Source organism: Lissotriton helveticus, chromosome 2_1 (genome assembly GCF_964261635.1).
Source record: "Lissotriton helveticus chromosome 2_1, aLisHel1.1, whole genome shotgun sequence".
NCBI classification, from domain to species: Eukaryota; Metazoa; Chordata; class Amphibia; order Caudata; family Salamandridae; genus Lissotriton; species Lissotriton helveticus.
In genome coordinates, this window is record NC_136059.1 from 1,236,507,013 (window position 1) to 1,236,579,101 (window position 72,089).

General features: G+C 43.8%; 1 long non-coding RNA gene across 1 annotated transcript; it reads left to right on the top strand.

The window, feature by feature from the left end:
- The first annotated feature begins 11,237 nt into the window (after nucleotides 1-11,237).
- On the top strand, nucleotides 11,238-54,095 carry LOC144819701 (uncharacterized). Its single transcript, XR_013607518.1, has 4 exons — nucleotides 11,238-11,298; nucleotides 14,261-14,299; nucleotides 47,500-47,712; nucleotides 53,826-54,095. It is a non-coding gene; the product is annotated as an uncharacterized LOC144819701 (long non-coding RNA).
- Nucleotides 54,096-72,089: the final 17,994 nt, after the last annotated feature.

Here is a 72,089-nt window from a genome sequence, read left to right on the forward strand (position 1 = left end):
ACTACACACTAATGGACTTGTGGTGAAAGATATGCATATTATGTAGTAGAGTAATACTCTAAACCTGAACTTGTGATCAAAAATGCCAAAAAGAATTTAAAAAGTGTTGTTTTTTTAAAAACTAAGGTATTCTGTAAAACGAACCTATATTTAACATGACCTGCATTTAACAGACCTCCCATTATTCCCCAGTTAATATTTATTTTGGTATCCGCCATCGCCCTCCAAGTAGAAACTAAAAATACCCATTCAAGTCTCACTCTTCTTACTGGCTTTAAACTTGAGGTCAGCTTAAGTGCATGGATTGAGGCTGAGAGTGAGGAGGCCGCCATTTTAAGTTTCAGTGGTGATGGTGATTTGTGGGTATCCTGTCTCATGCTAACCATAGTTGGTGAAGAACAGTCCAGTGACTCACACACAAGTGTTACAACTCACAGGGACAGCCTGATCCATGTAATCCTGCTAAGCTCCCCAACACCTTTAAATGTCAGAAACTTCCAGACAGACACACCGGTGCAAACTGAGAGAATCCTTCACTGCTCACAGTAGAACGGTAAGACAAGGTCCTTTCCACTTATCTACAGTGGCATTGATTTATTTTTATTTTTATATAGAGTACTAATGGAAACGGCTTTTCTAGCAATAGTATCCATGTCTGACACTTACGGTACTCATCAGAAATAGAATTGTGCATTTGTGCTAAAATGGTGGGGACCGTTTATTCGTAACTAAATGGTACTCTTTTTATTGACCACAGAGAGGCAGCCATGCCCGGATTTGAACCTGGTTTCTTCACTGGGGGTTTAGCACAATGAACTAACTTACTAGAGCAGTACAAATATTGAACTACAAAAGCATGTCCTGATGGTAGTCTGTGATTATTGTTTGTGTTCCGAGTGCTCCAGTGTGTTTTTTGTCCGTATGCATTAAAAATGTTGTCAGGCCACAAAGGAGCTACCTGTTTGGGACCTCTGTTGTCATTCCGGGAATGAAGCAAAGATAAGTATGCCAAGGATGACATACTGCTCTGTGATACCGAAGGACGTGACAGTACCTTTTTTCTTATTTCCTTAATTATTTAGCACCATAAATTGGAAGGGTGTATTTCTGATATGTCTTTTTTCCCCTGTAATATGGCATTAAAAGTACACTTGGTGTTGGCAATCAAGGGGCATATTATCAAGGGGGTTTATCTCCGCTTTTTTGGCTTTAACCGCATGCGTGCGGGCGGAATTCCGCTCGCACGCTGAGAATTTGTAAAGCGCATGTTACATGACGAGCTGGGCTCGTCATGAGCGTGCGAGGAGGCTACCTCATGACGAGCCCAGCTCGTCATGAGCGTGGAAGGGGTTAAAAGCCAAGAAAGCGGAGATAAAATGATCTCCCTATTACCTAGCTGTCGCTAACACCAGTTAGCGACAGCTAGTAGGAGATAGCGACCATCTTGGGCCCCACTTTGCATGTCAGAGATATTTATCACTAATGACATGCAAAGTGGGCGTGCCAAGATGTTAGCGACTGGAAACAGTCGCTAACATCGCTATCTCCTATTACCAACTTTTGGAGATATTCGCGCTAAGCGCGAATATCTCCAAAAGCTAACACCTGCCCTGAGCAGTTCTTAGCCATGTTAACCAATGGGAGGTGGATAACATGGCTAAGAGCATTAGCTCGGTGATGCCTGAATATCGCTGACTTTTCAGCGATATTCATGCATTGCGGCCGATTTTTATCGCCTTTGTGATAAACCTTGGTAATACCAAGGTTTATCTGTGATAAAAATCGCCGCAGGTCGGCGATACATTTTTGTCTCTAACCAAGCAATAGCGATAATTATCGCTATTGTCTTGTAATATGCCCCCAAGTTTTTATTCGATTTTGCCTTAGTGTGTGAATGAAGGATAACTGATTTAAGAATGTTTTGCTGTATTAAAATCATCAGTACAATCGGCCATATCTCAGTTGCCAAGCTGTGGTATTAATTGAGGGTTGGGGTCGCAGTACAAGCAAGGATGCATTCCACACTTAGCAAACTAAGGACATGAATCGTATTATTGCAACTATCATTGAGGACACTTTCCGTCAATAAAGTAGATAATATGGGCCTCATTTATGAGGTTTTGCCATAGGGAAGTGAGTCAGGCCTTCCTGCTGCGCTTCCCTACGGCAAAAGAAAAGGGCAGGAAAGAACCGTATCTATAAGATACGGCGCATCCCTGTCCTTTTCCCCTGCGCCGGCGCACAATGGATTGCCTGCGCCAACGCAGGCACCTTTGTACCATGATGCAAGGGTGCCTGCGTTGCGGGGATGATTATTTTTGTACAGGAAGGGAAATCTTTCTGTACAAAAATAATCACAACAGGCTTTTCCTCTTTCTATGTGTGCAAAAACAAGGCGAAATAAAGGGCCTAATTTATGAGGTTTTGCCGTAGGGAAGCGCAGCAGGCCTACGTGCTGCGCTTCTCTACTGCAAAAGAAAAGGGCAGGAATGTGCCGTATCTATAAGATGCAGCTCATTCCTGTCCTACGGCGCATTCCTGTCCTTTAGGGCTGCCTGCGTTGCTGGGATGATTATTTTTGTACAGAAGGGGAAACCTTTCTGTACAAAAATATTTACAAGAGGCTTTTCCTCTTTCTATGTGTGCTGCAGAATGCAGCACACATAGAAAAAGGAAAAAAGAAGGAGAAATAAAGACATTCCTCCGAGTTGCGCCGCTCTTACGGCTCCCCTGGGGAGGCGTAAGCTTTTGGTACTGCCTCAGATTTACGATTTTTCGTAAATCTGGGAAAGTGTCAAAAGGCCATGGATGTTGCTGGGAACGCCCCCAGCAACACCCATTGCACGCCCCTTTAACGCAGAACACTGCGTTAAAGGGACTGATAATTATCAGGCAGCATTAAGCCCAAAAAAGTGGCTTAGTGCTGCCTGATAAATATCAAGCAAGCTCCTGCGCCAGGGAGCGTCACAAAAAGTGACGTTCCGATGGCGCAAGGGACTCATAAATGAGGCCCTATGAGTCCTATTCACAAAGGCGTTGGGATCACTTAAGCAGTAGACATGCAGTACTCTTTAACATACTCTTAAGTGCCTTTGTGAAATAGGAACATTTGGTGAATATTTATATACAATAATTGGAATGAAAAATGTCTGTCATCTTTGCACTTTTGCTAACAAGGGGGTTGGATATTTCGACTGATACACAAAGGCACGTAAAATTATGTAAATGAGTATACACCTGCAGTCCCTACTCATAAATGCTCCTGAGAATCAGCTACATTATTTGATTACGGAATTGTAACCAGATATATGGGGCGATAAACTCTACCAAATGAACTGGACTCCCTATATTACTATTTATTTCCTATTTATTTGTAAACATGTGCTTTTACTCACTGAGGCACCCTTTCTCGGACGTAATTTCTAATTTAAAGTCCCTATCCAGCGGTCACCTGTCTATTTCTGTATTTTCAGTCTGTCTGTCGAGCTATCTGTCCAGCACACAGTATTTGTTTACGGGATTTATCTAATTGGTGCAATAATATAAATACACGTAATTATGTGAGTAAACAGTTGCAGAACACGGACAGTACAACTACATGAATGTGTTAGAAACCCACAAACATCTGGTTAGTGTTAGTCCTATTCAAACCTTCCACCATGCTTCTATGGGGTTTGTTTCGTAAAATATGGATTGAACACTTTGTGGGTGCTAATTCACACTGACGCTTCCCACAGATTGTAACACAGAACAAAAACAAATGATCATTGCCCAGTTTTGTTTTTTCATGCAGATGTAGGCACGTCATCATATAAACTTCCACAATAGGAACAATTAGGGTTGGGTTAACAACTTAGTACAGCTCAAGCAGGTTTGTGCAATTTCAGTGCATCTTCAAAACAGCTGAAGATTTTGATTCGCATTGCAAAATGTTTGTGGTGTGAACTGTATGTTCCACGGGATTTAAATACGATTTGCGGCCATTTAAGAAGCTGACTCATGGACCTATATTTCAGGTGAAATGAAGGTGACCTTGATTTGCCAGTGTGATAATGTTTGCCCGTAGACAGGGCTGGGGCTGGTCTTGGAATCTGTTTTGCATGGACTATAAATAAAACCTCTGGAGTCTGACTGCTGTACTGTTGCCCCGAAAAGCTGACAAGAAGCATATTGTATTATTCAGTACTTGTGAAGTTAGGACCTGTGCACTCTCAAGGAATGTTGGCCTTAGCCATCGCTCTGAGGTGTTGTGGTTGGCAGTGCTTCAGGGGAGCGATGGAGGGAGAGGTGTGGCACAGTGGCCAGAGCGGCTCACTCCGGAGAGCGGGGCTTGCTGTTCTATCCCGGCGACAGCGCAGCTCAGCATCATGTGACTCTGGGCAATAGCGCGCTTATTCTCGCTGATTGCCCCCCAGCGCCTGGATACACTTTGGGGTGATACGTTTGCGCTTTACAGAACGTGGGATTACATTACATCTAGTGTGGTGGAGGCCCATGAAGGGACTGATACAGCACTAGGTGGACCAGATTCGATATGAATCAACTGGTCCCTCTATATGGTTTTTATGTCACTACGCTGAGGACCAATAAATAAACTTAACACAACATCTGAGCTTCTAAATCCACAGACTGCTCCATAGACCAGTTAGATACGCAATGTAATGGGCCACATCATCGACACCACTGTATAGCCTTTACATTGACATTCCCATTCACCGTAGCCCTAAATCTGACACTGACCTTTTGACTCACCTTCATCATATCCCTCTGCAGCACCCTCAGGGGTGTAGCTTCCATTGGTGCATCAGGTGCAGCAGCACTGGGACCCAGTGCCCAAGGGGCCCACTGAACCCTGATTATTGCTATTTATCATTTAAACAGCATCCAAGGGCCCCGGTTCTTCCCTTGCACTGGGGCCTGTAACATGCTGGTTAAGCTACTGAGCGCCCTATGCCTAAATCTCAACAAAAACCTATGCCTAACACTATATACCCTAAGCCTAACTGAAATGTAATTCCAAGCATAACGCTAAGCCTTATCCTGTCTAAAACTAATTCTATACATGATTATAAACGTTATACCGTAACCATACCTTAAATCTAAATCAAACCATAAACCTAACCCAAAACCTTGCTTTAGCTATATCCGTAAGGCTAACCTCACCAGACAATATGCACTAGTCCTAACTCTAAGCCTAACTTCAAAACTAAGGCTAAGTCTACCCTTTGACCAAACCCAACCCTTCCCCTTAGCATAAACCTAGCACTTGCCCATAACCTTGTTACTACCCATACCTTTATAAAGAGCTTATTTGATATAGTAGAAATCCAAGTCATGTTTGTCTCAGCTGTGGCATGCATCGGTGTAGTGCCTTCGAGGAAATTGCACGTTGGAGTGGATTCTCACTGGTGGAAGTGCATATTTGTGAACCCTCTGAATGACTCTGCATGCTGGCAAACTGATGAGCTGGTATTAGGAGATATCTAAACTCCCTCCCAAAAGTCCAGGAAGCCTCCTTGTTCCCTCTCAAACCAGTTCTGTCAGGAAGAGGAGGGCATAAGATGCAGATCCCCTCATGGGTGGGCAGAATTCTCTGTCCCTGAGCAGCTTGTATCCGAAAGGTTTACGCATATGTGTGCATATATGAATGCTGATCGTGGGGGGTTGTCATCTGACTCAACCTGGCACTTGCCCGAAGGTAGCACAACGGCAGATGAGACCCTGTCTGTATTGTTTTAGTTTCATTGGGGACTGAAAGGAACTGCAGCGTTACTTTTTGGAATTAATGGGTAGTGTGTAACTTTTTTTTATTCTATGTTTCCCACAGGAAAAAACTGCTCCTTGGTTTATTGGGTTCCATTGATCCTGTGGATAATTCTAAACTATGTAGAATGACGCATAGTGGGATTAGCAGACAGTGGGTAATGTGACACATGGCACTCCCAGATGTCTGCCTGGAAACCTGTGCAAGTTCAACATTTCCAGGCATGCTTCTGGGAATGTTTGTGAATTGAAAAAAATGGAAAAGTATGTTTGCGCAAAGATGTAAATCTGTGCCTGTACTTGTATCTTTTTTGAAGATCTTATTTTTATATTGAATGTTTTTGTATGCCCACCTCAGTGTTGAATCAGGAATCTTTAGGCAGAGTCCAACAGCTTTCTTTAAATGTAGTTGGCTTGATGAATCAACTGTAAAACAAATTGTTAAAGGCAATGGGTCTTTGATTTAAAGTGTGAACATCCTGACAAAGCCCGCTCCCCTAATGTATTGATTTCTCACTTTGTCACTGGATTGAAGCTAGCCTGGCTGGTGAGGGGTGTTACAACGAAACCGGTTCCAGGATGCTTGTTTTTGGTCGGGTGAAGACCTGGCTTGGTAGTTTGGGCTGGACTGTTCCCATGAGGCACAGGGTCAGACTGATTTGCATATGGCCATGTCTGAACTGGGGTGGCAGAGTGAGCTAAAGAACGGTGATGGATTTAACCCAGATCTGTGATCTTCTCCGTCCATCATCTCCTTGTGTTTGTTTGGCCAATGTTAGCTGCCTACTAGTTGAATACTGTAGTTTGGGCCTGGAGGCACCCCAATTACGGCTTAGGGCATCCCTGATAAATTAACTAGCCAAGGTTTAGAGGGCTAGATGCCCCATGTGATACATCTTTGGGATAGCTGATTTGCAGCCTGGTTATTTTGTGAGTCCCTTTCAGGAGAGGGTTCGATTGTTAATCCCACAAAAATGTTGATACAGTTGTAACTGTGTGCACAATATTTTTTAGGAATTAAAAACGGATTTCATTTAAAAATAAAAGCTCTGGCTGAAGATTGTTTTTTTTGTTTTGAAGTTTCTAGTCCAGTGCACCTTCCTAAGTCAGCTTTGGACTGGTCTGACTAACTATCGTGAGAGTGAAATAGTAAAGGGCGTAGGGAAAATCTAGGCCTGTTCCGCCACTGCACATTCCCCAACCCTCCACAAGCTTCTTTGGATTACCCCCAAAGGATAATCTTCAAGTGGCTCAGCACTGCCCATACACCATACTGCACCAAGGGCCTAGAATACTTACTGAAACTACAAGCCTTCACACCTGCTGAAACTTTCACTGGACAACAGAACTAACACTGCGCCATTCAGCAAAACAAAGATTTGAAATGAAAATGCTGAACATTTGTTGATTTTCATCATGGGACAATCAACCTTCTGAACTCAGGCATCAGCAAAACCACTTCAAATTCAGAAAGGAGCTGAATACCACCCTTTACCACCGAAACGTCTCATGGCTGCACTCTAGGCCTGCCTGGAGCTTCGATCTGGGAAACATCCTTTACAACACAACTTTTACAACGCACTACCATTACGACGCAACTTTTACAACGCAAGTCTTTACAACGAATTGCGCTGGAGGGCGCTCTAGGATAGGGAATAATTTAATTACTATCCAACACCTTCCCTACTATCCATGGGGACTGGAGTTGGAATAGTAAATTAAACTATTCACTATAACGACTTGCGTTGTAAAACCTGCGTCGTAATGGTATGCGTGGTAAAAGCATGCGTTGTAACGTCATACATCCCTTCGATCTATGCCCTCGGTCTCTCTTGCTCAGTCTGGTCCCCTCTCTGCTCCATCTTGGCATTCGGGCCCCTCCTTCGATTGTAAAAACGTTTCTCCTTCTTTTATCTCTTTCTGGCTCTAGAATGTTCCGGTTAAAATGCAAATCACCCAACCCCACTTGCATCACTGACTTTATTTAGCTGTGGTTCCGTATGCTCCCCCTTCCTCTCCTTTTCCTCTTGAGTCCCCCCCGCCCACACACACATTTCATGTACAGTACTTTGAAGCAACTCTGAGGCGTATAGGCTGTGTAAATCACCTTTAAATAAATAGCCTGCGGATTGATGGTCTGTGATTCAGAGGTCTCTGGATGCAAATCCCAAAACCCTCCATTGGTACCGTTGGGGCCCAGTACTATCTAAATGTGGTCTGATGTCCCTTCGTACAGTTCTCCAGGGCAACTATGTACCACAGTGTGCACACAGCCCGAATTCCTTCAAGCACATTTTATTTATTTATTTATTTATTTAATTTGTATAGCGCGTTATAACCACCGGGGTCTCTAAGCGCTGTTTGTCCAGAATTACGTAGTGGGGGTTCGGCCTTTACTTGATATTACCACAGCGCCTACAGGCTACACCATGCTTGCCTAAACAGAGTGGTTTTTAATTTTTTCCTGAAGGATAACAGGTTACATTCCTTCCTTAGTTCTGGGGCCAATTTATTCCATAGTGCAGGAAGCGTGTTGGAGAAAGCGCGTCCTCCCACCGTGGCCAGTTTGAAACGGGATTGGGACAAGAGAGTCGCATCCGACGAACGCAAAGTCCTGCTCGGTGTATAAGGAGACATGCGAGATTTCAGGTATCTCGGTGCATTGCCATACAACACCTTGTGTACGATGCACAAACCTTTAAAAACAACCCTCTGCCGAATCGGGAGCCAATGTAGCTCCTGCATCAGTGGGGAAGAGTGGGCAGTTCTAGGTTTTTTATAGATCAGCCGGGCTGCATCATTCATAACCCCCTGTAACATATCCAACAGCCGTTGAGGTAGGCCAATATACAGGGAGTTACCGTAGTCTAGCCTAGCCAGAATTGTGGCTGAGACCACGTGTCTCATGGTGGAAAAAGAGAGTAAAGGAGAGATCTTTCTCAATTGTCGCAGCAGGCCTATACAAGTGCCCACTACCGTGGTGACTTGTTTCTTCATGGAGAGTTTATCGTCCACGTATAGACCCAGGCTTTTTACTGCAGACGCCGGCTCCGGCGACGCACCCAGCTCCACAGGCCAAAATCTCTCACTCCAAGGGTTGCCCGTGATGGAGATAGGCAGCACTTCCGTCTTGTCCGGGTTAATTTTTAAAGAATTCTCGGACATCCAGTTAGTGGTGGCTTTAAGTATATCCTGCAACCTGGTGGACGCTCCCGGACCATCATCCAGCCGGATGATTATCTGGGTGTCATCAGCGTAGTTGTACACTAAGCAGTCCATCCTGTTCAGGAGTGCAATTAAAGGCTGCAAATATACATTAAAGAGTAGGGGTGACAGGGCAGATCCCTGTGGAACCCCACAAGTAATAGGGGAGGAAGTGGAAAGCAGATCCCCCAACTGTACTCTCTGTGTCCTGCCCTGCAGGAATGATGTGAGCCATGCATGCGCTGTACCCCTGATACCAAAGGATCTCAGCCGCGACAGTAGTTGTTCATGACACACGGTATCAAATGCCGCGGAGAGATCCAATAGTACCAGGGCGCTTGGTGTTTTTATATCGGCGCGACTCCTCAGTTCATCCAGAATAGAGAGCATAACTAGTTCCGTGCTATGATTAGCACGGAACCCTGCCTGATTGGGCTCCAGCAGGTTATTGCTCTCCAGAGCACATGGAGAGAACATGGAGAGCACATCTGTTTTTTCATTCATTTGCAACGCTGCCCATGTCTTAGTTAACCACTTTGCATCTTATCTGAGCTCTTACAGCACCGTGTCTGAAGTTCTGCATTCAGACCTGTGCATAATTGGGTCATAACTGTGCATACGTGGGTCACAGTAGCCCAGTGTGATGGAAAACGCAAGACAGGAGGTTGAAGAAGGGTAAAATCATGATTTACAAGTGGCCAAAAAATTTTCTTAACATTTCGGAAGATAATGGATGTTGATACCTTAATACTGGTGAGGTGGGACAGAAAGGAAGACACTATGCAGACAATGTACGCAGCATCTCCTCACTCGGCCTTGGTCTGCAATTGTGCACACTGGTTAATTTGCCTTTTTGCTACACAATGTTTTCAACCTTCTCCTCCTCCGCTCCATTTTCCTGGCAGAACACACTTGTTCCAATAAAGTAGCTCATCCGGCTCCCTAATCATACCCTCCTTCATATCTATACCATGACATGCATACAGCAGTAGTGGCTGCTAATGGGCAGTAGTGGTGAGGCGAGGAGGAAGGTGGGGTTTAAAAGAAGAAAAGGGGAAAAGAAAAGAAAAATCACTTACCTTCCTGGCAGCCGCCTTTCCTCCGTCCTCGTCCTTTTCGGTCCACGAAACAGGAAGCACCCAGGCTCTGGACTCCCCTGACCAATCACAACGCTGCCGTACATCAGCCTTGTGATTGGTCTGAGCGCTGTGGTTTGGCACTCAGAGAGGGACTGGGAGGCTAAGCATGTTCTGCACCGGGCTGTACAACACAGCTTGGGGGGAGAACATGACAAGTGCGCATTACAGTTTTGCCGGCATGAGACGGCCGGCCAGCCAAACCCTCTTCCGCGCTTAGGAGAGAGCCACCACTCCTCCCCCTGCTCTGCGTAAAGCACCCGCCCGCACCTTTACATAGCCAATAACGAAAAATAAAATGATAATAACGTAATTTTATTTTTCTTGTGGGACAACACTCGTCTGTCTTCGCCTAGGAGCCTCCACTGATTCCACACTGATGCAGTCTCTATGAGCAGTTATTTAATGGAGGCCATGAGCTTAATTGCATATATTGGTCGGTCGGTGTGAAATTCCAGCTATTTCGAGTTCTAGGTCATAAATACTATGTGGAGTGAAATATGTTTTAAGATATCAGAAGCACCCGAATATGCTAATTCAATTTGAGACTGCATGTTAGCCCTACCAATATATTTATTTCGGTGGTTTTGTTAGTGGCCATATGTGTGACATCATGGCCACATCAGATCGCTAGGTGGTGGGTGACGACAGAACTTCAGAATGCACCCTCGGTTGCCATGGTTGCATCAGGGCCGGCTCTAGGCTCACGGAGGCCCTGAGCAGGGAGTATAGGTAGGGGGCCCGAGGCCGCCAAATCCCTGCCAGGGGCCGCCACGCAAATATGTATCTAAGGATATATATTGGCGTGGCGGCCCCTGGGGTTTGGCGGCCCTGTGCAGGTGCACAGCTTGCACATGCCTTAGGCCGGCCCTGGTTGCATCCTGGGAGGTGTTGTCTGGTTCTGATGTTGTTCCCCGGACATTGTGCAGGTCAGTTTTGATGTTCAGCGTGTGGGATGAAGCCAACTCTCCCGGCTGGGAGACTTGCCAGATATGCTAGGGAGTACCTCTATACATGTATGGTTATATACATCTATGTTAACAACTCATAATGGACTAACAGTCTACATTATAATATAGATGAAATATGTAAAGGTTTCTACCTTTGATATGTTTTTTTTCATTTTTAGATCCAGCTCACCATGAAGAAAATATTCATCCTTGCATGCGTTTTGGCTATAGCTTTATGTGCTGTGGTAAGTTACATGTATCCATAATGCAGGTTGTGTGAATCTCACCTGCCACTACATTTACAACTGACTGTACCTTTGTAACTTGGGTCCTGTTTATTTAATGTGACTTAGAATGTAAGCATGAAGAAGCCAGATGTACCTGTATATTTTACATACAGTCCAAGATATTTATAGAAAACCACACAAGGATATTGTGACTTATAAACGCATATACAGCACACAAAATTCTAAGGGCCTAATTACAAGTTTGGCGGCCATAGGATTGCCAAACCTGCGGTGGCATGGCGGCTACCACTGCACCATCGTTCTGACCGGCACATTACAACTTCAGCGGTGGACCACAATGGACAGCCACGAACGCTGTATATCTGCAATCCCTTGGCGGTGGTGCAGGGGTCTGGGGGAGCAATATGCTAGCGGGTAATCCCGCCATGAAAAGTGTGGCAGTCAGGAAAGTAAGGGGGACCTACAGGGTCCCATGGTGCTCCTATAAATGGGGATATATTCAGGGGGGAACATGGCGTGCCCACCTGTGTGCATGTACCACAGTTCCTGCACAGCATGGACTGCAATGCCTATGTCGTTCAGGAACTTGCTTTAACACTCCCTCGGCCCTGCAGTTCAAAGACTCACTTAGGAGGCTTAGAGCTGCACTGCCGCGGAACCGTCAAAGCACTGCCCACCAGACCACGAGATGTCTCATATTTTGGCAGGCGGGTGGCGGTCGACTTTGGCGGTGTGGGAGCGGGTCACTGGCATGACGGCTCTCTCCCACACCGCCAAAGGCATAATGAGGCCATAAACTTCACAAATTAAAATGTTTGCGAAACATTATACATACAAAGTTAGTAACATCTACTTATAGTGAAAGTAAGCACCACTTTGTGAAGGAAGCCCAGAAGAAAAACAGTAAAATAGTTTTAATTTGATTATGTAGGTCTTCAAAAGCCATTGTACTAGACTCCTTGGGGCCTAAAACTGACCTCTACCAATCTACTATCAGTTTGTCCTTACAGTTTCAAATGATTTACTGGAAGAAACTGTTGGAGAAGTGTGGCTCAATGGTTAGAGCGGCAGACCCTGATGCAGAGGTCTATCCCAGGACCAGGGTTCAATTCCCTGCCTCGGTGGGTCTTGGGCTCAAAATTCCACGGACCTGATAATTCACGCCTCGGTGCCTATTCCAATCATGTAGTCCCACTCTGCAACTCTGGGCAATAGCTTGCTTAATCTCCACAACGCTAAGGATGCCTGGCCTCCACCTTGGTGGTGCCCAGGAGTGGACACCTCACAGGGAAAGCCAGGATGGGTTCCACAGCGGTATTCGTACAAGCGCCTTGAGACCCTTGCGGGTGAGTAGTGCGCTATACAAGAATCAATTTTACATTTACAAGAACGTCTACGTTCAAGGCCTGGCGCTCAGGAACTACTTACTTATCAAAGAGAACTTTCTATAATTCAGGAAAACTGCAAAGAGACATTTTTGCTGCTCAGTTTAAGGCCTTTCATTTCTGAGCGAGACATCTTGCTTTCCGCTAAGCATCCCAACCATTTTCACATATCCATGTCCAATCGGTCAGGTAGCCAAGACCAAGTTAGCTCCAACTGGTTTATTCTAAGGATTTTCCCTCAGGACTACTTCTTCAAGAGCACATTACATCAGGTGTCCACCTCAACGAAGGATATGTGTTTATATTGCTTGTATCTTCCTAACCTTAGCTCCTGACACTTTGAGGCAGTATTTATGAGGTACATGCTTTACAAAACCAACAAATAAAGAAACCCTCCTGTTGTAACATACTTTTCATGGCCTGACTAAAAGGTAAGCCTGGTAATGGGCGGCTGTTATATAAAATCTTTGTTTCCAGGGTCATATTTTAGAAATAAAATGCAAGTCCTGTTTTGGGCAACAGTTAAATACACTCAGTGGCAAAGGCCATTAACCTATTGTGAATAGTAATAAATTAGGAGATGAAGTGTAGATGTACCCATGGCCACAGAGATATCATGGGTAAATTGAGCCCACGGGCATTATTGATGTAGAGGAGGAGGTGACCCATATGACTATTGCACAAACGGGTGGCATGACTGTGACATTTTTTTTTCTTTTTTCCTGGTGTAGGGCAGCATCAGCAGGGGTGGGGGGAAGGGAGTTAGTGTTTATTAGGGGACATGACAGGAGCTCGACTGGGGCTACTGTGCTTGAATTTCAGTCGGACAGCTGCTGATTGGGGAGTACAGGGTGTGGCAGCGGATGCGGGAACGGTTGTATTTTGTTGTACTGGTCGGCTATCAGCTGTCACCTGTGGAATGTACTGTAGATTATTTTGTGTCCAAATATGTCCCATTATGTGGGTTGGTTGTGTTTTAAAACAATAAAAAGATTTAAAAAAAAAAAATAAATCGGTAAATTGAGCCCACTGTGATAAATCCAAATAGTTCCACACAGAGATTCGACAGTACGTTCAATGCAATAATTGATATTGAGATTTGCAGTTCGTATATCATTACACTGAAGAAAAATATGTTGGTTGGGCTTGGAGATTTGCGATAAACTAGAGTTGTCCTGAGACTTCTCAGACATAAAAGCATTATCTGCTCTTTAGCGCGTAGCAAAAAGTCTCAATCCAACATTTATTACACACATATGTCAGACTAGATCCTTAAAACATTATAATGCCATGTGGTCCATGAAACTGCTCAACCCCAAAAATAAACTCTCTACAGTGGCCAATGTGGCAATGAAGCAAGGACCTCATTTAGGGGCAGCACAGAGTAGCAGTCTCTACCCTTTGCTTGCCCTTTGGTGCCCGTGGCTCTGTTGTTGCTGCCCCTGGTTTCAGGGATCATGAATGAAGAGGCAAGAAGAGATCGTAAAAGCATTAACCAAAGTAGACTTATTGTTATACAAATATTCTACAAATTAACACATTTTCTGTTTTATATGTTTTCTATTTTTCTTTAGACTGAGGAGAAGCATGAACGCCGCAAAAGGGCTTTAGACGTAAGTTCCTCATTTTTTGTTTGTTGTCTCCACTGCTGTAAACACAAGTGGATGTGCGTGGCTTGACATGGGCACCTAGCATGCCCATTACACTCAGCACCAGGAAATGAGGGGCATTAAGGCGAATTTATGAAAATCATCAGACGGGCCTAGTCGAAGATCTTGCATTGTCTACCACTGCACGTTGAATTATTATGACCTATTCTCTTCCTCTTCTGTGTATTACCAAAGCTTGCTTATCCCTGCCACAAATGCAGTACCTGTTTTGTATATCTGAATGAAACTTGCCCTGCCCCCCCCTTATATACTTGCTTTGTGTATGGGCAAACATTACACTGGTGATGGAGAATTTATCACCAGTCTGGGTGTGAAGTAATGCTGTAGCCTGCACTACTTGTGTTCTATGTGAGAGAAGCTACCGCTGCTGACTACTCTCTAAAATTTCTGTGTGAGGGTAACTGGTAATGCTGTCTGCATTGTATTCCTCTCAATAGTACTACCCATCCTATGCCTGCTTAGATGGTCTTCACTTGTCTTCTACTACCGTAGTAGCTTTGTTAAAAGCTCTCCTCCCCAAGTGCTAGACCAGGAGGCACCCTGAAGACACTTGTTAGAAATGGGATTCCTTATTGGCTGAGATATGCACCCAGGCCAGGCAGGAACCACCAGTCAAGTCAAGGGAGGCTAAGTACACACAAAAAGACAGTCAGGCTCATCTAAAGAGGCAATGCGTAAAGTATTTGTGCAACACACACGCACAGTGCCACAAAGAATATACCACAAATGACTCCACACAGATTTACAAAATTAGGTTATTTTATTATAAACATAACGACCAAAATGACAAAGATCCAATGTATAGAAGTTGAGATATGAATATTTAATAAAGATAAACTATAACTCATGCTCAGGTCCTTCAACTATGAGTATAGCCCTCAACAGTGGCCTATAAGGCTATAACAGACTATGGGGCATATTATTAAGACAGGCGATTAAATTATCGCCGCTTTAGCGGCATAAAACGGCCGCTAAAACGGCGATAATGGGCTTGATAATATGCTGTATGGTATTCCAATTGAAACTCAGGTTAGATGTCTTTCTCATCTAACATGGGCTTCAATTGGAATTCCATAGAGCATATTATCAAGCCCATTTTCGCAGTTTTAGTGGCAGTTTTCTGCCGCTAAAGCGGTGATAATTTTATCACCTGTCTTGATAATATGCCCCTATATTTTTTTAAGCTGGCGCTAATGAAATCACAATGAAGAAAACGTTTCAAGAACACATTGAAAGCTACCAGCTTTTGGAAAGTATTTAATCAGGATTCTGCGCAAAAATTCGTCCCAGACACCACAATGTCTAATATTAAATAATTACTCAACGACAACTAAACAGGAGGGCATCATTTATCTTGATTCTCCCTGAATGGTGAACTTTTTTTCGGGTCCTAGAGCATGAACAATTACTATCTAGATCACGACAGACAAGAGGTATGAAAAGAATATCCACTAAAGATTAAATTATACATTTTCTTTCATACAGAAGCCAAATACTGCAAATTGGGAACTATTGAGCGGAATGAGTTGATAAATATTTTAGTGCTCTTCTTGAATATGGTGATACCTTGGGCCTCATTACGAGTGCCCTGGAAAATAGGCCGGTAAATCATCCCCCTACTAGCTACTGATAACAGGGTTACCAGCCACTCTTGAGGGCCCCCATAAAAATTATTTTCCCAATAGTTCCTCATCCCCCCCTGTATTTTCTCTCAGAGATTTGAAACACTTAGAGCAGGTGAAAGTTGTAAGAGATAAATAATGGGCCAGCAGTAAATCTGCAGATATTGAAATTCTGATGCACTTTCATTCAGATTTAAAGAGCCACTCAGTATGAATGCGGGAGCTCTTAATTGATTGATATTTTACTAAAGCTTTTAACATGAATATAATGTTGAGACTCATTGATTAATAGGAAAAACAGTTGATGAGAGCAATGACTTGGCATACTTTCAAATTAAATATTTCATATTAATGACTGAGAACTGTGTACACCATCAAAGGTTGTAAACTAAACTGTATTTCCAGAAAGAAACTCAGACCAATTTTAACCAATCCAATGGACAGTTTCTTGATACACTAAATAAAGCACTAGTGGTAATGGGGTAGCCCTGTTCCTTCAGCACCTGGGCATTAATAAGTAATCTACAGTGGATGCTGTCGGATCAAACAATTGCTTCGTATGTGATGCCGGAATACAGTTTTATAACAGTCAATCATTATTCCGTATTGATAGTTAAACAGTTCTACAAAAAACCCCAAGAAACATACATAATGGTACTCAAACAATGTAAACCATCACTTTTTGTTTTTTATATATGAACAAGGTTCCGACATAAATGGCTGTCATATGTACAGTTATATCCACAAAAGTGAAAAAGGTGACATATGTGAATACAGTGAGACAAAGGGACACAGTGGTGATATCAGTGTAGAGTAGAGAAGTCCTTTTACACATATATATACAAAAATAATGGTCTATCCTTTAGTAGGTATATATGTCCTCCATAGTGAACCTGATGATAGTTATTTCAGTCATGGGTTAAGGGGACTGAAAGACATGGCCTAAAGACAAGTCGACGTTTCGACCCAGGGTTGTGCGCCAATCAAAAGGCGTCACGGCGGGTCTTCATCAGGACTGACAAAGTGGAAGGTATGGACTTCCAAGAGAATACCTGGAAGTGGTCCTAATTATTGGGAACTGAGGAATCAGTATGGGTGTGGTAGAGGTCCTCGATTGTAGGTAAAGCCTCCACAAAGGGTAGCATTCTGGAACAGCAACTAATTCCAATTGGTGGCTCAGAAACTGATTAGGCTGAGTCTTCTGGGTGACACACTGTATTAATTGGCATGTGTGGTGCTTCATTTACTAGAAGCAGGGTTAAGATATTTCTTTGTGGCGCATTACTGACTTAATCAATGGACGCTGTTCTCATCAAGCTTGGTTTCTTTCAAAACGGGTGGCTTTCGGCATTTGGTTACACAATCATCTAGTAAATCTGCTCTTCATCTACAGATTGTGGGGTTTATTTAGAGTATGGTATTTGCAGGACATCTGACAAAATAACATCAACATGTGTATCCACTATATGGAGGGCAATCAGAGAAATCTTGAATTTTCAAAGTAAAACCTTCGCTCAGATCTTCTAAAAGCTTAAAGGTACATGTGATAGGCATGTATTTCTGTAGATTTTAGAAATAAATAGCCTATAAAATAATATTCTTCACGGATCACATATTTTTTATTTTAATTTGTTTTCTTTAATTTCATGCTGTACATTTTTCCTGGCCAGCACATAATGCCCCAGCTTTCCTGCAGTAATGTACAATAACTGACCTGCTATGGGGCTAGTAATGTGTCCAAAGTAATTGGATAACTCAGTCTGAGCCATTTTGACAGCTCCAGTAACCCTGTGGTAACAAAATCAAATGGGCATAAGTAAAATCTTGAACAATCCTATTCATCCCCATCCCTAACTTGCTAACAGCAGCTTGGAAGAACATATGCTGAAATCGTCTTTACAAGCTGATATCTTAATTTAATGCTCATGTGTTGGTTGTGAGAAAAAACATTGCCCAGATTCTAAACATTGGGCATTATTATGATGGCGGTCAGATCATTAAACAAAATGACTAGCAGTCGGCGGTTCCACCCAACATATTACTATGCGACCACCCATGAAGGCGGTCGTAAAAATATCCTTTTCAATTGTGGTTTGAGCTGCAGCCGGAAAAAGGGCCGCAGCACAAGACACAATAGAAAAACGCATGTTTGCAAACATCCATGCACTGTGTGCCTGGAACCATGTGGTGCCTGGCACACTGTGCATGGGTGTTTGGGGGGAACCACATGTGCTCCCCTTCCCCCATAGCGGAGGCCCACAGGGGACGGGGAAACTGTTGGGGCTCCCAAATACCCTTTTCTGGCTGCCTATTCATGGCAGTGGGACTGCCATCAACAGGCAGTCGGAAAGGGATATCCTAATCCCTACGATAGTGCCTGCGCAGGCATCGCCCCATTCTAGAGATTAGGATTCCAACCGCCGTCCAGACGGGCTCCTTGAGCCTGTTGGAGGCAGCAGTCTTTCCCCCCGCCGAAATCGCTCTGGCTGCCAGAATCGTAATCATGCAGTCGGACCGATGGCATGGATTGGGAGAGGAGTTGACCTAACGGCTAGGGTGGTCGACCTCGAATCTGGGGAACCGGGTTCGAGTCTCAGCAATGATGCTGAACATCCTGTGATTCTGGGCAAATCACCTATTCTTCCCCTGCCGAACAAAAATGAATGCCCTCATGTAACGCAACTGGTGCTATGTAAAGCGCCCTGATACCCGATACATTCGGGTCAAGTTGGTGCTATATAAAACTCCATTTAAAAAAAAAATTTATGTAGGTGGGACCGCCATTGACGGCCTGTCAATGGCGGTCCCACTGACAACGTAATGAGGGCCTAAGTGCACGTTGCCACTGATATGCAATCTGGAGGGTAATACATAAACGTCAATAAGGAATAGTCAGGGTGGCTGGGTCTACACCTAGCTTACCATCTGGTACCTCTGACACTGGTCTTTCTTCTCCTGGTTTCAAGATTCTTGAAGACAGTGTAGCTGGAGGAGTATTGTTTATTGCTGTATTTTATACCTTGTGTGCTTCCTTTAACCATCAGCCTAAAAGGAGGAACTTGAAGGGCTAATAGCTAGACAATGGATCGTCCCTGTAAATTGTTCTCATGGGATCAAAGTATCTTTGTGAAGTCTGTACCGCCACTCCTGGTATTTTTTTTTTTTTTCTATTTTGAGTTTTATATAGCGCGAACTAGACCCGAACCGAATCAGGTATCAGAGCGCTTTACATAGCACCAGTTACGTCACATGAGGACACACTTTCATTTTAGGCACGGGGAGATTAAGTGATTTGCCCAGAATCACAGGAGGTTTATGGCGTCGTTACCGAGACTCGAACCCAGATCCCCAGGTCCGAGGTCGAGCGCCTTAGCCGTTAGGCCAACCCCTCTCCCATTTTTTGCTCCACAACATATATAGCATCAACATGAGAGAATGCTAGCAGATCCAACTAAGGTTCATCAAAATAGGACTCATGAGCGAGTTCATCTATTTCATTTGTCTGCAGACACCACATTTAAGCTGCATTGGAAATCCACCCATAGTGGATGCCAAGGGATGGGTCATGATGGACTCTGCTGAGCCGAGAGCCTGTTTTTGTTCATGCGGTGCTGAAGGTCAATTCTTTTAACCCAATTGTTCTCCGAGGTGAAGCTTGATTTTTAAGCAACGCAGCTGGGAGACAGGAAGCAAGGTTTGCCTCCTCCCGCTTCTAAACTGTGGTTTCTAAAGTAATGCACTACTAAGAAAAAAATCGGGTTAAAATAACTGAATTCACCAACTGCATTCGAAAAACAACTGTTGCTCAGCTCTCCGCTTAGACAGCAGAGCCCGTGATGATTCGGCCAAAGATGGCGTGCAGAATGCTTCCAAATCTCTCATATTAGCTTGTCCTCCTTGATTCACCACCCCATCCGATTTGGGCTAAAATCTACATCTCGGACTATTTTTCGTTGGTGAGGGCACAATACAAATCAGTCAGAGAAAACATGTGATTAATAGTTATAGTATAAACATTCAGCTTTTTGTGTTAAATGGATAATTATGTTTTTATGAAACAGTTTACTGTGCATCTGTTTTTGAATATATTACATTTAGAAAATATTCTTCCTTTTTTAGTTACGTCAGGACCACCAACATTTAAATTGTTTACTCAGTCCTTACTTTGTATCAGTGTTTAGCTGGTGACAGCACTCGTGTGGATGAGGGGATAAAAGGGAGGCAGAGAGGTAGGGAAAGGGGGAGGGTAAGGAGAGAAAAAGAATGCAGTAACATGGATGTATGATGGTTCAGTGGGATCCTCCAGCCAAATAACCTATGGTCAGAAGCTAGGTCCTCTGTGATCCAAACAGGCAACAGAGTCTTAGAAAAATTGACATGAACAGCTTTTCACCAGTTAGAAATCAATTAGTGAATGCCATCCATTTCTAAAATATATGAAACAGATAGTAAAAAGGTTTATCATACAGGTTTCCCCAACGTTATCTTGTATTTGGATTAGAAAGAATCATTTAATCATTTTCAACATGTCTATAAAATTGCTATACCCTACAACCAAATGAAATGAGTGCACTGGATCACATTTAATAAAATTGACTTGGCCCTCATAAGTAGCCAACTGCGGGTCTCTCATTGAAATAAGATGGTCTTAGGGTGCATAAAAATAGCTCCACATGTAGGCCACAAGGTTCTTCATTCAGCAGAGTATCAAAATAGATTTTTAGCAATGAATGGTTTCATGCTTTTCAACTTTTGACTTGACACCGGATTGGGTCTCGGGATTGGCTCAGTATAGACAATGCTCCTAGAATTATGTGCACATTTTACAAAACCTTAAAGAAAATCTATTTTTCAATCAAATGCTTAAAAAAGTGGGTCTCAGGGGAGCTACGCGGCGAGCTAAGATGGCCGCGGAGACTCTCGGCTCTGCCGAGTCTGTCCGGCGGCCCTACCATTCTGTATAGTATCCTGTCCCTCGAGCCCTGAAAGCTGCACCGGAGGTCAGGCAGAGTGATCGTGTCACCCGCTCTTAAATTGAATAACAGTGGCGGCCCATTCCGGAAGTCGCCGGTTGGGTCTGCCGAAGACGCCGATTTTCTGAGTACGGTGGCAGCGCATAGCGCCATCGCGATCTTGGAGCCATCTCGGCCCCCCCCTCCCCTCCCTCCTTGACTCGCTGATGCCCCGCTGTGTTGGGGAGCCTGGGACCCTGCGGGATGTCTTACGCCAGCAGAGACTACCGGAGTAAATCCTGAGTTCGGTCGGGGGTGAGTGTGGGTTGGGGCTTCACTGTTGGCCCCTCCCCCGAATTCTCCCTGGAACATTGGTGTCCCAGGCAGGGGGGAATCAACAGGACTTGGAGACAAGTCCCGTAATTGCCGAGTGGCAGGCCCCCGTATCCGCAGGTGGGGACAGAATCTGGGCGTTGAGTGCTTGAGTGACTTGGCTGCCCGCCCGGAGTGTTGGGAGCGGCGCAGTGGCTATACTGTATCTGCCCTGCAAATTGGCCCCAGAGGGAGATGCAGGAGTGTGGGGCATTTGGGGCAAGTGGCGGCTGGCTTGGCTGAGTGATGGATGGAGTGGCAGCCACACCCTGGTGAGAGACCAGCCCTGAGACCCTGATTGAAGGCAACTGAGCCTGAATTCTGAGGAGCAGTAACATTCGCTGTGGTGTGCTTGAACGGAGGTCCGTACTTGGAACTACGCAACAAGTGTGATGGTGTCCAAACAAGATAGTGAGAAGCATTTCTCTAGGGGACAGAGGGCCCCGAAACCAGTGCATTCCAACAAGTTGGACCGGTATACCTTGCCTAAAGGCACGCCGACCGGATCTGGATCTCCTGCTGTAGTTTCTGGCGTACTCCCGGACCGGGGGGGGGGGGGACTTATGCTGCATGATTTCATGGGAGCTATAGAGGGCTTTAAATCCTCCTTGGGACAGCAAATGGTGACACTGGATGCCAAATTGGATACAGTGTGTATCGAAGTAAACCTCATACGAGCGGACCTTACTAAAGTCAACGAGAAGGTCAAGTCACTAGATATTAAGACGTCCAGCCTGGTGGATGATGTGGACCAGCTTCAGCAGGACGTGCGTGTGCTCAAATCCTCACATGAACTGGCAGAATGCAAGCTGGATGATTATGAAAGCAGGGCATGGCGAAACAACGTTCGTATCCTGGGTGTACCCGAGAGGTCGGAGGGACCCGCCCCCGATTTATTTGAGGAGGACCTCATCCTTAAACATCTCAAGCCTAAAGGCCTCAGTCATTTTTTTACCGTTGAGCCTGCACATAGAGTTCCCGAGGGGAAACCGAGACTTGGGGCCCTGCCCCGCCCTATGATTGCCACAGTCTTACATTTTAGGGACAGAGACATTATACTGCAAACTGAAAGAGTTGGAGGCCCCATCCAGTTTGAGAACTCCACCCTTTCCTTTTTCCTGGATTTTACGCAGGTGGTACAGAAACAACGTTGTAACTTTCTGGCAGTTAAGAAGAAATTGAGAGACACGGGTTTAAAATATGCTATGATGTTTCCCGCACAGTTGAGGGTGGAGGTACGTGGGAAGGTCTGGTTCTTTGACAATCCGGATGTGGTGGCTGATTGGCTTGATACTCTCCCTCGAGATGGAGCGGAATCACCTGGCCGGTCGGAGGAGGAGGCGACATTGGAACGTGAATGAGACTGCCTCTAATCCCTTCAGTGTAATTTAAAATTTGTGAGGTATTGGGGATTGTGTGGACTTTGGGCTGCTGCGTGGCCTTCCGGAAGTTTGGTGTAGAAGTGATCAGGGGCTCGGGGGCGAGTTGGTTGTATTTGGGGATCGGGGCGGGGTGGTGAAGCGGGATCCTCTTCCAGTTTTTCTTTCTTTGAAGTGTTAGGGGCGACAGGCACTCTGCAGTTTTCAGTGGGCAGTTTTAAGCCCAATGGGAAGGGCAGCGGGGAGGGGGCTTTGGGGGGAAATTTTCGTTTTTTATGTTCAGAGGTTTGTAGGTCTCATCAGCACTGTATATTGGTGTAATAGACAACATGTAGGGGTATGCAGGCAGTACCGGGTAGATGATGGGGGTAGAGAAATAAAAACGGGGTGGGGGATAAAATTAAATGGAGTGTTGTTTCTCAAAAGGCAGGCACCAGACGTGGTTCTGCTTCAAGAGACTCATCTAGTTGGTAATTCATGTAATGCATTATATAGAATGGGATATAAATTAATCGCGCATTCGGGGGTTACATCGGGCTCCAGAGGTGTAGGGGTTCTGATTCGTAAGGCATTTCTGCAGGCAGTTACCTCCACTTGGGAAGACGGGAGGGGCAGATATACTGGAGTCACAGGCACATGGGAGGGTCTCCATATAACCCTTCTTTTCAGTTATGTCCCTCCAGGACTACAGGGCACGACCTTAGCGAATTTGGGGTCAGTCCTCTCTCGCTCCCTGAGGGTCTTTTATTCTTGTGAGGAGACTTTAATGCAGTCGTCTCTGGGATGATGGACAGGCATCCCCCTCGAGAAGTGGGGCGGGCGATGCTGTGGCTTCCTGACTTTATAGAAGCAATGGGCCTGGTTGACTGCTGGAGGCTGCTCCACCCTGATCGGAAGCAATTTACTTTCCATTCTGGGGCGCATAATAGTCTCTCGCGACTGGACTACTGTTTGGTCCCGACTGCACAAGCTTCATATGTAGCAACGGTCGGTCATTTGGCTAGAGGCATCTTGGACCATTCTCCACTGTGGATCCATATAGTTGTAAACCGTGGCTCAGCGGGGCAGGTGGCCCCGATAAACCCATGGTATCTACGCAATCCCAAAATTCGAAAAGACCTTTTTGCAAGATTAGAATATTTTGTTACAAATGTGGGTTCTGTCTCCGTCGTCAGGGGTCACGCCCTATCACTGATAACGGGCTCTAAGAAGGAGAAGCAGAGGGAGGTGATGGAGTTAGAAACTGAAATCTGGGGGTTGGAGAGGGAAGTAACGCAGTGTAAGCTTCACCAGTTGCACCTGAAACAGCATGACTACAAAGCGCTGGTCACGGACAGGGCCAAAGCTCTTGGTAGGGAGCAGCAGGGTAGGATTTACGATTTGGGAGATAAGGTAGGAAAACGTATCGCATGGTTGGATAAGAAAGAGTGGGCCTGCCGACTGGTCCCTGAGTTTCCAACAGAGGAGGGGGAAAGACTCACAGACCCACATGATATTGTTGATGAATTTGCCAAACATTCCAGACGGTTTATACTTTGGTCTCTTCTTGCCCAGAGGCTGATTCTCATCTGTTGCTCCAAGACATACAACTTCCGCGTCTCTCCCTTGAAGATAAAAATATTATGGACAGTGAACTGACGGCTGATGAGATTGCCCTGGCTATCCGATCCTTAAACTCCGGCAAGGCATTAGGCCCCAATGTACTCCCGATAGAACTTTATAAGCTTAAGCCGGATCGCCTTGCGCCTTTCCTGAGGGAAATGTTTTTGGAATCCAGAGACAGAGGGACTCTCCCCAGAGACCAGAGGGTCGCATCAATAGTTGTTATACACAAGGAGGGCAAGATCAAAACTGACTGTGCCTCATACAGACCATTTCTCTGCTCAATGCCGAGCGCAAGATTCTGGCTAAACTATTGGCAAATAGATTGATCAAGGTCATCACTGATCTAGTACACCCCGACCAGTCGGGCTTTATGCCCCATAGAAATACGGCTTTAACCGCATGCGTGCCGGCGGAATTCCGCTCGTACGCTGAGATTTTTAAAAGCGCACTTTACGTGACGAGCTGGGCTCGTCATCAGCGTGCGAAGAGGCTACCTCATGACGAGCCCAGCTCGTCATCAGCGTGGAAGGGGTTAAATTTATGTAGACTACACAGAGTTTTGGCTAGGGCTCAGACTTTGAAGGAACAAGCTATAATTGCATCACTTGACGCAACAATGGCATTTGACACGATTGAATATCCTTATTTATGGGCGGTGTTGGCTAAGTTTGGGTTTGGGCATGGGTTCATTGGTTGATACGTCTGCTGTACTTGGAACCGCTTGCTCAAGTGGTAGTAAACAACAGAGTCTTGGCTTCCTTCTTGTTGGGACGGGGTACCCAACAGGGTTTCCCGCTGTCGCTCCTTCTTTTATCTCTGGCTATAGAGGCCCTTGCCGCTTGGATACATTGGGAGCGTTCGATCAGGGTCCTGCGGTGGTCCCCTGACTGGGAGGACCACATATCTCTATATGCGGATAACATTTTGCTTTACTTGGCCTCTCATTGTGGTTGTTGATGTTCTGGCCTCCTTCGGGAGAAATTCAGGACTTTCAATTAACTGGAAAAAATCCGTGTTGTTTGTATTAAATGGTGACCCCCCAATACCTCCTGGAAACTGTCCCATACAGTTTAGCGTAGAGGGGTTTAAATATCTGGGGATTTTTGTGTCCCTAGAACCTTCAATCAGGTACTCTCGAAATCTTCTTTCCCCTCTTCATCGGCTTAGAAGTGATGTCTCCAACTGGAAGAAGCTTCCTCTTTCATTATTGGGCAGAGCGGCCCTCTTTAAAATGATGGCTCTCCCATGTCTTATTTATGCTCTTCAAAATACCTTGGAGGTAGTACCATCAAGTTATTTCCGTGAAATTGAGAGTCTACAGCGGAGTATGTTGTGGGAGGGCAGGCCTCGCATTGCATTGCACAAACGGACTCTTTCTTGGTACGATGGAGGCATTTCCCTCCCGGATATCAAAATATATTATTGGGCAGTCCACCTGGCGGCAATTAACCACTGCACTTATGGCCGGGTCGATGATCCTGGCTATGCCATGGATAAATGGATTCTTCCCGGTAACAACTATAACAAAGCCCTATATTCTCGACCTAACAAGGTGCCATAACAGGTCCCACTAAACACTCCGTACATGTCTGGCATGCGGCCACGGGCTCATTGGGTTGGAGAAATAGATTGACTATGGCTACTTCGCTATGGGACTCCTAACAGCTTGGCAAGCTGTGGAAGATGAAAGGCTTTGACAAGTGGGAACTCATAGGCATCTCCATGGTTAGGGATGTCTGGGGGAAGGGGAAGATCAAATCATTTGAATAAATGCAGATGGAATATAAACTCGCGCACTCCGAGTACTTTCGGTATGGGCAGGTTCGGCATTCCCTTCTTTCATTATTGTCCGGTGAGACGGAACCTTCAGAAGCTTCCCCTCTGGAAGATAGAATATTAGACAGACACCTACCTGACAAAACGATTTCTCTGATATATAAAAAACTGATTAATCATAGGACTGACTCCCTTGAGGCACTGAAAGATAAGTGGGCACAAGACGGCATAGAGCTAGATGAGGAAGACTGGCAGACAGCTGTGTCTTCTCCTAGGGAGGTTGGAATCCCAGCTCACCTTAGACTGGTTCAACTTAAGATTTTACATAGTACCTACCTTACGGGACCAAGATTGGTACATATGGGGCTTTCAGGCTCTGGGCTGTGCAAAAGGCAATGTGGTCTAGTTGGTACCTTTATGCATATTATCTGGGAGTGTGAGCACGTCACCACATACTGGTGCAGCATACAAAACACTATACATAGAGTACTTGGAGTTTCCCTGTCGCCGGAGGCAAGGAAAGGTTTACTTAACATATGGGAACCTACTGACTTAAACACTTCACAGACGCAATGGGTCACTCTATGTTACATAATCGCCAAGCGGAATATCGCCCAGTTGTGGGGAGCGGAGCAGCCCCCCTCCTTGGAAGGGTGGGAAAACAATTTAGATTGGTGTATGTTTAGGGAGAAAACTGCGTACCTTGCGAGGGGCCGCCCTCGGAAATGGACATTGATTTGTGGGCCTTGGAACAGTTACAGAGGAGAAATTTGTACACCACCCATGGACGCTGTCCCTGATGATTCCCCCATTCCGTGAAGTTCTGATATAATTTTGAGTTTTGTTTATCCTGTGACCCCCACGATGTATACTCGGCTGCCGTAATTGACCCTCTGTAATGTACATTTTTTTTGCTGATGTTTGTTTCAATAAAAAGACATATAACATTTTTTTTTTTAAAAGTGGGTCTCCTCACAAATGTGTAACAAGAATTAGAGATCAATAGACATTCAGGTTATATAAGAGCCATAGGTGTAATTTACACTCTTGTCTCAAAATGTGTCTGTGTAGTTATTCTACACATATTCACCTGCATAGTGAATACTCTGAGGCAGTATTTTTTAATGTTGGGTGCACAGACTTGGGGTCTATGAAACCTATTCAGGAAGTCGGCTATTGTTTAAAAAATTAAACATTATTAGCAGATTAACAAAATATATATGCATGAAAAAGAAAAGTGAAATTTTGAAATTGTCTGTAATTCAGAAGTAATTGAATTTGGAGTGTTTTAGCTTGATTAGTGGGAGCAGAGAAAGTAAAGCAAACAGACTCTTTAATGGATGACTGGTGGCCTTAATTAAAGGTATGCTAAATGTATTGCTCAGTGGCATGCAGTAGGAGCAGATTTTGAAACGCTCAAATATTAGTATTATAATAATAATGTGCATATTTGTTTGATATATATATATTTATTTATATATATATATATATATATATATATTTATATTACCTACTGGCGATAGCCAGTAGGTATATATAGTTAGGACCTAGCTACCATAGGAAATCCGCAACATTCTATTGGGAATAACTTTGGCGCCGGTTGAGGAATTTGCGTGTAATTTTCCAAAATTTTGGCCATCTCCGCTGCGCTCCTTCCCTGAAAGTTTCAGGGGGATTAGTGAAGTGGGGGCTGAGAAAAAAGGGGGGTCCCAAAACGTGTTTTCCCCATGTTAATTTCCATAGGACGTTCTGACAAGGCTACAGCCCGAACTGCTGAACGGAATTACAAAATTGTAGGGACTGGTACGCAGAAGTGCCTTTGCTATATTTGGTGAAAATTGCTCCCGTGGTTTTTATGAAAATTAACTTCAAAAACACATATATATCTGGGTGGAGCCTAACCACACATCTCTTCGTGAGATCTGATTGGCTGTCAGCACTTCATCCAAGAAGTGTTGGCAGCCATCTTGGGACCAATATACATGATAGCACCTCATTAAAAAGCATTGTAGTTAATAGAGGGTTTTAGGACTTTAGTTACATTATAAATCATTTGTTGATGAAACTATACTCATTTTAGGAATTGTGGTGTGTTCTAAGGTCATTTTATCATGTGAAAAAGCCTTCTGCTGGGATATCATGAATCATATTTGAAAGAAAACTATTATCTCAGGCTTTACCCACAGTGGTTTGGAAGGGGATCTATAAGCTAAACTGAAAGCATATTTTCTGTAAATTCACATTATCTTTCTCAGTCATGTGAGAATGAAGTCTGACATTCTCAGTAAAACATGTACATCCAACAAGGACAGAGACTGTCAGTTGATTCCTTTGTGTTCTACTGCAGCCTCCTAGAGTGTTCTAAAGAACAACTAGAGCGCTAACAGTCCTACTTATTACAAAGGTATGGCACACCTGAAGCCATCTTGATTGGAATAAAGTGGTAACTCTTAAAACATTTAATTTAAAAAGGAACAAAATGAGGGGGTATATTTTGCCATAGAAAGTATGATTAGTGCTGCAGAAAGAAAAATTAGGGCACATTTTGAGTGACTTCCCAAATCCTCTTCTATTTCATTAAAAAATTCTAACATGCAGTCTCCCAAGATGGCCACCAGAGACAAAAGAGCCCAAATGTAGCCCAAATATCACCCAGATGTAGCCCAAGTATAGCCCAATGACAGAATGTCCCAGAGTGTTCTAAAGAACAACTAGAGCGCTAACAGTCTTACTTATGACAAACGTATGGCTCACCAGAAGCCATCTTGATTGGAATGAAGTGGTAAGTCTGAAAACATTTAATTTAAAAAGGAACAAAATGAGGGGGTTCATTTTGCCATAGAAAGTATGATTAGCAGCAGACTTCCCTGGTGAGCAGTAGCTTTACTACAGTGATCTAATGAGCAACTAGAGCGCTAACATTCAGAATTTATGGCAAATGTGTGACACATCTGAATGCCTTCTTGATGGAACCAAAGTAAACAAGCATTGAAAATGCAATAGATCTTGCCCTCGTTTAAGTTAAAGCCATTCTGTTTGTAATGAGGTGGCTTTTTAGCTTTGCTTTTATTAGTGTTTTTAAAACTTTCATGTAAATAACATGCATATGTATGCATATATGTATATGTATGCATGCATTTATATTTTTATTTATATAGATATGCAGATTATATATGTTTATATATGTATGTATATATATATATATATGCACATACATAAATGCATATGCATATATATGCATATATATGTGTATATGTGTGCGTGTAGATAGAGGTAGAGAGGTAGAGGTGTAGAGGTAGAGAGGTAGAGGAAGAGAGGTAGAGGTAGAGCGGTAGAGACTAGTAGAGAGAGAAGTAAAGAGAGGTAGAGAGAAGAGAGTGAGTAATGGAGAGTAGAGAGTGAGTAGTAGAGAGTAGTAGAGAGCAGTAGAGAGAGTAGCAGAGAGTGAGTAGTAGAGAGTAGTAGAGTGAATAGTAGAGTGAGTAGTAGAGAGTAGTAGAGAGTGAGTAGTAGAGAGTGAGTAGTAGAGAGTAGTAGAGAGTAAGTAGTAGAGTGAGTAGTAGAGAGTGAGTAGTAGAGAGTAGTAAAGAGTGAGTAGTAGAGAGTGAGTAGCAGAGAGAGAGAATAGTAGAGAGTAGTAGAGAGTGAGTAGTAGAGTGAGTAGTAGAGAGTAGTAGAGAGAGTAGTAGAGAGTGAGTAGTAGAGAGTAGTAGAGAGTGAGTAGTAGAGAGTAGTAGAGAGTGAGAAGTAGAGAGTGAGTAGTAGAGAGTAGTAGATAGTGAGTAGTAAAGAGTGAGTAGTAGAGAGAGAGTAGTAGAGAGTGAATAGTAGAGAGTAGTAGAGAGTGAGTAGTAGAGAGTAGTAGATAGTGAGTAGTAGGGAGTGAGTAGTAGAGAGAGAGTTGTAGAGAGTAGTAGAGTAGTAGAGAATGAGTAGTAGAAAGTGAGTATTAGAGAGTAGTGGAGTAGTAGAGAGTAAGTAGTAGAGAGTAGTGGAGAATATTCCAAAGTTTGGCACAGCACCACTTGCACAATAAGTCCAATCAAATCATATCACTTAGAGTCCTTATTTAAGCGCTGAATCTTGGTGTATATAAAAATGCTTTTATTTTCCTTAAGTTTATGTACCACAGCCAGCTGACACGTTTCGTTCTGTACAACAGGACTTCTTCAGGGCGTTCTTATTTCCTTCAAGTTATGTCGGTATCCTGTTGTCATATAACTAGATATTTCTTCCAAATGTTAGACGAGACGTAAGTACATTCTTATTCAAAGTGACTAGGTATCAATTTTACCCACACAATTCGGGCAGACTTGAGTAATTTATAGCATCCTCAAAGTCAGTCTTTCAAAAATTCCAAAGTATAGGACATGATAATCCAAATCCAAATGTTTCTCAAGAAAAGTCATTTTTAATCGTTCGGAATTTCGGCGTTTGGGCAGATATGACCCAGGGACCCCAGTATGCAAGGGGAATTAGTCCCCCCTCTGCAAACGCGCCAGTGGCCTGCGTTGCAAAAGGTGTAAAAAGAGGCATAGCCTCATTACACCTCTGTGCAATGCAGCCCCCTGGCGCATACTGGAGGTTCCAGGTGGGCTAGTTGGCCCCCAGGGACCCCCAGTATGCAAGGGGAATTAGTTCCCCCTCTTCAAACATGCACGGGGGCTGCGTTGCAGAGAGGTGTAAAAAAGGGTGTGGCCTCATTACACCTCTCTGCAATGCAGCCCCCTGGCGCATACTGGAGGCTCCTGGTGGGCTAGTTGGCCCCCAGGGACCCCCAGTATGCAAGGGGAATTAGTTCCCCCTCTGCAAACGCGCCAGGGGACTGCGTTGCAGAGAGGTGTAACAAGGGGCATAGCCTCATTACACCTCTGCAATGCAGCCCCCTAGCGCATACTGGAGGTTCAAGGTGTGCTAGTTGGCCCCCAGGGGCCCCCAGTATGCAAGGGGAATTAGTTCCCCCTCTTCAAACATGCACGGGGGCTGCGTTGCAGAGAGGTGTAAAAAGGGGCGTGGCTTCATTACACCTCTCTGCAATGCAGTCCCTTGGCGCATACTGGAGATTCCTGGTGGGCTTTCAGGTCTTATATAGTTAGGAATTAGCATTAAAAAAACCTTTGAAATTCACTGAAAAAAACATAGGTTTCAGGCCTTATATAGTTAGGAATTAGCATTTAAAAAACCTTTCAAATTCACTGAAAAAAACCATAGGTTTCAGGCCTTATATAGTTAGGAATTAGCATTAAAAAAACCTTTGAAATTCACTGAAAAAAACATAGGTTTCAGGCCTTATATAGTTAGGAATTAGCATTTAAAAAACCTTGCAAATTCACTGGAAAAAACCATAGGTTTCAGGCCTTATATAGTTAGGAATTAGCATTTAAAAAACCTTTGAAATTCACTGAAAAAAACATAGGTTTCAGGCCTTATATAGTTAGGAATTAGCATTTAAAAAACCTTTAAAATTCACTCAACAAACTATAAATTTTAGGGGTGTTATAGTTAGCTGGACATTTCACTCATACAAAACCATTGAAATTGCTCCTATATAGTTAGTTGTATTAACTATATTTCGCGCACCCGCAATCCACTGCTGATGATGTCACATATTACATCATTCATGACATGGTCAGTGACATCACTGATGACATCTCAAATGACATCACTGATTACATCACTGATGACATCACTGATGACATCATCCACGTGACAATCACATACACCTTTTCATACACTAGTAAAATCTTTCATCACTCTTTGTAAAATACAGAGTATCATATTTGAATCCATTGTTACAGCAATACAAGTATCTAAAAACCCACTCAGTGATTCATAGATGTATACACACATCTAATCACTTACCTGTAGATTCACTCATACATGCTGTCAATGAACAATAGAACACTATCAAAAATACTTATACACCTAAATCGACATTACACACCAGCACACATCCTATTCACATATGAAGTCATCCTACTCACTTATGCAAACAATGGATCATACTTACATATTTACTTAGCTACACACTTATACAAACACAACATCATCTATTATTTAGATAGTAAGTCATACTTAGTGAATTATAAAATCATTATTACAAGTATAAAGTTATCCATACAGTCACTCACACAATCATTGAGTCTTATGTATACTTATTAATATACAACAACTGACACATACACTGCCTTTTATTTTTCTAGTTTGTTGGACATGTACCATTGAGAAATATATTTGCTCATCACCACACCCATAAAGATATTCACTCACCCAAACAACTGTTAGAACATGTAGTTTTAACTTCATATATCTAGTGAATCAACTATTCACACATCTTTGGGCAGTGACACACCCCCACAGAACCACACACACATTCACTTTCCCATACAAATACTCAGTTAACTAATCAATAACTAATACAGACTTTCACATAGCTAGTAACCAACTGGAGAACCAGTTTACACAACAACTGACAAAGTGATACAGATATTCAAACAGTTTAGTCACTATCCACTATATTTAGTGAGACACTATAAATTGGTCAAGTAAACAGCCAATTACACTGCTACTACATCCTCCATCCAAATATTTATTTTTATATATCCACTCATTCTTCAATGCAAATTGCTATATATATAATGCATATTTAAATAACGAAGCAAACCACATTCACTGGATGATGTCATCAGTGATGTCATCAGTGATGTCATTTGAGATGTCATCAGTGATGTCACTGACCATGTCATGAATGATGTAATATGTGACATCATCAGCAGTGGATTGCGGGTGCGCGAAATATAGTTAGTACAACTAACTATATAGGAGCAATTTCACAATTTCAATGGTTTTGTATGAGTGAAATGTCCAGCTAACTATAACACCCCTAAAACTTATAGTTTTTTGAGTGAATTTTAAAGGTTTTTTTAAATGCTAATTCCTAACTATATAAGGCCTGAAACCTATGTTTTTTTCAGTGAATATATATATATATACACACATATATATATATATATATTCACTGAAAAAACCATAGGTTATAGACCATATATAGTTAGGAATTAGCATTTAAAAAACCTTATTTTACTCACACAAAACCATTGAAATTCCATATATAGTTAGTTGCACTAACTATATATCGCGCACCTGCAATCCACTGCTGATCATGTCACATATTACATCATTCATGACATGGTCAGTGACATCACTGATGACATCACTGATGACATCTCAAATGACATCACTGATGACATCACTGATGACAACATCCAGTGACTGTATGTTTCTGTAAAGTTAAAATATGTCTTACATATTGAAGAATGAGTGGATGTATAAGTGTCTGGATGAAGGATTTAGTAGGTGCGTGACTGACTGTATGAGTGAGTGATTAAATGTGTCTCACTGAATGCATGGGTTAGTGACTAAACTGTCTTAATTTGTGCATCATTATGTCTGTTGTTCTGTAAACTGCTGCATGTGTTGATCATTAGCTATACGAGAGGCTATATGTGTTATTAATTGGTTGCCCAAGTATTTATATGGGAGATTGAGTTTGTGTGGGGGTGGCTGGAAGGTGTGTGACTCTATGCATAGATGTGTGAGCAGTTTATTCACTAGGTGTATGAGTTCAAGAGTGCATGTGGAAACAGCTACATAGGCAGTTGACTGTGTGCATGAGTGAATGGATATCTCAATGCTACATGTCATAGTAAGTACATATGTAAAACACAGTACATGTGAGAGTTGGCATATATAAATAACTGTGCATGAGAGCCACTGAATGAGTGAGTGGTTGTATCGATCATTGTGAACTTGTATCAGGGATTGTATAAGAGAGTAAATATGTGTTAGTATATGTTTCAATAAGTAAGGTGTGTTTAACTGTATAGTTGAAGAAATGGAGGTGAGATTGTTTCTTTGCATGACTGACTGGGTGTGTGAGTAACTCCATGGATGAGTGGCAGTGTGTGAGTGTCTGTATACACTGAGTGTATCTAAGGTTATATTAGAGTCTGAAGAGGTTTATCGTATTAGCACAAGAATGATGTCATTTGAGATGTCATCAGTGATGTCACTGACCATGTCATGAATGATGTAATATGTGACATGATCAGCAGTGGATTGAAGGTGCGCGATATATAGTTAGTGCAACTAACTATATATGGAATTTCAATGGTTTTGTGTGAGTAAAATAAGGTTTTTTAAATGCTAATTCCTAACTATATATGGTCTATAACCTATGGTTTTTTCAGTGAATTTTCAAGGTTTTGTAAATGCTAATTCCTAACTATATATGGTCTATAACCTATGGTTTTTTCAGTGAATTTCAATGGTTTTTTAATAGCAAATATCATAAGCTGTCGAAGGTCAAGTACGTCGTAAGTGAAAACATTTTCGCGTTTATGCACACTGATCTGCTTTGAATGGTGCTCCCCCCCCCCTCATTTCTATTAGGAGTACTCTCTCTTTGCAGATAGTGAAAGGTAGTTAACGCAGGCCTTTGCCCCCGTTGTAATCCGTCGTGCCTGCTTCTCTCTCCATTTGATTGAATGTTATCCAAGTATTTACTGTTTTAGAATTAGTTCTCTTTGGTTCATTCTCTATTTACAAACAAACACAGAGTCGCAATACTCTGTTTAGTCTTTGCAGATAACGAAAAATCGTGTAAAAAAAAAGAAAAGGAATCGAGCAAAATCAGTAGGCCACTAATGGGATCTCTTTTTGACCTCGCTAAAATAGAAACATTAGGAACAACCCCTCATGACAAATACAAAACTAGTGAGATGAACTGAACTCCACACAATGATGGCTGCAAAACAGCTCGGCTCCGCCACCCACCCCGCCCAAAATAACGATAAAGAACGGCTGCCATGATTGGTTGCGGAATGACCACGACGGAGCTACAAAATGGTGCTGCTCTCATGCTAACCCCAGCTTCAGTCTGAAACATCCAGAAACACTGTAGACTACCAATTCGATCAGTTCCGGTAGCGCCCCAATGTAACCCGGTAGAGAAGAACTAGCCCTCCCCTCTTTGACTGATGGTTCTTGTTGCCTGTCCCTTCTGTTGTCATTTAACAGAACTATTTAGCCTGCTGAAAGGGGTTGTGTTCCGACCGCTGGTTGGTGGAGACATTTTGACTATATTCTGTACCTGCGTTGTCGCGTAATGCGTCATATGACGCGCCGCGTTAGCGCATCCGGAAGTCATCCGGGGCGCGCAGCGCGTAACGTAAGCATAACAAGTCATGTGACTTGTTAATAAAACTTTTCATTGGTTCATTTTACTTTTCTTATTGTAATGATGAAAGGCTTGGTCATATGACCTAAAAATTACGCTTTTCATTACTTCCGAACATTATTTTTTCTTAAATATATGTTATAATGTTCCAGGCTAATGTACTTTCCCGGAAATTTTACAACTGTCCTGCAAGTAAAATATATTCTTTTTTCGAGAAAAAGAGCGTTTCTTCGTCCCATGACGGAGCCGTTGAGCAAAAGAGGGTCGACCTGCTGTCTTAGTCGCCGATACGCCTGAATATGAGATTCTTATCGATCACTTTATGTTGCAGGAATAGAAAACACAACAGCCCTTGACCATTTATCTTTACTGCGTTCCTTCGTATTATACCTTTTACCCTTCATGTAATTGGTCTGCTTTATTTCACTTGCCTTTTAATGATTCTAAAACAGTCACTATTATTAAAAACTTTACCAATGTATATACTACTACCATGTTTTCTTTTAAAAACCTTTATTGTGAAAATTTCATTATACAAATACTTGCCTATAACCACGTGGACCTGCCACAGAGCAAACTGTAATCGTATATGATGAATAGACATTTACACTGTAGAGGAACGTAACGGGCGGGCCATTAGGTTGCAAGAACTAAGGTGTCTAACAGTTACGGAATCGGTGGACGTACATTTTATAATTAAAATACGACAGGGCCAGTTACAATAAAATTATCTAGATATACATTTGCGGGCAAGTACCATGGGTGACGTTAATTCGAACTTTCAACAGTACAGTAATCAATAACACATCAGAACTTAATATCAATAGGGATGTCGAAATATTCAATCAATTCTCGTCCCCGCCCGCCATGTGCTTCAAAACTGCATACGTATCTCGTGATTTCAAGGTTCTGCAACCAGTACACAACAAGGAGTTACGAGTCCCATTTATTCCGGCGCCATTTTGGGCGAGGACGGGCAGGTCCAGGATATAGTCAAAATGTCTCTACCAACCATCGACTATGATGATGTTCATATGCTGTATTTATTAGAGTAACACTCATCTGTCCACATGAAATTAATTTGCCACAATCTAAACATGTCATTTTAATCTTTCCAAAGTTCTTCTAAATATTTGGGACCGTTTCCCTTGCCTCTGAAGCTCTCAGTGCCACTTCTTTGATGAATGTACTAGCAGGTCAGGGGTTCTCCTCCAAATCTCTCTTTTATGCAGCACTATAATTAATTGGTGCCACCTCTCCATATGACGATGCATGTTATAGTTCCCACAACTATATTTTTTTTCGGTTCCTCTGGAGAGTTCATCGTGGCAGATGAAGCGTGTAACGTACCGGGCATTTACCTTTTTTTGCATGTACAGGAAAGGAAAAAAAAATCGAGTGTCCGAGTTCTAAGGTGTCCCAGGGCCATTTTAGTGGACCAGGCCCAAATCCAAAGAACAGGCCGCCATTTTGAGAGTCCTCTTGCAGCCGCCTGTCGCTGTAGCATCAAGAGCAGCCAAAACTCAGCTGAATGGCAACTGAAACGGTAAAGGGGCGCCCCACTACAGCAGACGAGCCTCCACCTAGGAAGGCCCATTCACGCCGGCTCCCCCCCCCTTCGGGCACCCCACGCCGTTATTCGGAGCAGTATTGTAGGATGGCCACACCAGTGCGGCAACTTGCTAGACATCACCTCGGTGGTAACCGAATCTCAACGCCTTGTGGTGTCTTCTATTCAGAAAACATTGTTATGCTGCCTTCGACCTATTCTCCGCAAGTGCGCACACAACTCAACTGCATAGCTTGCTAGACACCACCTCGTTGCCATCCGGATCTTGGAATGTCAGCACCTTTTGGTGTCTTCTCTTCAGAAAATATTGTTGCGCTGCCTTTGGCCCCATTCGCACATCAGTCCGCTACTGACGCCATCTCACAGGCTAATGGGGCGCCCCACGCCGACTTTCAGCATTGTAGAATGACCACACCAGTACAGCAACTTGCTAGACATCACCTCGGTGCCATCCGGATCTCGGCGCCCCACTGCAGATGAAGTGCCTCTCAACTATGAAACCACCACGGTGACATCCGGATCTTGGCGCGTTGTGCTGCCTTCGGCCTATTCGCACATCGGTCCGCTACTGACGCCATCTCACAGGCTAATGGGGCGACCCACGCCGAGTTTCAGCATTGTAGGATGACCACACCAGTACAGCAACTTGCTAGACATCACCTCGGTGCCATCCGAATCTTGGCATCTCAACGCCTAGTGGTATCTTCCATACAAAAAATATTGTTACGCTGCCTTTGGCCCCATTCGCACATCAGTCCGCAACTTAGACATCACCTCGGTGCCATCCGGATCTTGGTATCTCAGCGCCTTGTGGTGTCTTCTACTCCGAAAATATTGTCGAAAATATTGTTGCGCTGCCTTTGGCCCCATTCGCACATCAGTCCGCTACTGACACCATCTCACAGGCCAACAGGGCGCCCCACGCCGACTTTTACCATTGTAGGATGGCCACACCAGTGCCACAACTTGCTAGACACCACCTCGGTGCCATCCGGATCTTGGCATCTCAGCGCCTTGTGGTGTCAGTCAGAAAATATTGTTGCGCTGCCTTTGGCCCCATTCGCACATCGGTCCGCTACTGACGCCATCTCACAGGCCAACAGGGCGCCCCACGCCGACTTTCAACATTGTAGGATGGCCACACCAGTGCGGCAACTTACTAGACACCACCTCGGTGCCATCCGGATCTTGGCGCGTTGTGCTGCCTTCGGCCTATTCGCACATCGGTCCGCTACTGACGCAAACTCACAGGCCAACGGGGCGCCCCACGCCGACTTTCAGCATTGTAGGATGGCCACACCAGTGCTGCAACTTGCTGGACACCACCTCGGTGCCATCCGGATCTTGACGCGTTGTATTGCCTTCGGCCTATTCGCACATCGGTCCGCTACTGACGCCGCCTGACGTGCCAACGTATTTTCTCCGCATTTTATACCCTATGCCGCATAACAGGTCATGTGACTTGTTTATAAAACTTTTCATGGGTTCATTTTACTTTTGGTTTACTAATGATGGAAGGCTTGATCAAATGACCTAAAAACAACACTTGTCATTGGATGAAAACTTTTTTTTTTCCCCAAACGATGAAAGCCCCACCTTGTTTCTGGATGTTTCAGACTAAACTGGCGTCAGCATGAGAGCACCACCATCTCGTAGCTCCGTCGTGGTCATTCCGCGAGCAATCATGGCAGCCGCTCCCCACCAGAAGCCTGCAGGAGTCGGGGCCCCCAAAACTTTTGATGAATTCTCAAGGCGGAGGGGACGCTTTCGAGAATGGGGTCCAAGACCTAGCAGACAAGCGTCCGATTTCCAAGGTGTCCCAGGGCCATTTCAGTGCACCAGGCCCAAAAAGGAAAGAGCCTGCCGCCATTTTGAGAGTCCTGTGACAGCCGCCTATCGCTGCACCGCAAGAGTGGGCGCAACTCAGCTGAATTGCGGCTTTTGAATCTCCGGCGTCTGTAAACATTCCAAACAGTCCGTAGCGGCCGCCATCTTGTCTCTCGGTAGGATCGAGAGACAAGAGGAGGCCAAAGCGAAGGGGCAAATGACCATAAGGGGGCATAGTAGATCCTCGCTGACCCCCTAGGTTTGATGTGGAGGTTTTAAAAGGGCCCCGCGGGGCAAAAAAAAATAATAATAATAATAATCGAACGGCTGAATGGATTTGCACGAAACTTGGTAAAATATTAGGGACTGGTAGCCCGATGTGCCTTTGCTAGGTCTCAATATATGTGCTCCAGTGGATTTCGAGAAATTAACGTTCAAAAAAAGATATATATCTGTAACAGCGCTCCGCTTCGCGTAACGGAGGTTTGCGAAGCTGATTGGTTCTCCGGCGTCTGTAAACATTCCAAACAGTCCGTAGCGGCCGCCATCTTGTCTCTCGGTAGGATCGAGAGACAAGAGGAGGCCAAAGCGAAGGGGCAAATGACCATAAGGGGGCATAGTAGATCCTCCTTGACCTCTTAGGTTTGATGTGGAGGTTTTAAAAGGGCCCCGCGAGGCAAAAAAAAAAAAATAATAATAATCGAACGGCTGAATGGATTTGCACGAAACTTGGCAAAATTGTAGGGACTGGTAGTCCGATGTGCCTTGGCTAGGTCTCAATATATGTGCTCCAGTGGATTTTGAGAAATTAACGTTCAAAAAAAGATATATATCTGTAACAGCGCTCCGCTTCGCGGAGATAAAATTATATCTGTATTACCTAGCTGTTGCTAACACCAGTTAGCGACGGCTAGTAGGAGATAGCGACCATCTTGGGCCCCACTTTGCATGTGAGTGATATTTATCACTAATGACATGCAAAGTGGGCATGCCAAGATGTTAGCGACTGGAAACAGTCGCTAACATCGCTATCTCCTATTATCAACTTTTGGAAATATTCGCGATAAGCGCGAATATCTCCAAAAGCTAGCACCTGCCCTGAGCAGTTCTAAGGCACGTTATCCAATGGGAGGTGGATAACATGGCTAAGAGCATTAGCTCGGTAATGCATGAATATCGCTGAGTTTTCAGCGATATTAATGCATTGCGGTCGTTTTTTATCGTATTTGCGATAAACCTTGATAATAGCAAGGTTTATCTGCGATAATTTCTGACGATGCTTAGCGGTAAAAAAATCGTTGCTAAGCATCGTTAGGGATAAATATCGCTTAACTTTGGTAATATGCCCCAACGTCTGTTAACGTTCGATTCGAAGGAAATCAGGAAGTGTTGAAAAACATTGTCTGCGCCATCTTGCCTTTTTTCAAATGCCACACTTTTGTCGTGCACGGCAGTCATTTTAGATGCCTTGACCAGACCCACTCTGTGCACGCTGTCGATCCTTAGCATGACTCCCCACCCTCGCAAGCATCTCCCCCAGGCAGTGGTCACCCCCGCTCTCTGTCTTATGCATGGGTAATAAACCACCCCCCATCTGCACTGCTCTTCCCTGAGAATCACACCCTGTGCCCGCCCGACACCTCCCTTTCGCCCTATTCACTACCGCACCCTCTGACACTCCTTTTCCTCTGTGTCCGATTGTCCAGGCCGGTCCTAGGGTATCAGCTAGCCCTGCAGATGTAGTTTATGGCCCCAGCTGTAAAGAATCACCCCTCTTCAAAGGAGTTATAGTAGATCAAGGCCCACACTCGATGAGATCCGTCACAGCAGACGCGTTCCTATTATCTGAAAACCATCCTGTATTGTGATTGGGGAGGGGACCGAGCCTGAAGCGGAAGATTCCAGGGATGACTCTTTGTACATCAAAGTTTTTACAATTATGTGTCACATTAAAAATATATAGCACTCCAACAAAGTAGTAAGATTATAAAACTTTAATAACTTATAAATATATACAAGAAAACAAAAACAGTAATAACATATAAACATTTTTAGGGAAAAACAACAAAGTAGCGGTCGGCTGTGCGAATAGTCCCAACGCAGCACAACGTCCAGATTTCTGGCGTGGGGCGTCGCGGGGGGTGGGTCATCAGTAGCAAACTGTTGTGCGAATAGTTCCAAGGCAGCAGAACGATGGCACCAAGGTGATGTCCAGTAAGTTGCCGCACTGGTTTTGGTATCCTACAATGCTGCTCCGAATAACGGCGTGGGGCGCCCCGGGGGAGGCGGCGTGAACGGGCCTCTCCAGGTGGAGTGTCATCTGTTGTAGTGGGGCGCCCCTTTACCGTTTCAGTTGCCATTCCGTCCGTTTTTGGTCCACTGTGTCAAAAGCCGCAATTCAGCTGAGTTGCGCCCACTCTTGCGGTGCAGCGATAGGCGGCTGTCACAGGACTCTCAAAATGGCGGCAGGCTGTTTCCTTTTTGGGCCTGGTCCACTGAAATGGCCCTGGGACACCTTGGAAATCGGACGCTTGTCTGCTAGGTCTTGGACCCCATTCTCGAAAGCGTCCCCTCCGCCTTGAGGATTTATCAAAAGTTTTGGGGGCCCCCGACTCCTGTAGGCTTCTGGTGGGGAGCGGTTGCCATGATTGCTCGCGGAATGACCACGACGGAGCTACGAGATGGTGGTGCTCTCATGCTGAAGCCAGCTTCAGTCTGAAACATCCAGAAACAAGGTGGGGCTTTCATCGTTTGGGAAAAAAAAAAGTTTTCATCCAATGAAAAGTGTTGTTTTTAGGTCATATGATCAAGCCTTCCATCATTAGGAAACCAAAAGTAAAATGAACCAATGAAAAGTTTTATAAACAAGTCACATGACCTGTTATGCTGCATAGGGTATAAAATGCGGAGAAAATACGTTGGCACGTGAGGCGGCGTCAGTAGCGGACCGATGTGCGAATAGGCCGAAGGCAATACAACGCGCCAAGATCCGGATGGCACCGAGGTGGTGTCCAGCAAGTTGCAGCACTGGTGTGGCCATCCTACAATGCTGAAAGTCGGCGTGGGGCGCCCCGTTGGCCTGTGAGTTTGCGTCAGTAGCGGACCGATGTGCGAATAGGCCGAAGGCAGCACAACGCGCCAAGATCCGGATGGCACCGAGGTGGTGTCTAGTAAGTTGCCGCACTGGTGTGGCCATCCTACAATGTTGAAAGTCGGCGTGGGGCGCCCCGTTGGCCTGTGAGATGGCGGCAGTAGCAGACCGATGTGCGAATGGGGCCAAAGGCAGCGCAACAATATTTTCGGAATAGAAGACACCACAAGGCGCTGAGATGCCAAGATCCGGATGGCACCGAGGTGGTGTCTAGCAAGTTGTGGCACTGGTGTGGCCATCCTACAATGGTAAAAGTCGGCGTGGGGCGCCCTGTTGGCCTGTGAAATGGTGTCAGTAGCGGACTGATGTGCGAATGGGGCCAAAGGCAGCGCAACAATATTTTCTGACTGACACCACAAGGCGCTGAGATGCCAAGATCCGGATGGCACCGAGGTGATGTCTAAGTTGCGGACCGATGTGCGAATGGGGTCAAAGGCAGCGCAACAATATTTTCTGTCTGGAAGATACCACTAGGCGTTGAGATGCCAAGATCCGGATGGCACCGAGGTGATGTCTAGCAAGTTGCTGTACTGGTGTGGTCATCCTACAATGCTGAAAGTCGGCGTGGGGCGCCCCATTAGCCTGTGAGATGGCGTCAGTAGCGGACCGATGTGCGAATAGGCCGAAGGCAGCACAACGCGCCAAGATCCGGATGTCACCGTGGTGGTTTCATAGTTGAGAGGCACTTCATCTGCAGTGGGGCGCCGAGATCCGGATGGCACTGAGGTGATGTCTAGCAAGTTGCTGTACTGGTGTGGTCATCCTACAATGCTGAAAGTCGGCGTGGGGCGCCCCATTAGCCTGTGAGATGGCGTCAGTAGCGGACCGATGTGCGAATGGGGCCAAAGGCAGCGCAACAATATTTTCTGAAGAGAAGACACCAAAAGGCGCTGAGATTCCAAGATCCGGATGGCACCGAGGTGGTGTCTAGCAAGCTATGCAGTTGAGTTGTGTGCGCACTTGCGGCGAATAGGTCGAAGGCAGCATAACAATGTTTTCTGAATAGAAGACACCACAAGGCGTTGAGATTCGGTTACCACCGAGGTGATGTCTAGCAAGTTGCCGCACTGGTGTGGCCATCCTACAATACTGCTCCGAATAACGGCGTGGGGTGCCCGAAGGGGGGGGGGGAGGCGGCGTGAACGGGCCTTCCTAGGTGGAGGCTCGTCTGCTGTAGTGGGGCGCCCCTTTACCGTTTCAGTTGCCATTCAGCTGAGTTTCGGCTGCTCTTGATGCTACAGCGACAGGCGGCTGCAACAGGACTCTCAAAATGGCGGCCTGTTCTTTGGATTTGGGCCTGGTCCACTAAAATGGCCCTGGGACACCTTAGAACTCGGACGCTCGATTTTTTTTTTCCTTTCCTGTACATGCAAAAAAAGGTAAATGCCCGGTACGTTACACGCTTCATCTGCCACGATGAACTCTCCAGAGGAACCGAAAAAAAATATAGTTATGGTAACTATACCATGCATCGTCATATGGAGAGGTGGCACCAATTAATTATAGTGCTGCATAAAAGAGAGATTTGGAGGAGAACCCTTGACCTGCTAGTACATTCATCAAAGAAGTGGCACTGACAGCATCAGAGGCAAGGGAAACGGTCCCAAATATTTAGAAAAACTTTGGAAAGATTAAAATGACATGTTTAGATTGTGGCAAATTAATTTCATGTGGACAGATGAGTGTTACTCTAATAAATACAGCATATGAACATCATCATAGTCGATGGTTGGTAGAGACATTTTGACTATATCCTGGACCTGCCCGTCCTCGCCCAAAATGGCGCCGGAATAAATGGGACTCGTAACTCCTTGTTGTGTACTAGTTGCAGAACCTTGAAATCACGAGATACGTATGCAGTTTTGAAGCACATGGCGGGCGGGGACGAGAATTGATTGAATATTTCGACATCCCTATTGATATTAAGTTCTGATGTGTTATTGATTACTGTACTATTGAAAGTTCGAATTAACGTCACCGATGGTACTTGCCCGCAAATGTATATCTAGATAATTTTATTGTAACTGGCCCTGTCGTATTTTAATTATAAAATGTACGTCCACCGATTCCGTAACTGTTAGACACCTTAGTTCTTGCAACCTAATGGCCCGCCCATTACGTTCCTCTACAGTGTAAATGTCTACTCATCATATACGATTACAGTTTGCTCCGTGGCCGGCCCACGTGGTTATAGGCTCGTATTTGTATAATGAAATTTTCACAATAAAGGTTTTTAAAAGAAAACATGGTAGTAGTATATACATTGGTAAAGTTTTTAATAATAGTCACTGTTTTAGAATCAGTAAAAGGCAAGTGAAATAAAGCAGACCAATTACATGAAGGGTAAAAGGTATAATTCGAAGGAACGCAGTAAAGATAAATGGTCAAGGGCTGTTGTGTTTTCTACTCCTGCAACATAAAGTGATCGATAAGAATCTCATATTCAGGCGTATCGGCGACTAAGACAGCAGGTCGACCCTCTTTTGCTCAACGGTTCCGTCATGGGACGAAGAAACGCTCTTTTTCTCGAAAAAAGAATATATTTTACTTGCATGACAGTTGTAAATTTTCCGGGAAAGTACATTAGCCTGGAACATTATAACATATATTTAAGAAAAAATAATGTTCGGAAGTAATAAAAAGCGTAATTTTTAGGTCATATGACCAAGCCTTTCATCATTAGAATAAGAAAAGTAAAATGAACCAATGAAAAGTTTTATTAACAAGTCACATGACTTGTTATGCTTACGTTACGCGCTGCGCGCCCCGGATGACTTCCGGATGCGCTAACGCGGCGCGTCATATGACGCATTACGCGACAACGCAGGTCCAGAATATAGTCAAAATGTCTCCACCAACCAGCGGTTGGAACACAACCCCTTTCAGCAGGCTAAATAGTTCTGTTAAATGACAACAGAAGGGACAGGCAACAAGAACCATCAGTCAAAGAGGGGAGGGCTAGTTCTTCTCTACCGGGTTACATTGGGGCGCTACCGGAACTGATCGAATTGGTAGTCTACAGTGTTTCTGGATATTCAGACTGAAGCTGGGGTTAGCATGAGAGCAGCACCATTTCGTAGCTCCGTCGTGGCCATTCCGCAACCAATCATGGCAGCCGCTCTTTATCGTTATTTTGGGCGGGGTGGGTGGCGGAGCCAAGCTGTTTTGGAGCCATCATTGTGTGGAGTTCAGTTCATCTCACTAGTTTTGTATTTGTCATGAGGGGTTGTTCCTAATGTTTCTATTTTAGCGAGGTCAAAAAGAGATCCCATTAGTGGCCTACTGATTTTGCTCGATTCCTTTTCTTTTTTTTTTACACGATTTTTCGTTATCTGCGAAGACTAAACAGAGTATTGCGACTCTGTGTTTGTTTGTAAATAGAGAATGAACCAAAGAGAACCAATTCTAAAACAGTAAATACTTGGATAACAATCAATCAAATGGAGAGAGAAGCAGGCACGACGTATTACAACGGGGGCAAAGGCCTGCGTTAACTACCCTTCACTATGTGCAAAGAGAGAGTACTCCTAATAGAAATGAGGGGGGGGGGGCACCATTCAAAGCAGATCAGTGTGCATAAACACGAAAATGTTTTCACTTACCACGTACTTGACATTCGACAGCTTATGATATTTGCTATTAAAAAACCATTGAAATTCACTGAAAAAACCATAGGTTATAGAGCATATATAGTTAGGAATTAGCATTTACAAAACCTTGAAAATTCACTGAAAAAACCATATGTTATAGACCATATATAGTTAGGAATTAGCATTTAAAAAACCTTATTTTACTCACACAAAACCATTGAAATTCCATATATAGTTAGTTGCACTAACTATATATCGCGCACCCGCAATCCACTGCTGATCATGTCACATATTACATCATTCATGACATGGTCAGTGACATCACTGATGACATCACTGATGACATCTCAAATGACATCACTGATGAGATCACTGATGACATCATCCAGTGACTGTGTGTTTCTGTAAAGTTTAAATATGTTTTACATATTGAAGAATGAGTAGATGTATAAGTGTCTGGACGAAGGATTTAGTAGGTGCATGACTGAATGTATGAGTGAGTGATTAAATGTGTCTCACTGAGTGCATGGGTTAGTGACTAAACTGTCTTAATTTGTGCATCATTATGTCTGTTGTTCTGTAAACTGCTGCATGTGTTGATCAGTAGCTATATGATTAACTATATGGGTTATTGATTGATTGTCCAAGTATTTGTATGGGAGACTGAGTGTGTGTGTGGCTGGCTGGGAGGTGTGTGACTCTGTGCAGATCAATGTGTACTTGTATCAATAATTGTATAAGAAAGTAAGTATGTGTTAGTATATGTTTGAAAATGTAAGGTGCTCTATGTTTAACTGTATAGACAAGAAAATGGAAGTGTGATTGATTCTTTACAGGACTGACTAGGTGTGTGAGTAACTCCATGGATGAGTGGCAGAGTCTGAGTGTCTGTATAGGTGTATGAGTGCATATGATAGTGTTGAAAAGATGAGTGATTGTATGTATGAATGATTGTATGCCTGAATGAGTGAATGTGTGTGTAGACGTAGGAATCAGTGAGTACGTATGTAGTAACTAGTATTGGTGTGTCAATGGTTTCAAAAATTATACTCTGTATTTAACACTGGGTGAAACAGAGGTTATATTAAAATGTGAGGAGATGCATTGTATTGTCACATGAATGATATCATCAGTGATGTGGTCATTGATGTCAAATGAGATGTCATCAGTGATCTCATCAGTGATGTCATTTGAGATGTCATCAGTGATGTCATCAGTGATGTCACTGACCATGTCATGAATGATGTAATATGTGACATGATCAGCAGTGGATTGCGGGTGCGCGATATATAGTTAGTGCAACTAACTATATATGGAATTTCAATGGTTTTGTGTGAGTAAAATAAGGTTTTTTAAATGCTAATTCCTAACTATATATGGTCTATAACCTATGGTTTTTTCAGTGAATTTTCAAGGTTTTGTAAATGCTAATTCCTAACTATATATGGTCTATAACCTATGGTTTTTTCAGTGAATATATATATATATATATATATATATATATATATATATATATATATATATATATATATATATATGTATATATATATATATATATATATATGTGCGTGTGTGTTTCTGTATTTTTATGTTTTTTTCGCAGTTCAAATTGTAATACTGTCGTAGGCTGGCATCCCTCCCACAGCTAGTTGTATATACGCTTGAAACTCTTAAATCTCTTAACACAGAGAAACTATTATCCATTGATCGCCTACAATGTACTGCCAAGTGATGACATTGAATTGCTATTTTACAATGCATACCTCAACAATGTGTAGGAGCTGTAATGTTTTTTACCAGTTTTAAGTAAATATGGAACAGATAGGACTAGATGTGGATTTCAAAAGTGTTCAACGAAGCACAGATATTAGTTACTCTTCGTGCCTGACATGTATGGTCTGTGCTCCTCTAAAACACTTAATAAATGGTCGTTTGTATAAAAATCACAGTTTTTTGCTCATATACCTCTTTCTCTGTGTAACAATGACGAATGCAGTACAATTAACCAGGTACAACTGAACAAAAAGAATAGTTAACCAATCTTTGCTTTTTTCACCACAGCCTATTTATTTAAGATTATACCAGTATTACCGAGCCATGGGGCTCCGGCCAAAATTTGTTCCTTATTTTGTACCTGCTACAACTACACCTACAACTACGACCACTACCACAACCACTACAGCTACAACTACTACTCCAACCACCACTACGACCACTACTAAGCCTACAACTGCTGCTGCTGCTGGCGGTGGATAAATTAAAGAACACAATTAGGTTAGTATAAAAAAAAAAGCAAATAAGTGTATTTTATGCCATGTGTAAGTCATGCCTTAGTAAGGGTGTAAATTATACCTCTTCGCATCAATCATAAAACTTTCTAACTTTTCCATAAAAGTAGGTGCATCTGTGTTCTCCTTCTCAGATTCTTCCCTTACATGACTCATCACATGCTGTGAAAAGCCTGGCAAATGAATGTGCACTTTTTTGTGATCTTTCACCAGCAGGGCCCATTGGTACTTTATTTCTGGGGACTGGAACTTATTTTTCGTCATGTTCTTCGGCCCAGCCCATGACAGAGAAAAACGTGAAAGGGGAAAGAAGCACAGGGAGAAAGCTGGAAAGCAGTGACGAAACAGGAAAAAAGAGAGTATTCGACAGGCAGATGATGGGGAAGGGGGTGCTTGAAAGTGGATTTAAGAGGTATCTTGAGGGGGATTCAAGACTCAGAGGCATTGCTATTCAGCACCCCGACATTCGATAGCACCAGCCGTGGGCTTCTCAGCAAAACTGGGCACCAGCACTTATTCATTTACAAATTAAGCACTGTAAGATTGTCACTAATTTAAAATTGAGTGAGGGTTCTCCACATTTGTTTAGAATATTTCTGAAACTCCACTGCAAATGCACAAAAGTGTAACGAGTTCAGACCTTCATGTGCGTAATCACGCATCAGGTTGCACATTATACAGAGGTGTATCATGCACTTTTTTATGGAATTATCCTTTTTCTAATACATACATGAGAATTGCTTAATTTGGGTACAATTTTTGTCACACCTTAACCATACTTATGTGTAATCTAATCCCTTTGTGACTACGGCTCTATTGTCAGGGTGTTACTCAAAATGGTGGACCCCGGCGGACTGTGATGAGGGGCCATGAGTCGCCCCTATTGTTCAGTTGCGTAGGATCCACCCCCTCCCCCGCCAATGGGTTGGGGCCACCTGAAGGGTTTGGGGGGCTTCCAGCCTCCCCAAAGGTTGCAGAGGTCCGTATTATGCCCCTGTCTATGGCCCTCATTACTAGTGCATTTGAAATTCAGATGCGGCTGGAAATAAGTTTCCACCCGCTGCTGAGTTACAACTTGTGGTTTCAAACCGCACTCGCATCATTTTCCCCGGAAACTATGGATTCTACAGGTAAAAAAAAAGCAAAAAAAACATTTTTGGGAATATACACCACTTTGCAATATTACACATTTGTTTCAGGAGTATCATAAAACATTCCATTATGTCAATCCAGAAGAAGTAGTCATTTTGACCTTTAAGAAAATAACAACTGGAGACACAAATCATGCTTTGGTAGCTGGTGGCTTTGTATATTCAGATGTCTTAGCACATTAATGAACAGTCACTTCAAATGTGCAAAGCCGTGACACAGTATTGGGAGGGAGGGGTGGGGGGGGGGGGGAAGCAGCCCACAGACCATGAATTGTGATGAAAAAGGCAGCTTTTTGGAACAGGTGCACATTACAATATATTAAACCTCGGCAAAAGCCTTCCAAAACTAAGCCTCACTAAATGAACCACATACCTAACCCCGCACCCCACTCCCTCCACTAAAACTTCTTTTAACCCGCCCCACCCGTACATTACAATATTTAAAACAATACAAAACATGACATCACCGTATAACCCAGTATAAACCTATAAATACAACCTGTTTGTTATACAAACTCCCCTGCCTGCCCCTTTCTAGCTGTCAATCACCCAACCTGTGTAACCGAACTAAACTTAACCAACCTATCCTTTCCCTGTCGATAACCCAACTTAACAATTAATCAACAAACCTCTGCCAAACCTGTCAAAATTCAAATAACCCCCGCACAGCACCTGCTCCAAGCGACAATACAGAGCAAAAACCCCTTGCTCATCTGTCCCAAGAAGGCCATCTAGGGATAACAAAATCTAAAGGAAAAAACCCATATAATAAAATAGAAGAAAAATTAAAAGAGGAAAAAATAGGGAGGGCAAAAACTACCTCAGCCTAAGCTCCCAGCCACCAGGTCACCAAACCTAAAATGGTGGCTGGGAGCAGGAGCCCAAAGCATTTATGCTTGGGCTCCTTTTGGGCTACAAATAAACAAGCCCAATATCAAAATGGCCGCGCGAGGCCCTGCAACCCCCCGCCCTCCCAAACTGCCTGGGGGGGGACCCTCCCTGCGGTCGGCTGCCCCCCCTGGCCCCACTTATAGTGCAATAGGATTCAGCAAGGATGTCTGTGGGAGGGGGCCCTAGTGCCAGGGTGGAAGGGGCATGTCTTAGTGTGACTTTCATGGGATGATTCCATTGCAAGGGGTCTGTAATCATTCTACTCTTCTAGGGCCTGAAAAATAATGTCCTGATCCAACATTTTTTATGTGTCTCTCTTCTGTCTTTCCAGTCGGGAGAAACTGACCATTCAGCTTTCACCCATTTGTCCCACACCGCTTCTCCTTGTGAAGGGCATGAGCCACATCAGATTTTCAAGACATGTGCACTTATCTTTTGACTGATCTAAGCACACGGTTGACAAATCTGCATTTTTATTTTTCTAGGTGTGAGTTTTAAGCCCCAAAAGGCAGGCTTTGGCGGTGCGAGCAATTTTTATTTTGGAAACCTCTTGAGTTGTTTTTTGCAGGTTGTGCCAAGAGCAAATGTAGTCCAGAACACATGGAATTGTCTGCATTATTCGGATGACATCTTTGACAACTATCAGGGAGGGTGCTGTTTGTGTTTTTATAGTCGGTGTCTGGGTTTGATAAATTGAGCTGTGTTAGCTTAAATCTAGGGTTTCTTGATACAAGTTTTGGATTTAAAATGATTTGCATCCATTGCTGGTCGGTGAATCTTTCACTCAAGTCCATCTTCCATTTGACTCTCATTCCTCGCAGTGAGACTTCAGTCACCTGGAACAGTGCCCCATATACTTTAGTACTGTAGCTTTGTTTTCCTAATCGTTTTTATCGGGGCATTGAGTCTTATAAACTGGTCTGCATGGCTGGACTGTGAACCCAAAGCAGCCCTGGTAATTTTGATGTCTAGCCCTCTCCTCCCTAAAGCCCCTCCCAGGAGGGAGGTGGGTAAGTGTGATGCATTTCTGCTTTTGTTACCGCAGCCGATATTGCAGCACTGCTGCAAAACCTGCCCCCACCAGTGCAAAATCGGACCCCATCCTTCCAGCCTCCTGCGGAACCGCCCGATGTCAGCTATGGCCAGTCCAGCCCTGCTGGTCTTTAGGGATGGAGTACGTATTTTGTACGTTGGAATATATATATAGGTCTGTGCAGTGCTTAATTTGTAAAATAATAAGTACCAGAGATCTGACCAGGAGGCAACTGTAGCTTTGCACCATCCACTGCCCATGTAATCGCTGCCAAAACAACTACTAGCCATCTCTCTCGCCTGCAAGTGCAACAGTTCAGATTACTCAAGGTCTCCAATGCTAACGGAATGGCTGAGGAGGTAGGTATTAGTCATTTTTAATGTGTATTATTATCATAAACACCCATTTTTATGCTGATTTCTAAATTAGATGAGCAGCGCCACCACGTGGCATACTGTTATAAGTGCAGTGTTGACAATTAAGTGCTGGGCACCAGAAACCAATTAGGTAGCGGTGTGGAGCACCGGAAACCACTGCCTCAAATGAAGCCGTGGCTCTGGCTGTTGTATAAGTGACTTAGCGTTAGATCCCTCATTTGTACAAGCTTGTTTGTCTACAGTCAGAGCTGTTTGTGCAAACTCGTGGGTCCTCAGAAAGGCAAAGCATGACCATAAGCCAATCTTTTTTTTGGTGCTTTCTAATGCTGTTTTTCAGAAATGGTTGGCAATCATTAGGAGCATGAAGGTTTTACTCTCTTTAGTGGTTTAGCAACGATACAGGGCAGAAGTGAGCTGTCATCGACCAGAACCTTATGCCAAGGGCTTACCTTGGTCAGTAAGATTTGGGGGATGTGAGGCTAAAATTACCCAACAAATACGCTGGCATACCCTGGTTAATACATTATTTGTAGAGCAGAGCGTGAGGGGGCTTAAGGAGCAGTGGAAAGAAATAGCAGTGTGGATTGTTACTTAAAGAACAATATGTTGTAAAATACCCAACAGTTTTAAGAACTTCAAGACAGAGAGGTTAGAGAGAGTATGTGTGTATGTTTTTGCCTGTGTGATCATGTAAAGATCCCAGGTGAAATCCAACAGCCACCTCACCATACCCAACTGAAAGCACCTGTTCCGAACTATTTACTAGAGAATACATTTATTAGCGGGGTGTATCACCCTAAACACCCCCCCTGAAGCTACGCCCCTGCCTTTTGCACATGATGGGCTTCTGAAGAGGTCGGATAGTCAATCCAGTGGGCGACACACTGCAGTTGAGCAAGTGGGTATACGTTTTCCAGGTTGAGTGCACTTAGGCCTCCATCGTTAAGAGGCAGGTGTAGTTTAACACGGGCAATTTGTGTCTTTTGCCACCACATATAAGGACTTTTATTACTATGTTTGCCTCTGTAAAACAATGATTTGTTGGTTATATTGGTAGGGTAGGAAATAGGTAGAAAAGGTGTGACATTAAGAGCGTTTTGGCATTAGCTGTCCTTCCCATCACTGAGAGGGGCTACTTACTCCACACAATACATAGATATTTAGGATCCTGTCTGCTTTCCTATCAGGTCACCCTCCAATATATCTGTTTTTTGCCGGTACATATACATTCAGTAGTACTTGAAGATTTTGGTTCCCTTTTAAGTAGGAGCTGGGGTATTTGCTGTCTACCTCTAATGATTTAAGTGTATATAGGCATGACATATTTGTATTCATGTGTAGTCCAAGTAGGTTGCAGAATGTCTCTAAGTTTTCAAGGCCTGTTCCAAAGCTTTCATTAGGTCCCAAAAGAACACTTATATATCCTCCGACTATAAGGAGATAATTAATGCGCATCACTCTCCCAGTCTGGTGTCCAGACCTGCACCTTGTAATAATGTCAAATTTGAATAAGGCCAATTCACAAAGGCATTTGTGAGTATGTGAAGTAGAATTTCTGTAAGTAGTACTCCTGTAGTAGCAGTTCCTGCTCTCTTGAAAGGCCTAATGATGGACCACAAAAGATCCCATATAGAAATATTCAAGGGCGTTGCAAGTACACTTATTATAAATAGAAAGACTGTACTTTCTGGGCACCTTTACTATTAGGGAGTTGGGAATTTCGGGGCCAATTCACAAATGCAGTTATGAGTACAAGGAGTAATATAATATTAGCATTATTTCATATTGATAAATGTTTTGGGGCATAGACCTCTTTGTGTTCATTTTAAAAACTAAGCACTTCAGCTTTGTCCTTAGTACAGCCTGTTTCCTAAAAGTAAACGTAGAGGCATGGAGGGGGTCATCTAAGAGGTTTTTCCTGGGATATATAACAAGAGGAATATTAACCCCTTGGCTGCGGTGGTAATTCCGCCGCAGCGCTGGGGGGAGGGGGGTAACGCGGCACCACCATGCTTGTGACGGAACCACGCCGTCATGAGCCACGGGCGAGCTGTGTTCAGGACGGGGTGGTCCCGTCACGACTCCGCCTACTCATTAATTCACCCGCACAGGCGGGGAATCAGTGCCGCGTGGGCGAGAGAGGCTGCAGCATGACGGAACCGCGCAGCCATGAGCACACGCCACCCGTGGCTCATGACAGCGTGGTTCCGTCATGAGTGGGAAAGGGGTTAAATGATGCACACAGGCGAGGTAGTGGTTGATAGCCCGGGCTTGCCCTTTGCAGCCTTTGCCATTTCCCCTTCTTTCCCTATTTTCAGAATAATAAAGATTATGGCAGGAACAGTTTGTAAAGTGTCCTATAAGAACCCTCTCTGTTTTCTGTTGCTTCCAGTCCTTGCCCTTCTCCTATAACCTCTCAACAAAGAGGACGCTGTTGAGGGGTTAGAGGTGCAAAAAGGGGTCATCCCTATGATGTCAATAGAGGTCAGATTAAGCATGTTGACATTTCTGCCTCCTCTAACATTTTAGTGAATGCACATCCATGGCGATTAATATTATTTTGCATAATAAGATATGTTAATTCTTTGTTAAATACATTAATTCGAATTTGCTGTAGATATCATTCTCTGTTTTATCCCCTTGTCAGGACACACCACAGAAGAAGAGAATCATCAGAGCTGCTTAAATCATCTTAGCAACGCAACTGAAAATCTGACTTGCGTGTAATTTATTACGTTCTTGTGACCAGGGATTGTACAACGATTTTTACTATTCTCGGTGACGTCGTGTTTTTCCACCTCTGCTGCTGGCAATGCACCATGTATGATGCCTGTACTGGCCCATTGTGAGTTTACCTGTCACAATAACTCACATGCCTTGATTGTGCCTTCTCAAAATAAAGCTTGTACAAACACAACCTTCTGCAAACCTCCTGTTTTTACTGTGCTCAAAAAAGTGATCACCGGGTAACTATGTAGGCCTGATTCTTGCCACACGTTTACAGAAATGAGTATATTAGTGAGCCGTCCCCTCCATCTCCGATTTCTATGTGCTCTGGTTCAACTAAGTATCAGGGAGAGAAAACAACTGAATAACAATAGAATGGTTAGTACAAGACAGAAATTAGAAAATTGACCATAGCAAAGCGTCTAACAGCGCGGAGTGAAATTAACCCCAGGGAGAGAGAAAAGAAAGAGAAAGAGAGAGGGAGAGAAAACGATATTTCCAGACCGTTTCAAGAGAAACATTTTTTTTACCTAATCCTGCTAGTCACCACTTAAGCAGAATTTTGGAAACATAGATGCAATATAAAATCAATTTACCTTCAATTTATTCAACTGAGCCTCATTAGAATAGAACACATCTTTAAACAGACACATGAAAATGGAGACACCAGGCGCCAGATTTATCACACATTCCTCTGCTGCAAATTCACTCGAAGTGAGGCAATGCAGCATAAAGTCTTTCTAAAGCATTTACTTTCCAGCCCTAAACTTTTTGTCGAACTGCACAGTTGCCTTTAAGTAGCAGCAGAAATAGAACTTTGCGCTTCTCTGTGCTAATTTGCATGAAAGGGAGCATTCCATGAGTGGTACTTGGGTACCATAATGTTTCATGATGCAAAGCCATATTTAGAAAGATTGTCAGACCTGGCTTTGTGTCAAATAGTAATGCCCCTCTGAGGCTGGTGTTAAGAAGAAATGCCCCTCCATTAAAACATCTATACTAGCGAAGGAGCAAAGCTGTGTGTGGTGCTAGGCAGACAGTTTGTGGACCAGCACAGGGGAAGAGAGAAGCAGCAGGCCATATTTAACAAACAAGGGGGCATATTATCAAGGGATTTTTCTCTGCTTTTTTGGCTTTAAATGCCAAGAAAGCGGAGAAAAAATGATCTCCCTATTACCTAGCTGTCGCTAACACCAGTTAGCGACAGCTAGTAGGAGATAGCGACCATCTTGGGCCCCGCTTTGCATGTCAGAGAAATGTATCACTAATGACATGCAAAGTGGGCGTGTCAAGATGTTAGCGGCTGGAAACAGTCGCTAACATCGCTATCTCCTATTACCAACTTTTGGAGATATTCGCGCTAAGCGTCTCCAAAAGCTAACACCTGCCCTGAGCAGTTCTTAGCTATGTTATCCAATGGGAGGTGGATAACATGGCTAAGAGCATTTGCTCGGTAATGCATGAATATCGCGGACTTTTCAGCGATATTCATGCATTTTGGCCGATTTTTATTGCTTAGGAGATAAACCTTGATAATATCAAGGCTCCTAAGCGATAAAAATCGTCGCTACACGGCGATAAAATTATAGCCGCTAAGCCAACATAGCGATAATTATCGCTAGTTGTTGGTAATATGCCCCATGGTTCGGTGCTGCTTTCTCCCTCTAGCACAACTATAGTTTGGCAACTGTGCCCTGAGAATCAACCCCTAAACCTTCAGGCAAAGAGTCTCAGATCCTAACAATTAGGCCACAAACGCCACTGTGTTCATCAATATTAAAATACAACTATATAGTTCCAAAAATACAAGTCACTGAGAGTACAAAGCTGAGTGTACACTGGCAGCCATACCGTTTATAGACTAGGACGGAAGAAGAGGTGGGAAGTGTAGAGGGGAGGGAAAGTTTTGTTCTTTGGGGTATGGTATATTGTAAAACTGAAGTTACCCGACATAGCAACGAGGGAAAATTAGTTCTTTTTCACTTTTTCTTACTATTCTTGCATTATCAAACACTAATTTGGACATAATAAGGGCAAAAATAAGTCAATGAGGTTTTACAGGGGTATGGACAACAATGGCAATACCATATACAGAAGAGGATGAAAGAAGAGAAGGATGAGAGGGGTGAGGAGAGAAAGAGCAAGAGAATGAGAGAGAGAGAGAAAGAGAGAGAGAGATTATACATACGGCTACACTATTTACAGAATAGGGAGGGACAAAAGAGAAAGATGGGGAAGTTGTTTTGTTCTGTGAGGCATGTTATATTTGAAAACAGATAATTCCAGGCAGAATGCCCAATTTTTTTTTTCACTTGATCCTACTATAACCCCATTAACATACACAGTTTTAGACATATTGGTGCAATATGAAAGCAGTTTATCTGAAGCAGGGCCAACTCATGATGGCTGGCTGATTGATATGCTCAGACCCGCCCACAGCAATATAGCAACACCTGTTATTGGCAATAGTCACCTTTTATAATTCACACAAATTGAAACCAACAGTGACTACATTGAAACTGATGGAAAACGTCAGAAGGCACCAAAAATCAGGATAATGCCTACGCGCCTTAAGTAAATTGTAGGCAAAGGTAGCAGCGGCTATATTGGAAGGAATGTGCAGCTTACGGAAGGACCCAGCACTAGAAAGAGAAGTGGCAGGAGTGCCAGAGAAAGCTGAGACTCAGGACTTGCTGCTTCAGTGAATCCGACAGGGGCATTTATCAGAGGAGTCGAGCTGGTGACATCCCTGAAGGCAGATCTTGAGGATGGAGAGTTCAACCCTGTAGGAACTTGGGTTATCAGTTGAGGTGGGTGAAACCCTACCCAAACAGCAACCACAACTCTTGTCAGGGTAAGACACAAGCAAACACCAAATTAACCTGTGCTCAACCCTCTGATAGCTTGGCACAAAAGCAGTCACGCTTAACTTAAAGGCAATGTGTAGATTATTTATGCAGCTCTTCAAACAGTAATAAAGTGAAAACATAAAACATGATAAATACCACACTAATTAAAAAAACGGAGTTAAATGTAATAAAATATTTGATACCAAAATGACAACAATCCAATCAGTAGAGCAGAGATATGCAATTTTTAAGGTGTAAGTGAAAATTGTGCTTAGAAGTACAAAGCGTCAGCTGTAGTTATCTGGTCACGCTGGACTTTGACAAAGTCACATGTTCAGGCCGACCATGATGGAACACAGGCTGGATACAGGCCTGCTGAACAAAGTATCTTGAGTTGAGGTTGCGGAGCATTGCGAGGTCAAGCATCGAGGATGCATCATGCAGCTGCAGTTCCAAGAAGCCGCAGGTCTTCGATGCGAGGGCCTTTGTTGAGGATACATTGTGTAGTGGCAGTTTCTGTTGAGCTGCGGGCTGTGACACGGGGTCCTGCATTGAGGATGTGTCACACAGCAGCAGTTCCAAGGAGCTGCAGGCTGCAATGCATGGTCCTCAGTAGGGGATGTGTTGCACAGCAGTGGTTCCGAACATCTGTGGGGTCCTGCATCTGGCATGCATGAAGTTGTGGTAGTCATAATGTAGGACTACAATGCATCACTCAGAACACAGCTGTGCTGGCAGAGCACCTTTATGCCAAGGGTCCAGGACTAGGGTGGCACCACTTGAGGGGTAAGACTCACAGCAGGCAGAGTTCAGGTGTTGAGTTCAAGGTGGTTGGTGCATTTTCTGTGCCTGGTGCTCTGATTTGGAGGCCAGCCAACAAGCCCTTGGAGTCACTCTGGTGGTCCTGGGTTCAAGATGCAGGTCCAGTCCATCTCACTTAGGCAGCAGGGCAGCAGAGTAGCAATCCTTCTTGCGGAGAAGCACAGCTGTCCTTATGAATTGTCCCAAGGTTGAGGTGCACTGACTGAAGAGTGGGGTCTGAGGGTCCAATATTTGTACCTAGTGCCCACATTGAGGTAAGAAAAGGTTCTGGAGGCTTCCACACCTAGAAGTTACTGGAATTTCCTGCATCCATCCCCTGACCCCAGCTTGTCTGCGGGCATAAAAGACTAGTGTCAAACCCTTTGTGATGTGCAAGTGTGGTAGATGGCAGCTCCGACCCCCATTTTAAGTCAGAGATGGTCCATCCTGCCAACATCTGTTCCACCTTTGTCTCACTGTCTGGAAGCAATACACAAACACCATCTGCCTGCCACACCTAGTCAAATGACCCCGGATACCGGCTGTGGGCAACAAATGGGTGGGACTAGAAAATGCTAACTTTCTAAAAGTTAAACTTTTGGGATTGTGACTTAAAATCTGACTTTACCATTAAAGAGGGTTTTAAAGGGCAATCCCTTAGACATCAAACTCGATATTCCAATCTGGTCCTAATTTGAAAGTTATCACTTATTGAATGTAATGAAGTAACCCAATGTTATCCTATGGGAGATGTTAGAAATTGTTGACTGGTGTATGAGCCCTGTTCAAGTAGCCACCACAATTCTAGTCAAGGCAAAAAGCAGGTAAACCCTAAATTAACTTGCGTTCACCCTTTGGTAGCTTGGCACGTAACAGCCAGGGGTAACTAAGAGGCAATGTGTAATGTATTTGTGCAACACTTCAAACAGAAAAACTGTGGAAATAACTGCACTAAAAGACCCCACACCAGGTTAGACAAACTGAACAAACTTTAATAAATAAAACAAGACCAAAATGGCACAAATTCAATTTGTAGAAATAGAGTTATGACTTTTTAAAGCATACATTGCAAAATAACACCTAGAAACAGAAAACTCCAACTGCGGCTATCTAGTCATTCTGATTGGGTTAAAATTAAACATTCAGGCCGATGGTGCAGTGCAGTATCTTGGGTCAGATGATGGCCAAGATCAGTCCAGCTAAAGTTTTACCTTCTCATGGTATGTGTCAATAGTCCTGTTTGCGGGGAAGACATTTGCCTGGAGCAAGGGGAGCATCGCTGGTTGGCGGGTGCGAAGGGCAGACCAAGTGTCATGGACGGCCGGGCTGGAGCCTCATTTTACCAAATCGCGAGGGCAGACGATGCTTGATGTGTGAAGATACAAACTTGGGGCACCTCGCACTGATTTTTGCCGCAAGAGAAGCAGTTTCAGTGTGAAGTGGCCCAAAAGCTTGACTTTAAGAGCTTGAGACTCTCTGAAAGTGGCATTTTCAGAATTGTAATTTAAAATCTTAATTCAGCATAAGTTAGGATTTTTATTTAGGATTCCAGAGACACCAAACTTGAATCAGTCATAACTTCTCATTTTAAAATAACTCGTATAAAATGTAATAAGGCAATCCCAATGCTACCCTATGAGAAATATAGGGTTTGAGGTAATGAAAAATAAATTTGAGAGTTTTTCACTAGCAGGCCATATAGAGCTTAAAAGTTCATGCCCTGCCTTTTGAATACATTGTACCCTTCCCTCTGGGTTATCCAGGGCCTGCCTTAGGGGTGACTCATATGTATAAAAAAGAAAGGTTTAGGCCTGGCAAAAGGTTTATTTTGCCAGGTCCAAATGAGAGTATAAACTGCACACACAGGCTCTGCAGTGGCAGTACTGAGATATGATGCGAAGGCTACTTAAGTGGGTAGCACAAAGAGTACTGCAGGCCTACTCGCAGCATTTATGTACAGTCCCTGGGCACATGTACTGCACTTTACTGGCGACTTATAATTAAATAAAATGTGCCAATTGGCTATGAGCCAATATTACCATGTTTAGGGGAAAGGGCACATACACTTTAGCAATGGTAAAGTTTGCAGAGTCCCAATACCAAAAAAACCAAGGCCAGAAAACTGGAGGAGTTAGGCAAAAAGTTGGGGGGGGAGACCACCATAAGGATATCAGGTCTAAAAGGAGAGGTAGGCTATGCAGTAGTGAACAACAAATTAAAGAGTTCTTTTTTTACCAGGACATGTAAAGTTAAAGTCACATGTCTAACTTTTTAAATACACTGCACCCTGCTCTGGGGGGGTATTTAGGGACTACCGTGTGTATTCAAAAGGAAGGTTTAGGCCTTGCCAAAGGTTTATTTAGCAAGATCAAAATGGCTGCTTAAAACTGCACACAGGGGGTATAGTGGTATTGCACAAAATGAGTCTCTGGCTCAGCTCTACAAGGTTTACTTTCACAGTCACCCGTGAATGGCTAGGGCGGTAGATTTGAATCTGGGGAACTGGATTCCAGTCTCGGCAATGACGCTGAACATCCTGTGATTCTGGGCAAATCACTTACCCCCAGATTCATCAATGTCCCGATTTGCGAGTCCTTAATAGCGATTATTAAGGAATCGCTATTAAAGACTCGCAAAGCGGGATTCATGTAGAAATCGCACAATTAAATGCGATTTCTACTGCTTCCTTATTTGCGATTCGCTAATTGCTAATCGCAAATAAGGAATGACTCCCCATTCATTCCTATGGGCCAAAGGCCCATAGGAATGAATGGGGAGTCATTCCTTATTTGCGATTCGCAATTAGCGAATCGCAAATAAGGAATCGATTTCAAGGGTGCCAAGGTGTCCAAAGGACACCCTGTAGCACCCCATAAATGCTAATGTACACAGGTGTTGCACACAAACATGTCCAAAGGACATGTGTGTGTGTAACATACAACTTAGAAAAATGCACTAAAGTGCATTTTTCTAAGTTTTCGCTATTTACCACGAAGTTACATTTCGCGGTAAATAGCGGCCCCATATTTCAAATTCGCAATTTTAAAAAGGTTCATGAATAGCATTTAAGGAATCTCTAAATGAGATTCCTTAAATGCGATTCTTCGCAATTAAGCGAATTCGGTAATTGCGATTTTGCATTTGGGATGATGAATCCCAAATGCAAAAATAGCGCTCGCAAAGGGCCGGATTCTCAGAATCTGGCCCTTTGCGAGCCGATTTTACAATGATGAATCTGGCTGTTAATCTCCCCGTCCCTAACAAAAATGAATGTGTCCTCATGTAATGCAACTGGTGGTATGTAAAGCGCGCTGATACCTGATTCGGGTCAAGTTCGCGCTATATAAAACTTTGTAAAATAAAAAAAAGTTCAATGCACCAAACTTGAATATATGGGATGCAGGAGGTTTTTATAGCCCCACAGAACCCCACCCAATACATAGTTGAAGTGTTGTTTATGCTTTTGGGTTACTTACAGTATGTAAAACAAGGATCCAGAGACACAATGGTGATCATAAACAAAAAAAGTTCCTTCTCTTCAGTCACACACACAAGATGTGCTAAAAAACAGAGACATCACAACACACTGGGGGGCATTACCGCTCACGCTGTTGGGGAAGGCTGCGCTTTTTAAAATGATGGTGCTTCCTTGTTTTTTGTATGTGCTTGAAAATACGCCATTCCCATTGCGCCCAAGCTATTTTAAGGCGATAGAGGCCCAGGTCTCTAACCTGCTTTGAGGCACAAGCCGGCATGCATAGCTCAGACTAAGTTAGTTCGCAGCTGGTATGACGGGGGGATAGCGCTCCCAAATATACAGTTATATTACTGGGCGGCACAATTAAAAGTGATCAATCAGTGGATAGACGCCCCCCAGGAGGCTCCACCGTTTAGGGCAGACAGGATGGTTTTGGGTATGGGTAATATGCTATCTTCCCTTTATGATAAGAAGCAAACAAAATCTCTCATTGGACCCACGAAACAGACAGATGCCATATCGCACGCGGTGCAGGCAAAACTGGGTTGGCAAGGGACCATAACCCGACGAACCCCCTTTGGGACACGCCACAGCTGGGTCGGCTTAGGAATAGCAAGAGCTTTGCCCAATGGGATACAATTGGCATCTCCACGGTGGGGGACATTTGGCACAAGGGGGGGATTATGACATTTGAGCGCCTCCAGCAGCAATATGAGTTAGCGCCCAACAAACTTTTTAGATACATACAGATAAAAAATGCTCTGTTAGTGGCCCTACCGCCAGGTACTGAGGTCCAGGAAACCTCGCCTCTCGAGGACTGGTTGCTGACGGACTGCATGCATAAGCTGGCTACTTCATTCACTTACTGGAAGTTAATCAACAACCTCTCAGACCCCACGATATTGCTTAGAGGGAAGTGGTCCTGCGATGTAGGTGACATTGATGACTCAGACTAGCAGGAGGCACTTGCCTCGCCGAAGGAGGTGGATATACCCTCGCGACTCAGGCTGGTACAACTTAAAATATAGAATATCACATCCTAACTGCCTAAGGAGATGTGGGGAGGAAGGAACTTTTTACCATACCATATGGCAATGCCCGAAGATCAAGGATTACTGGGTGCAAGTAATTAGAATGGTATCGCAAGTAGGGGAGGTGTAATTATTGCCAGAGCTCAAAAGATGCTTGTTAAATGTGTGGGAGCCGAATGACCTTTACTCATCCTATGCAAGACTGGGCCACTTTGGGGTTAATAGTTGCAAAGCGCAATATTGCACAGAAATGGGGTGCAGCAGAAGTGCCGGTGCTCACCGCATGGTGCACGGACATGGATACGGCAATGATAACAGAAAGAACAGTGTTCATTAATCGTGGTTGCCCCAGGAAATGGAGCAAGATCTGGGGGGCATGGAATGCGTTCAAGGGCAATATCTGTGAACCGCCACAAGATCAGATAGATGAGGGTCTGGAAGAAAACCTCCAGGAGGAAAGAGGTGTGGGACAGATGGGGTGTTGGACATGACCTTGTTGTTTTGTGTAATGCTGTCATAATGTCCTGGAAATGTATAATGCGGAGTTTTTATTAATGTACAAGTATCATCTGGAGGACCTATGCCTTGATAAAGCTGATTACAATAAACAGAGTTTAAAAAAAAACAGAGACATCAACTAAAAAGTGTGTTTATTTTAACAGTTGCACACTGTTGCTCAGCACATCTAAAATAACCTCACAGAATACAATTAAATTAAAACAGCGTAAATGCACATTGCAAACTATGAAAAAAAAAAAGAAAATTCCTAACATGGTTAAAATGTCATCAAAAACCTCAAAACCAACTTCTATGTGCTACGCTAGGAAAACATGGAAGGTAGAATAACATGCAATTAGATTTTCTTAAGAAGATTGAGGTCACTGCGCACCTTGATAATATCAAAACACCATAATTATTAGCATTCAGGAAGGCTGGGTTCCATGTGAAGGGTAAAAACGCGTTCAGCAGCAGCATCAAATCCTCCCGTGCTCAGTATCAGGTTTCAGTAGAAAGTGCCATTTGGTGGCAGCATCCCTGGCAGGCAGGATCGTCTTCTTGTCTGGCAGTATCTTGTATATGATAATTTGGGTCGTATGACCTCTCCTAATAAGTGGTCCAGTGGCAGTTCTTATATACTCTATTTTACTGAGATGGAATTTGCCATGTCACCTCAGGAATGTTTGATTTAACCAATAAGCATCAAGATGCTAGTTTAAGATTAATTTCTTTTTATAAGGTAAAAGTACGAAAATTCAGAGTACGCTATTTTGACTATTGTTTGACCTTGAAATTGAGATAACAAGGTTGCTGTTTGAGACTTATGTTGGTTCAGGTGTTTTGTTGATGTCTATATCTAAATGACTTGACACTTTCACAGTTCTTGGAACAATGAGGACAGACACCATCTGTGTCAAGGGCAGCCATGTTGATTATGCAAAAATGCAGAAAATTGAGTTGCGGCCTACTTAAAATGAAGTTGAGCCTTATTTCTTTATGTCAATGGCAGACCTGAGAAATGTTTAAAGGGCTACAATGAGTTGCTGCAGGACAATCAGTAGCATTTAATTTACCATGTGTAGTACAACTTTATTTGGGACTTACAAGTAATTTAAATGTGCTGGTTGGGTGTAACCCAAATTTATCATGTTTAAAGGAGAGAGCACAAACACATTAGCACTAGTTAGCCATGGTAAAATGCACAGTCAAAGTCAAAAAGTCAAAGTCAAAAGTCAAATTTTTTTTTATTTGTATTGGTACTCGACAGAGGACCACAAATATACAATTTACAGAAGTAAAAAAGGTAATTTCACATTTAATCAATACAATGGTAAAGAAGATTTTAAAAACTTAAAGAAGTTGTAGCAAACAAATTCATTTGGTGGCTGTTTACACAACTGTAATAGTTCACTCACTTGGATGATTCTGCAAGTGCGATAGATCGGGGTAAGATATCTTGTGCGTGCAATAGATACTTTTGTATTAGGACACACGAACAGCAAGTGCTCAATGTTTTGGTCTCCCCCTTCGCACAAGGGGCATAGCAACGATCCTCCTGGCAACCATCTTACTGTGTAGGTTAGTACGGGTAAAATGCCCAGTCTTAACATAGTGATTGACCTCCTTGCACCGTGAGTCAGGGAGAACCCGATATATGGTTGAGTATGCTTGTATTCCAAAGAGTCTACGAAGGATTTATATGTTGACAGTTTTTTACAATGTTCGTAGTCTAATTCATAACTTAACTTCGGGGTAAAGCATTTTAAGAAGAGTTTCATTTGGGCTGCTGTCCAGCTACGTAAGATTTCCGGGCTAATTTCTGCCATTTGAAATATAGTTGTCATATTGTTTGAAAAAGTCTGATTTTTTGTTTCACCATCGAAGATTTCTTTTTTCAGTAAGTGTCTTAATGTGCCCTCCTTTGCATGGAGAAGATTGTAGCTCCACCTGATTACGTTGGCTACCGCTGTGGCGTAAGAACTTGTGATCGAAAATTCCAAACGTAGTGCTTGAACTGGTACGGAATCAGAGACCTTCATTATTCTTTTTAAGATTCTCCCCTCTTTACGGTCCATGTAGGTCCACTGTTTTATCGGAATATACTCTGTTGCATATGATAGCACAGGAGGAATTTTTGCTTTATATATTTTTATCAGAGAGGAAAAGTGCCGATTCCCAGTAGAACGATAGAGTCTTAAGAGGGCCTCAGTGTGTACTTCAGATTTCTTCATTAAGTTTTCTATCTGTTTTACATTTGAGATGTTCTTTGTTAGTATCCTGCCTAGATAAGGATATTCGTTCACTATTTCTATTTTTTCTTCCCCTAGGCTCCAACTATATTTATCACTAGATTTCTTTCTCGAAAAGACCACAATTTGTGTGTTCTTTAAGTTCGGAATTAAAAAGTTTGCTTTTGAGTAATTGTAAAGGATGTCCAGAGATTTTTGCAAACCGAAAGGAGTGAGATCAAGCATCACTATATCATCAGCATAAAGTAATGCTTGTATGCTTTGCTTAGCAAGTTTTGGGGATAAACTTGAGCCCTGCTGTAGCTGTTTGGGCAAGTCGCTAGGATATAAAGAAAATAGTAGTGGGGCCAAAAGGCACCCTTGCTTTAGACCATTAGCTGTTTTTATCCTTTTTGTTAATCCCTTTTCTCCCCCCATTTGTACCTGGCACCAGGTGTTGGTGTGAAGATTCACTATAGTTTGGAGCAATTGTTCTGGGATTCCAAGTTCCCTAAGTTTATGCCATAAAGTTGGTCGGTCAACACGATCGAACGCAGTCGAGTAATCTATAAACACTGCGTATACTGTCTGGGATTTTCCTGTTACATATTTGTCTAATATTGTTTGAATGATAGCAATGTTGTCTGTAACTGAATGTTTTGGCCTAAAACCAGCTTGAAACATTGGAATTTGATCCAGTGAGAAAGCCCAATCTTTTAATCTTTGTAGAACTTCTGCTGCAAAGATTTTTCCCGCAGCGTCCATTAGTGCAATTTGCCGATAGTTTCCAGCAATTGTCTTGCTCCCCTTTTTATGTATTGGGATGATAGTACTCCCCTGCCAGGATTTTGGTATTTGTCCGATTTTAAGGATATAGTTAAATAGGTCCGATAACAACTTACTCCATTCCCTTGGGTTTGCTTGATAAATCTTTATAGGAATCTGGTCTGGGCCAGAGGCACCTGTTTTCCTTGCTTTTCTGATATTCCATTCCACTGAGATAGCTGTGACTCTGAAAGTTTGTGAGTCACCATTTCCTTTATTTTTTTCTGGGCTTTTCCCATCAGATATAGTCGGGTTTGCTTTGTACAAATCAGTAAGATAAGTTTCCCACTCTTTTGGAGGAACAGGTATTGATTGAAGTTTCTTTTTTGTCCCTGTTAGTTTGGCTATGAGGGACCAATATTTGCGTTGATTAGAGTCTTTTGCAGCTATTTGAATGTCAACCCAATTGCGGTCTTGAATTTCTTTTTTATTTCTTTGCTTCTCTCTCCTGAGTTTATTTTTTAATTTGGTAAAATGCACAGAGTCCCTGTAATCAACAAAAACAGGTTAAGGAAACAACAGGTGAAGGCAAAACATTTGGCAATGACCCAGCAGAATGGCCAAGTCCAACAAGCCCTCCATTAGAATACAATACAACACTGTCGTCCATGCCTTCTTCCAGAAGTGACTGAATAGGCTCCCTTAAAACTCAACACTGTCGTCCATGCCTTCTTCCAGAAGTGACTGAATAGGCTCCCTTAAAACTCAGGAGGGGCTTGACACAGCCCCTACATAATCCTCTCAAGGAAACCAAGGAGGGAGACCCTCCTCCCACACTGAGAATCCTTTGTCCACTATCTGAGAGCAATGCATATCTCACGTCAGGGAAGCAATCAGGGGTCAGGTGACAGCTTGATACTGGCAGGAAAGCCTATTAGTCTTATACAGGAAAATGGCAACATTCCTAAAATGAAATGTGGAGGTGTTACCCTGCCAGGAGATGCAAACCATTAAAAAATGATGTCCTACTTTTTAATATCACACACATTGATACATAGGCTTTTAAGGTCTGCTTTAAGGTGAAGTATTAAGAATGAAGTTTTAGGCCTGGCAAAGGTTCATTTTGCCATGTCTACCTGGCAGTTTAAACCTGCACACTCAGAAGGCGGTGTCCAGCTTGGAGACATATTTACAGTCCTACTTTAGTGGGTGGCACACATAGTGCTGTAGCCCACTAGCAGCAGTTATTTAGCCGGCCCTGGGGATGGGTGGTACACTATACTAGGGGCTTACAAACTAATCAAATGTACCACTCAGTTGTTGGCGTCTTTTACCAAGTTTAAAAAGGAAAGCACCAGCCCTTTACTACTGGGTAGCAGGGGTAAAGTGTGCAGAGTTCCACAACCAGCCTGATCTGGCTGGCACCCTGGGAGTAGTGACAGTGATTCCATTCACTGTGATATGATGAAAGTGATAACTTGCACCCCCAATCATTACTAGCCTACCCTCTGAGTCCATCTCCCAACCAGGGGAGACGAGGGCTTGTTCTACCACCTGTCCCTGCAGACTATCTCCCCCTAAGACCACATTGGCCACTCCAGTAGAGCTCCTTCCAGTGGATGTTTTCTTGGTACATACCAGGTCGCGTTGCTTGTGCCCCAGTTGAGAGCAATCAAAGCACTGGGATTGGAAAAGTGGGTGCCCTAAGCCAATGCCCACCAGAACCTCTCCTCCTATCCTTGGAAGGGGTATATGAACACTTTCCTACCCTACTATTCTCATATCTGTCAGGGTCACTGTGGACCACCCCCTCACTCTGTTGGGGGGAAATCTAAACCACCCCTCTCAGGATCACTCCCAGGTACCTTATTGTGGACCCTGGTGCTGAGCCAGTGGTCCACCTCTGTAGCAAGCACCCTCCAGTAAGAGAGCTTATTTTCCACAAGGTGTTGGCACAGTTCTGTAAAACAAAGATTAAATATGTGCTCTCTGGCAATCAAATTGTGCAGCCTCTTGTAATCACTCACTTCACTGCCCATCACCAACCATCCAGTGCCTTGAAAAAGTTATCCCCACAAATGATCCCCACAATCCACCCAGATCTGCTGGAGCAGCTTCTGGCTGTTCCTAAATATCTGCCTGTATCTTTCTGGTGTGAGCACAGATTTCCTGTACAGGGCCATCTGTATGTGGGGATACTTTATCCTGTCCACTTTCCCTAGGGCTAACAGGGTGTCCTTCCCTTCATTGGGAATGTTCCGCGAGAAGCTGGCCCCAAATTTTCCTTAGAGAATCTATGCACCTCTAGGCCAACCTCATAGGCCTCAAACCAGCTGTCTATGCAATCTCCCACAAACAAATTAGGCACCAGATCCTTTGGGATGCCGACTCTTCTTTCACTAATGGACACTGAGGTAATGCTGCCACCATCTCTGCAGGAGTGATGCCTGTTTGAGCTTTAGGTCCTGCTCTTTCAGACTCCGTTCATGAGCCCACAACAGTTCCTTTTCCTCTAGAGCTAGCTGTGGTTGTCTTTTATGGTGAGGGCTGGCTCCATCTCTGCCCTCACTGCGTTCACAGCCAGCTTCAGATGAGCCATCTGAAGTGGCTCTCCTTTCAGCTTTCCTGTCACCCAGATCCTTAGAGGATAGGGAGGAGGAGCACACAGTGCGTCCTACACTATGCCCAGTAGGGGACCTCACACCCGTGGGTATCCCACTATCCTCTGGTTCTAGGGAGAAGGAAAAAAAAGCCCCTCTCTTTCCAGTTCTGGAACTGTTTCAAAGTTGTCCTCCTTAGCCTCTATTTCCTCCTTCTACTTCTCCTCATCCATTACATCCTCTTCATCATCATCCTCCTGTGCTGCAGCCTGCATTATTTTCAGGCAAGATCGACAGGTGCACACATTATGAGCAGAAATTACATTTGGGAAAGGAAAAAATATATGACCAATCAAGGGGAATTAAAAAAAAAGGTTGAAGTGGGTATCAAATTATATGGGATTTTTGTGTTGCAAAGTTATCACTGTATGATACTGCACAAACCCACTGATCATTAATGTGAGAAATCTGGTTGTTGGTTGAGTTTGGTGTTAACCCTGCTCAAGCAACAGCCACACTCTCGGTGAACCTCAAAAGTCACTAAATTAGCTTGTGCTTACCCTTCTGGTAGTTTGGCACATAAGCAGCCAGACTCAATTTAGAGGCAATGTGTGCAGTATTTATGCAGCACACAAACAGTAATAGAGTGACAACACAACACAAGAAATATCCCACACCAATTTAGAAGAATAGAGTACATTGTAATAAACTATTTGACAGCAAAATGACACAAATCCAATTAGTACAGCTGGTGTTATAACTTTATAAAACTCAAGGTAAAATCTAGCGCCTAAAAGATCAAATCGTGACCTGCAGATATCTTTTGCATGGGTCAAAATCGAAAAATATATTGACCGTAATGGTGTGTGGGTCGGATACAGATAGGTGGATTAGGCCCGGACGGTGCTTACCTTCAGACTTAAATAGATATTTCCAGGAATAAATGTTCCGATCTGGCAAATTTAAGCAGACAAAGCTGCAGGCAGTGCCCGAGGAGGGAGCGTCATCGGTCGTGTGTTAATGGATGAAGTCGAGGAGAAGATTTCTTTGTTAGAATTTAGTCACTTTTTTGGAAGTCCACCTGCACCCAGGCGTGTGACCCAGCAACAGATTGTAGGCATGAAATACGGCAGGAAAATGCCAACTTTCTAAAAGTGTAATTTTCAAAATTGTAAATTAAAATCTTCACTATTAAAGAGTATTTTTTTAAAACAACTTATCAGATAGCAAAAAATTAATTTCCTACTGTTCACAATCAAAAGTTACCACTTATTAAATGTAACAAGGCAACCCGATGTCATCCTATGGGAGAGGAATGCCTCACAGTAGTGAAAAACTAATTTTAAGTGTTTTTCACTACTATGACATGTACAGCTTAAAAGTACATGTCCAACCTTTTAATTGTAATGCACCCAGCCCTATGGGTTACCTAAGGCTTACCTTAGGGGTGACTAATATGCAATAAAAAGAGAGTTTAACACTTGGAAAGGGGGCTATATTGGCAAGTCGAATTGGCAGTTTGAGGTTGCTTTCAGGCTGAAATGGAAGAGCTGGGACGTGTTTTAAGGGGCTACTGAAGTGGGTGGCACAATAAGTGCTGCAGGCCTACTAGTAGCATATTATTTATAGGCCCTGGGTATATGGTATACTACTTTACTATGGACTTTTAAGTAAATTAAATATGCCAATCAGGTGTAAATCAATTTTACCATGTTTGAAGGAGAGAGCACAAGCACTGCAGCACTGGTAGCAGTGGCAAAGTGCACAAAGTCCTAAGGCCACCAAAAACGAATTCAGAAAAAATAGGATGGTGAAGGCAGCATGTTTGAGGTGACCCTGCAGAGATGACAACGTTCAACATGATCAATAAGCATTGTTCACCAAAAATCATTATCAACAATGTATTTCAAAAAATCAATAAAACATCTTTGTGAGTCTTTTTCAAGCACTGAGACACATGAAAATGTAGTTGTGGGACCAATTACTAGAGGTTCTTGCACTCACAGCTTCGTGCTGCCCTCTTGTTTTTTTATGGGTGCCCCAATACCCCTCGGGCTACGTAGGTGCCTTTAGTCGTGGTAGAGGCTGTGAGGGCCCCAACGGCCCTGCAAATCCGGATGTCTCCCAACCCTGAAGCCTGCACAGAAGCAAGCCACTCTTCTTTCTCCCCACTCACATAGAGCACAGGGTACAGGCTGTAGGATGCCCTCTGCCTCCCCAGACAAGGATATAGAGGCAGAGGAGGCAGTGTTAAAGTCACTCCTAAGGCTATGGCCACTGAAGGAGCAGTCGTGGCTGGGCACTGTGGTGCTCGCTCAGCCACGGTCGGTAGTGGGAGTACCTGCCGGGTGGTGACGTTGGCAGTGGGAGGGGCAGGGTGGGGTGTAGTCATCTATGGATTACGGAGCTTTACAGGTAAGTAAACATATAAATAAATATAAACGAATTTCGTTGCGCGCACTGCATCGCATTTGGGGATGCAGTGCACTCAACAAAATTCGTTTTATTTATTTATATGTTTACTTACCTTTAAAGCTCCGTAATCCATAGATTACTACCCCCACCCTGCTCCTACCCCTCCCCACGTCCCGCCCGGCAGGTACTTCCACTTCGACTGCGGCTGTGCTCGCTGCCCTTTGGCCTTCTCTTCAATGTGCTGGCTCCTGGGGATGGGGTTCTGGACCCGTGATTACCCTGTTGGCCTTCCAGGAGATGATGAACCCTAAGGAGAGCTTCTTTTTGAGGAGGGGGGCATGCATGCCCCTCTCCCTATAAGACAATAACAAGTAACCTTGCACTGACCCCTGGGTCTTAGGCCTCTCTAGTAGCAATCAAAGAAGCAGCGGTGGATAGCAATATGATTAGACCTGTCAGGCCATCATACCAAGATTTTGATCTTGGGATCATTTTACTTCTGGTGGTAAGCCCAAGCAACCTGGATCATTTTCATTAGAGCTTCTGGCCTCAAAAGCTGTGTACCTTGAACCCTTCTCCACAGTATTGTAGGACAACCCACAATTGCACCATCAAGGTTTCTCTCTGCATAGCCCCTCTGAGGGTATAAACTCCACCCCTAGCTGACATCACTGCCAGTTACCTTCCCACCAAAACTTTAAAGAGGAGCCTCTTCTGTGTTGGCTCCAATTGTCTGGGCTTCCCACTTTGTTCAATGGGCCAGGGCTGTCCCAACTCAGGTGTAGTGTAGCAACTAAATACCAGACACAGATCTTCCTGCCTACCCTTCCTTCTCAGGAACTGAGGCAAGCACTGATCATAGCTCTTCTTGTGTGGTAAGGCCTTTGTCCTCTCTGCTGGTGAGCAGAGTAATAAACTAGGTTGATCAAGGAGACAAAAGACTGGAACTGATGTGAGCAGAGCCAGAGAAATATGACAACTCTGAATGACCAAAAACATGTACACATGATATGAAAAGGGGGGGCCCTCGGCCCCCCCGCACGCATGGCGGCGCGGCGACCGTCGCCCCCCCTTTTCTCCTTTGTGGTCACTCGGCGGTGGGGGCGTGCCCTGGGGGGTGCGGCCCACCGCCGATTGGCCGGCGGCCCTCCTGACCCGGATTCAATTTAGTGGTTCCGGGTCAGGGGGGGCGGGCGATAGGAGGGGCCGACCGGCCCCTCGGGAATAAGAGGTAGGGAGCGCCCAGGAGACCCCCTTGTCCCTGGCGCTCCCTCGCTGAACGTTGTGCCCCGCTTTCGGGGCTTCTTTGTTTTTTAATCTTTCTCACTTTTTACTTTCAGGCGGGAAGCAGAGCCTGAGATTAGTGGTGTAGCATCGCGAACGCCGAGCGACAGCGAGTATTCTTTGTTCTGTGTTACAGGAGTCGGGAGAGCGCGGGAAGAGCCAGCCGGGTCGGTGCGAGAACATCGGACCAGTCGCGTGGGGCCAGCCGCCGGCGAGATCGACGTTCGGAAGCGAA